General features: G+C 47.4%; 3 protein-coding genes and 1 pseudogene across 9 annotated transcripts in view; all 4 read right to left on the bottom strand.

Annotated features, from left to right (window-relative positions):
* LOC113177564 (cocaine esterase-like) overlaps positions 1-8,373 on the bottom strand; it is an 8,712-nt gene extending 339 nt beyond the window's left edge. Inside the window, exons 1-12 of one of the 4 annotated variants that reach the window (XM_026382112.2) lie at positions 8,295-8,373; positions 5,830-6,034; positions 4,695-4,836; positions 3,846-3,979; positions 3,507-3,765; positions 3,015-3,113; positions 2,593-2,733; positions 2,404-2,484; positions 2,024-2,171; positions 1,503-1,640; positions 949-1,021; positions 1-501 (exon numbers count right to left, since the gene is read on the bottom strand). The exon at positions 1-501 is cut by the window's left edge and continues 339 nt beyond it. In XM_026382112.2, the coding sequence (XP_026237897.1) occupies positions 315-501; positions 949-1,021; positions 1,503-1,640; positions 2,024-2,171; positions 2,404-2,484; positions 2,593-2,733; positions 3,015-3,113; positions 3,507-3,765; positions 3,846-3,979; positions 4,695-4,836; positions 5,830-6,034; positions 8,295-8,370 (1,683 nt within the window). In that variant the 5' untranslated portion in view covers positions 8,371-8,373 and the 3' untranslated portion in view covers positions 1-314. Of the gene's footprint in view, positions 502-948; positions 1,022-1,502; positions 1,641-2,023; positions 2,172-2,403; positions 2,485-2,562; positions 2,734-3,014; positions 3,114-3,506; positions 3,766-3,845; positions 3,980-4,694; positions 4,837-5,829; positions 6,035-8,294 lie in introns of all 4 variants that reach the window. The other 3 variants (XM_077792742.1, XM_077792743.1, XM_077792744.1) reach the window with 3 other exon arrangements.
* Positions 8,374-33,555: 25,182 nt separating this feature from the next.
* Positions 33,556-41,627, bottom strand: LOC113177566 (cocaine esterase-like). 4 transcript variants are annotated; one of them, XM_026382114.2, is made up of 12 exons: positions 41,552-41,627; positions 39,071-39,275; positions 37,937-38,090; positions 37,086-37,219; positions 36,747-37,005; positions 36,216-36,314; positions 35,804-35,944; positions 35,616-35,696; positions 35,238-35,385; positions 34,713-34,850; positions 34,174-34,246; positions 33,556-33,742 (listed from the first exon to the last, which is right to left on the bottom strand). In XM_026382114.2, exons 1-12 carry the CDS (start codon positions 41,625-41,627, stop codon positions 33,556-33,558), a joined length of 1,695 nt encoding a protein of 564 aa, XP_026237899.2. The 4 variants fall into 4 exon arrangements, with proteins under 4 accessions (XP_026237899.2, XP_026237902.2, XP_026237900.2 ...); XM_026382117.2 differs by having other exon boundaries at positions 35,238-35,379; XM_026382115.2 differs by having other exon boundaries at positions 34,761-34,850; positions 35,238-35,379.
* A 7,357-nt stretch (positions 41,628-48,984) lies between these two features.
* LOC113177569 (cocaine esterase-like) lies at positions 48,985-58,572 on the bottom strand (annotated as a pseudogene).
* A 6,891-nt stretch (positions 58,573-65,463) lies between these two features.
* The window catches only part of LOC113177565 (cocaine esterase-like), an 8,963-nt gene continuing 4,619 nt past the window's right edge, over positions 65,464-69,807 (bottom strand). Inside the window, exons 4-12 of the mRNA XM_026382113.2 lie at positions 69,648-69,781; positions 69,309-69,567; positions 68,810-68,908; positions 68,390-68,530; positions 68,200-68,280; positions 67,823-67,970; positions 67,303-67,440; positions 66,747-66,819; positions 65,464-66,297 (exon numbers count right to left, since the gene is read on the bottom strand). Of these exons, the coding sequence (XP_026237898.1) occupies positions 66,111-66,297; positions 66,747-66,819; positions 67,303-67,440; positions 67,823-67,970; positions 68,200-68,280; positions 68,390-68,530; positions 68,810-68,908; positions 69,309-69,567; positions 69,648-69,781 (1,260 nt within the window). The 3' untranslated portion in view covers positions 65,464-66,110. The remainder of the gene's footprint in view (positions 66,298-66,746; positions 66,820-67,302; positions 67,441-67,822; positions 67,971-68,199; positions 68,281-68,389; positions 68,531-68,809; positions 68,909-69,308; positions 69,568-69,647; positions 69,782-69,807) is intronic.

Here is a 69,807-nt window from a genome sequence, read left to right as displayed (position 1 = left end):
ACTTCTTTGTCAGCATGGGAGGGTGTGGCAAGTAGGAGGAGGGGGAAGGGATTGTAGGGAAGGAGAGGGGAGGAAGGGAGGGAGGGACTCAGGCACAGTGGGATGAGGAAGAAGGTAGGCATGAACTGGTTTACCCATCCACAGCCTCTTTGGGAATTACTGAGTGTGTCTAACAAAAGAGGACCCATGGCAAAATGTATGGACAAATAGCTATGTGAATGAGTGGGTCAACCATGGTTCTTGGGTGGGCATGTGTGGGCACCACAGGAAGACCCCATCACACCTAGCACACCCCTCTCTTCCTGACAAGGAAGCTAGAGCTCTGTGTGCTTGTCCTCAGCCCTCTTTAGCTCCTGGATCTTCTGAGGCAGGGTCTTGGTCCAGAACTGCAGCCTGTGTGCCTTCAGGGCCTGGCCCACAGCAGGCTGGATGTCCAGCTGTAGGTACTGCTGGTCCTGGTCGAACAGTGGCCAGTGGGGTAGGCCCTCTCCATTGGGGTTCCTGTGCACATGCCCTCCCAGCAAGGCAGGGCGAGGGTCAGTCTGAGCTCTGTTGAAGTGAGATCTGACTACCCACCCCAATTTTGGACAGGGCAGCCAGTCAGGCAGACGGGGGTGTTGAGAATGGGGAGAGGTGTCCTGATATAGGAAAACAATAACCTCTCTCTAGTGTCATTCCACAAATGGTAGAGCAACCTGGCCTGTTTTGCCTTCCCTGTGAGAAGTTGGCTCTCATGGTAGCCCAGCACTATGGCTCACCCTCTGGACCACTGTGAGAAGAGACCAGTGATCTGCACCCACAAAGCACCCTTTTTTAGTGTGGGTCTTCCCGTTGGGTAGGGGGCTAGGATGTGATTAAGGACACATATTTGCTAATGGGGTCACCTCAGACAAGGGGAGCTGGAGGGCCTGTGCCCCATGGGAGGCTGAGAGGTGCAGGTATCCTCACCCATTTCGAGCAAAGTTGCCCCAGTACTTCATCATCCTCCTTTTCAGCAGCTCCTCCTCCTCAGTGAGCTCAACTGTGGGAGGAAGAAGCAAGGGTCCAGGTCCTGGTCAACCCCATCCAGCTGTCCACTCCTGGGCCACACTCACCACCCCAGCCCCAGGCTTATGTCCCTTCCCTATCACAACAGTCCTGGGGCCAGGCCCTCAGCCTGCCCAACCTGCCTTTACTACTCCCAGCTTTTAACTGAATCAACACTGGGCTCCTCCTTGGCCTAGCAGTTTCCTTCTTTTGGATACCGTGAAATCATTTAAGAAATGATTTGGCTTTAAACAAACCTCGTCTTCTCCCATGCTAGACACCATGTTTAGGGTGGGAACAGGGGTAAGGGGCATAGATTGGACTGGAAAGGTTTAACCCTGGAATGACCTGTTGAGTTGTAAGATGGTAGACACTGGATCCCATGTTCTCTCTTAGCCCCAGTTTCTCATTGTACAATGAGAGCAATTGTCATCCTGTAGACATGAGAATGCTCCTGTGGAACAAGGAGTGCTCACCTCTTATGCCATTGATGAAGGATCCAAAGACAAAGAGGATCTCGTCAGCATGGTCAGCCTTCACATGTGGAGGCCTCATGTCCTTAAACATGCTGGGTGGATGCTGGAACTCATAGAAGTAGACAGGAGCATGGGAACCTGGAGGGTGGACAGGATGTGTCACTCTTGGTGACAAGATTGCTGGGTCCAAGCTGGCTTGAATCTTCACAGTGGCTTGGAAGCCCAGAATGAATCAGAGGCAGTTGCAAGGCTCTTTGTTAAGTCATGTCTTGGACTTCCTGGCTGTGTGGTCACGGGCAAGTCCTCTGAGTGCCACTACCTTAGTTCCCTCCTCTGTAAAATGAGTGTGATGTCTATCTCTTACTCTAGCCATAAGGATTTACTGAGATGAGGGCCTTCAGGTGCCAGGGACCAGGGTCTGGATAAAGACATGTGTCAGGACCTGACACCAGACCTCACCTGGGACCCACAGCTCTGAGCTGTCTCCTAGGAAGCCAGGATTCAGGTTCAGATACACTCACTCTGATCATGTGCTACTTGGAGTGCAGGCATCACAAACATGAAGTCCGCCATCATCTCCTGGAACTGGAGTCGCAGGGTGTGGGGGTCCTCGTTGTCTCCCATGTACTCCTCCATCAATAGGTCAGCACATTCGGCAGGCAACTTCATCTAGTCCAGGGGATCAGGGAGAGTCATGTTAGACAATCTCTGGGGCAGGGAGGCAGGATTTAGAGGGTAGGGATTGGGGTTTGGGATGTGTCATGGAATAGGGCAATGCTGTAAAGCTGTGTGGTGACCCCACTCACAAATGCACATAGATCAATCTTTGCTCCTGGGGATTACTGAAAAGGAAGAGTGTCTGGCTGCACTCTTGCCTGGTGCAGGACCCAAGGAGTCTCACCGTCCTTGCTGATATTCTCTGCAGAACAGCTCGCATGGTCTCTCTGTCTAGGTCTTTCTGGATTTCAGGGAGGCCCAAGTACTGTGTGGTGAAAAGATAATCTAGAGTTGGGGGTGAGATGACCAGGACCTACGAAGTCCGAAGCTACTCCCACCTGACACTATCGAGGGGATTTGGAGATGGATTTACCATGGGAAGGATCCAGCCATACTCATCATTGTTGACACCAATAATGCTTGGAACAGGTTGAAAATCAGCAGAGGCCAGAAGCTCCTGGGGGTGTCTGGGTAGGAAGGCCCCATCCACCACAGCAGGAATGATCTTGAAGGGCTAAGGGGGCATTCAAATTCCATGATTACAGGAAAGAAAGTCTCTTTTCTAATGATACCTGAGTTAACTCCAACCCATCCTAACTAATCCCTTGAGTCTCAGACCAACATTCAGAGATTCTATACCTGGTTCAGCATATTGTTGTCTCAGTTCCCATCCAAAGCTATGAGGATACAAGAAAATCAGACCTTGGAAATGAGATCATTTTTCCACAGTGGAAAGCACAGTGTTTTTCTTATACCATAGCCCCTGTCTCCTCATTAATGTCCAATCATCCTTACCTTGTTAATAGCCAGCATTTCCTGTTCACTCTTGCCCCGCAGGCAGCCCACCAGGGCCTCTGACTCTACTTGCCCACAGGCAGACAGGTTGGCCACCATCTGTAAAGAAAGGGCAGTGTTGCCAAAATCTCAGCTGTGTGCAGGTTGCCCTTAATTATCAAATTGTATCCTGTGTATAATGCTGCAGGTGTGAAATCCTTCCACCTTTCCTGAAGCTCAGGTATCAGCCAGAGGAGCCATCACACCTGCTTCCATGGATCTTCTGAGGATAAGGCCCCCAGGGTGCAACTTTGCAGATCATAGAGAAAAATCAACACTTGAGGCAGAGGTGTGTGGATTCAGACCTTCGAGCTCCTCTGAAACCCTGGGATGGTGGCCAGTTCTGGAGACACCTGGATAGACTTTATTCCCATGGAACAGACAGAGTGGCAGAGGCTCTGAAGTTGAAGGGCAAGGCACCAGATTTGGCAGTGGGCAGTAAAGGATACTCACTGTGGAGACATCTTTAGATGAGCTGGTGATGAGCTCAGGCAGCAGGGCCACCCCACTCTCCATGATGGCACCATGGAAGAGTCCTTGGGACATTGGAGACACCACAAGTGAGGACACACTAGTGCCACCTGCAGACTCGCCAAAAATGGTGACCCGATCAGGGTTGCCTCCAAAGTGAGCGATATTCTGCTGGACCCAGCGTAGGGCAGCCACTTGGTCCAGATAGCCCCAGTTGCCAGTGGCATGCTGGTCTCCAGTGCTGAGAAATTCAAGGATGATGATCAATGGATGGTCCTCTGTCTACTCAGCCCTCATTGACCATCCCTGTCCCAGGCTCACCTGAAGAAGCCCAGAACTCCCAGGCGGTACTGGATAGGGACTACCAGTACATTTTCAATGGCTGTCAGAATAGAACAATCAAGCATGGAACCTGAGCCCACCACCAAGGCACCACCATGGATCCAGACCATCACCTGGGAAATCAGGAGATATACCGTGTGGTAGCCACCGTGCCCAACTCCATCCTGGCTGAACCCCTCATCTGAAAACCACTTTGGCTTGTGTAGCTACCCACACAGAATGTGAATAGGACCTCATGACCTAGGATACTGGTGACAGAGTAAGTTCAATTTGGAAGATCAGGCCTCCCATACTTTGGAGTCTAACCAGGAAGCAGAACGTGGATGTATTCCTCTCAGAACTACTCGGAAAGGAAAAGAAAACTGATGTTTCTGTGATTATTCCACTTGAACATTAATTTAAAGTGTCATCTAATCTCTGGCCCAAAAAATAATCGATGATCATGGAATTTAGTGATCTCAAAGTGCACCTTTGGGCACCTGAATGGATCTCGTACAAGCTGGTGAGTTGATCAGTGGGTCAGAACATTTGGCCTCTGAGAGCATCCAGGGCTCTTTGACTCCATGCCTAGGTCAGCTTTCTTCCTGCATAAGAGGCCTTCTTGGAGCTGATAGTGAGAAACTTTTCATGGTAGTTCACACCACAGTGGTGGCCAGCTGGACCTGTGTCTTCCAGTTTGTTGGTATTGTTATGTAGTACTTGGGGTCAATCCCAGGCCTTCACAGCATTGTGCTAGCTCTCTACCTTGAAACATGTCCCAAGACCACTTCTAATGCTCTCCCCAAAAAAGTTCTCCCACCCTTCAACTGACCATGACTTAACACTCACAGGCAGGTTAGAGCCCTCACGGGCATGTGCAGGCGCGTAGATGCTGAGGTACAGGCAGTCCTCTGACATGGGGACGGGAGGCAAGTTCATAGTCCCTAGGTTCAGAGCCTCTGTATTCATTGCATCTGCATTTTGCAGACACCTGGTGACAATGGAATACAGTTATTTCAGAGGCTGAGCAGTGGTCGATTCGGACCTCAGGTCCTGACTTGATCCCAGACAACCTCACTCCCTGCCTTAACTGATTCCTTGCCTCACATGATCCTTCTTTCCAGTCATTTCCCACTGAGTTCCAGGCCATGGGCTCGGGGGAAGCAGGGATGGATTCCCCACCCCCAGGGAGGCCTCAAAATTGTTGAACACTTGCGTCCAACTCCTTCTGTGGCTGGGCAATCCTGACTCTAGGGCCCTGTCTGGGAAACACTGGCTGCCTGTGTTGACATTCACCATTTATCGCTGTCCCCATTCAGGCCTGGAACAGCATAGGTGTCCCCAAACAGCTGGTGCCTGAGTGGATGGAGGTTAATTCTCACAGAAGGGTAATGGGGCATCTCACAGCCCAACTCAAGACTCTCAGAAAACCTCACCCCTCCACTGACTCTTGAGCTATAAGCACATGCCCCTTTCCCTTTGCCCTGTGTATGGGGTCCCCAAGGAGCCACCACTGTTGCCCTCCTCAGGGATCTTCAGCATCGACTGCTGGAGTCAAGGTCTTTTATAGGTTCAGAGTGCCACGCTGACCCTCTCCCAGAATCATCTCCCCGGTTGGAAGAGAACCCCTGGAATAAGCCAAATCCAGGGACATTATTTTCTGCTCTGTGTTCAGCACTTGGAGCTAATAATGCCTTTTGGGTTCCACTCTCTGAGGCAGGAGCCTGGCAAAGTTACTTCTGCTTTGGAAAAATGAATGTGGGAATTGTCCCAATGCAGAGAGATATATTTCTATATATTTGTTTACTAAGGGCCTGGGTTTCAAAGCCCGTTTATTAGGTTGCTAAAAACACATTACCACTGACCTACAGCCCCAGGCCTTGCAGTGCAGTTTAGATGAAGGAGCCACTGCAGCCTGGCCCAGGGCTCAGAGTACCCACCCTCACCCCAGCCCTGAGGTTTCCCAGATCCCAGGAGAGCTTACATGGCTGGGTGGGAGGTCCCATCCCTCACACCACTCCAAGGTTCAGGGGGCTCAGGGGCTGCAAAGCGCAGTGGTCCTAGAGGTGGCTTGGCAAAGGGAATTCCCAGGAAGGTGTGGACCCCAGCATCGGTGCCCTTCACATGGATGAGGCTGCCCCGCACCTGCCCGGTGTGAGTTGTCCGGATGGGGCTGACTGATTCCTGGCCTGTGGGCAGAGAGATGCACTTCAGGCTCAGGTCTGCCCACTCAGCTGCTGACCTGCAGCACTGTGGCCTGGTTGGCCCTCCTCAGCTCAGCCTTGTGGAGGGAGCCTGATCTGTCAACATTCACTTCTGAATATTTCTGCCCATCCCTGTCCCTGTCCCCACCACCACTATCACTCGACCGGGTCACAGCCTATCCTTCCAAGCTCACCAGGCCCCTGTGACTTGCCACGATCCTTCAGCCCTAGCAACTTCTAGCAGAATGTCTCTTGGGCTGATGGGTAAAGAGTGTCCATTGCACTCACTGTGCCAGGTCATGTCAGGCACTAGAACTGTGGGAATAGAACTAAAATTTCCCATTCTCAAGGATCTCATGCTTGAGAAGACAAGACATGACATAAAGAAGCATCATTCATGTAAGGAGAAACAGACATTAGGAGGGTAGCTATGAGTTCAGATCATACAAATCTTGTCCTGCCTGGGGTTGGGGATCAAGGCAAGGAGGCAGTGAAAAGTCAAACTATATATACCTGGTTTGTCCAAGTCATGATATTTGTTAAAAGTTGATGGTGGGCATATTGGGTTTAACTCGTCTGTCAACCCCTAGAATGGGCCTGATCTGGGTGCTACGCAGCCCTCAGACTGTCCCAGTCCTCTCTGTGCTTCAGGGTGCAGGTAGTTAGCAGTCAGGTCCACAGTTCTCCTGCTATTGTTGACATCTCCCCAGCTCCCACATCACTGGAGCCTTCCCTCCCCCAGGCTAAAGTTCTCACTCTAGAATGTGGTAGATCTGGGCTGGTTTCCATAAGAAAAATTAAAAACTCTAAACCACCTCCTCTTTCCCACAAAGTACACTAGCATCTGATGTTTGAAGCTACCTGGTACACGACAGGCCAAGGCAGCATGCACTCACAGGACCAGAGAAGGAAATTGGCCAGCATCTCTCTAAGTCTAAAGACACACTCTTGTCCCTACCTACATGCTGTCTCCACACAATGCCTTGCCAGATGGGATCTTGGTTCATGTAATTCACGTGGCCACTGGCCACTAATGCCCTGATATTTGTTACTACAAAGGACAAAGCCTGCTAAATATTCCTGCTTGGAGTCTGTTGACATTATGGAGCTGCTCCCTTTAGGAGAAGCCCTGCATGAAACAGCAGGAGGAATCTCTATCATGTATGTAGTGGTGTGAAATCTCCTCATGTCAAGATGTGGAAAAGGTCACACCAGAAAAGATGTGACCATTTAGATGAGAGACAAAGATGAGCAGTGTATAAGACCTGGACTCTATTCAAGACCTAAATGGGCCTGTGGAGGAGCCAGGACTGGGTGGTCAGAAGACTTTGGGACTCAATTCTATACCCTCTCAGGACTCAGTTTTTTTTTTTTTTGGATGTGAGTTCAAGAAAAAAAGACTCTTCTAAATAGAATCTTTCAGTGAAGCTAGAAAATCTTCCTGCTGAGATAATTCTGGTTCTCCAAGACCCCGGATAAGGGAGGAAGCCTATCAGTGGTGGTCTAAGTGGGACAAATGAGCATGGATTCCTCTGTGCAGATTAGAGTGGGAAAATTGAGTCTATGTCCAACGCTCACAATAGAAGCCTTTGCCTTGGGACGGATCAAGAGCTGCTGACACTTCCTGGGCATGGTACTCTCCTGCCAACACTTTATGATTGGGACCTCGAGAATTCTAGAAGGCACAGAGCACTTCACCTTTGTTCTAGAACACAATCCAAACCATGCCATCTTAAGTTCACGAGTAAAGGGAACTTACCAGTCATTCTGATCAGCTTTGAGAAGTGGTACCAGGGACTTCTGTAACCCCCAGCGCTAGTTACCTTTCCTTTGGATCCTATAGAAGGTGCCAGCACTTCTCTGGCCAAGGGGTCAAAACACTCAGAGCCAAATGTAACCAGCCAGCTCTTCTTATTGCTGTTGTTATTATCCAAATGTGAGTAATAGCTACAGCCACAGCCACACATGGGAGGGAAAGGTCCCTGTCCTTGTTCCTTTACCAGGAGGCTTCTCACTTGCCCATACTGTGCTCCTCAGAATCCCCTCACACTAGCTCACTCCTCCATGGGGGTGTCCTCAGGCAGCTCTGACCCTCTCTGGCTCGCCCTCCTGCCCCTCATCCCCTTCATCTGTCTCCTCTACCAACTCCCCCGCCCTGGTGCCTTCCCTCCAGGCTCAGGCTCTGTCTCTGGGCACTTTGGCAGCTGCAACCTGGTCTCTACCACCCTCCCCATGGCAGCCTCACCCTGGCCCTGGATGAGGAGCATCAGGAGCCCATATGCCACGAGGATGAGCCAGGCAGGAAGTCGATGCAGGGACATGGTTGGCTCCCAGGGCTGCTTCTGTATTCCTGGGCTTCACCTGGAACTGCAGAGCAGCATTCTGCCAGGTGGAATTTGAACCTGACAGTGAGGAGTCTGGGAAATGGGTGGTGCCCTGCAAGGGGTGTTCTGCAGGAGAGTCACTCTGAACTCTCAGAGGTCATGGAGCCAGTGTGCATCGGGCAGGGCCCTACCCCTCATCTTCCCTTGGGCACCTCCCAAGGTGCCGAACAGCCTCTGCAGCCCCTCTGAGATCCCAGGACCCCTCTCCTCATACCTGGAGTCACTAATTCCCTGTCCTTGCAGTCACAGGCCCATGAGGGTGTTGGGGAGGAGAGGAGGGAGCAGAGAGCTGGATGTAACTGGAGGAACCTGGAGGGTTTCTCTGAGGGGGCAGAATGAAGATTTCCAGAGATGGAGAAATGCAGGTGACCTTGGTGGAGTGAGGGGAACTGCTTGCACAGTGGCAGGGAGGTGTGACTGTGACCTTCATAGCTGACTGGGTGCCCTTCAATAGTTCCTAATCTCTTATAGAGGATGTTCTAAGAATCTCTGAGGGCCCCTTCCTTATCCGTCTGATTCTTCTTTGTGAAGACATTTCTGTAGATACCTCTCAACATTTGATCTAGGTCCAGTTTACAGTCACTTATCCACTGGAAAGATGTGAAATGAGTGTCTGTTGGTCCAGGGAACTTCCAGGGATTAGGTGCCTCTGGGAGATTCTGAATCATCCTGAGCCCTGCAGGGGTGAATGGAAGCCAGTGTGGGTGAGGAGGACCTGCTCAACCTGACTTCCCTGATGAAGGGGTGTGGGGCTCAACTTCAGGCAGCCTAGAGGTTCCCCTGAAAACTGACCTTTGCTAGCTTCCCCCATCTGCCATAAGCTCTCACAGCCCAGTGTTGTGTCCTTCTCAGCCACTTTGGGGAGCAATCAGCTTTATCCACAAGTGAGTAGCCAGCATGCTGAGAGCACTGCTTCTCCTTAACCTCCACCCAATCAGCAAGGCTGCTGTGGATTCAGTTCCCCTTCCAGTGCACTCTGCTCCAAGCCATCGCCCCAGCTCCAGCCTGGGAAGATCCTTTCTCGGCCCTGAGTCTCCTGATCTAATTCATAGATGGGCTTGGGCCTCCTCCCAGCTCAGTCCTATTGTAAGCTCCTTTGTGATGATTGGACAACAAGTGCTTCTTCCTAATCTGGAGTCTGCTAGGGTGAAGGTCTCCATGGGCTCTGCCATTTATGGCACCATCTCACACAGGCCTTGGCTTTGACAATGACCAAGAAAATAGTAATAATGTGAAATGATGAAGAGTTTCAGGAGCATATCTGTGTATGGGTTTGTATATATTATACCTATACATATATAGAGGAGAGAGAGAGAGAGAGAGAGAGAGAGAGAGAGAGAGAGAGAGAGAGAGAGTCTAAAAGTCAAAACAAACATGAGATCCCCCAACATGTCCTTTAAATATAATTTTTTTTAAAGAGAGTGAGAGGGGAGAGAGAGAGAGAGAGAATTTTAATATTTATTTTTTAGTTCTCGGCGGACACAACATCTTTGTTGGTATGTGGTGCTGAGGATCGAACCCGGGCCGCACGCATGCCAGGCGAGCGCCCTACCGCTTGAGCCACATCCCCAGCCCCCTTTAAATATAATTTAATCTAAGACCCATAAGACCAAGTGTTGAAAAGGATATGGAGCAAATGATACCCTCATAAATGGCTGGTAGGGATGCAAAGTGACAGAATCATTTTAGAGAACAGTTTGTTATTTCCCTTAAAAATTCCACACACACTTGCCATGTGACTCAGCAATTCTATTCTCAGGTATTTTCTCAACAGAAATGACAGCATGCATCCATATAAACATTTTCTGAAAATGTTCCTAAGAGCTTCATTAGAATTGGTCAAAAAATGGAAGACACTCAGATGTATATCAACTGGTCAGAGATAAAGTGTGGTGTGTGCCTACAAGGAATGCCACTCCCCAAGAAAAGGAATCTGAGATCTGCTTGCATCTCAGAAATAGGATGTGAACTGACAGAGCCATTCCTAAAAGTGTCCATTTGCATCATATTTGGGGCAAGGCCAACTAGAGGAACCCAAGCAATTCAGTGACTGCCTTAGAGCAGGATTCAGGGCAAGGAAGGACTACAAAGGGGCATAAGGAAGTTTAGGAGGTGAAAGAAACTGGTAAAACTTGTGGTGGTGGTGTTTGCTTATCTTACATATTACCTCAGAGTGAGTAAATTGTACACCCAAGAGATTAATTTAATTGTATATAAGTTATTCCACACTGGGCTGTGAATGGATGTACATAGTGCTATAGTGCTTGCCTAGCAGGCCAAGGTGGTAGGTGTGGTCCCTAACACTGAACACACTCACACACACACACACACACACACACATACACACACAACACACACATTCACACGCACACACTTAGACTCAACAATAAGGCTATTTAAAAATCTATTAAAAATCTACAGCATATTGTGGAAGCCCCTTTGGATAATACAGTGTGCTTCTGCAGAACTGAAACATAGAGGCATGCTCACAGGAGCTCAGTAAATGCATAAGGATGCACACATTAGTCTTCACCAAAAGGAAAGTCTTTCCTGTGCTGAGTCCTTGCAGGCTTAATGTTAACCTTGTCTGTGCCCTGGTGGCCCAAATGGCAAAATGGGATTGTCATCTTTTGCCCAAAATTCATAAAGGTCTTTGTTTGGGGGCTTAAATGTAGTGAATGGAAAAAGGCATATCTCCCCTGGGAAAAGTGGTGCTCCAGGAGGGCATGTCAGTCAGAGGCTGAGGAGAGGGGGATTCCCAAGGTCTTTGTAATGAGAAATCCAGACTCTTAATGTCTGAGAGAAAAAAGGGAACCCAGAGGCAATTGAGTATTATTTGTTACCTTTGTACAATGAGAAAAATGAGAGGGTTTTATAGGAGGGGCCAGAGAAGTTTAGGGAGAGCAATGAGGGGAGAAGGAAAATCAATGATGTGGATCCATAGTGGGTGGGGGATGGTCAGAAGGCTGCAGGGGGAATTCTGCAAGACAGAAGGACACCTTACTGGATGGAGAGGTTCTCAGGGAACCAGGGAAAAGGATCTCTTCTCTGGACCTCCTGAGCCTCCGAGGCCTCTTACAGGACACATCATACAGAGAAACATCTTCTAAGATGTGGTATAATCATGTCACTATGGGGCTCACATGTCTGCAGATTCACAGAGAATAAGAGTCAACTTCAAGATATAGGACCCTGAGGACCCCACCTGGCTCTCCTGGACATAATCAGCTGGCCCAGGCTCGAGACTCAATGGAAAAACCCAGTTCTGCTTCTCACATGTGTGAGGCCTGTCACCTCCCTGGGATGGAAATAGATGGGTGAATGGGTTGCTTTAAATAGGCAGACACATTTTCCAGTAGTTTGCAATCTTGGTTGCTGAGATCTTGGGCTATAAAGTGCTAGGGTGTGAAAACTTGTGTACACCCAATTCACACATTAAATCCTAATCTCCAATATGATGGTATTAAGATTTATGGTCCTTGCTGGGCCTGGTGGCGCGTGCCTGTAATCCCAGTGGCTCTTGAGTCTGAGATAGGAGGATGAGGAATTCAAAGCCAGTCTCAGCAATGTTGAGGGGCTAAGAGACTCTGTCTCTAAATTAAAAAAGAAAATAGGACTGGGAAGGTGGCTCAATGGTCAAGTGCCCGTGAGTTCAATCCCAGGTACCAAAAGAAAAAGAGTTAGGATCCTTAGGGGATGAATATGAAACCACCAGTTATTGTGATGAGTTCTTCTTCCTCAAATGTTTAAGTCTGAACACTAGAGAAGTACCAGGCAAGCATATAAGGGAGGTTTTATTAAAAAAGTAGTAATACAGACTTCTCCTGAAAGTAGAAGGGGGCCATAGCTGGTAGTATCCTGGTATCCCAAGAAGTGAGAGCATCCTGCACCTTTTAGACATTTCAGACTTTCTTTGTTTTCCTGCTCTTGTCTCCCTTATCTCTTCCTTCCTGACTAGGCCCAGGAGATGCTGGTGGAATGGCCAAAAGGTGAGAAGCAGGTGGGCTGGAAGGGACAAGGTGGAGTGATGGGGAAGGAAGGGGGCTGCATCGCAGGGGACCTTAATTAGAAGCTCCCTGTCTGTTCAGGGGGTGCTTCATGAACCCCCTTATAGGAGGGGCAGCATAGGCAGGAATCCTGGTGGTCAAAGTGCTCAGGAGGCATTACCATTCCAGTCTCCCAGGGGTGGTCTCCAACTTCCTGCACTCCAATTGGCCTCCATTTTCTCCATTGACCCTATTACCTATCTACATTGACTGCCTGTCCTTAATTCTTGCTTCAATATGGTCATGGGAGGAATTATTTGTCCTTTATACCATGTAATGACTCAGTGAAAAGGTGCCGTCCATGAGTGAAAAAGCTAAAAGCAAGCTCTCCACAGACTCCAATCAGCTGGTCTCTTAATTTTTTTTTCTTCTTTTCAGGTCTGAGGTTTGAACCCAGTAGAATTTTACTACTGAACTACATCTCTAGTTCTATTCATTTTTAGTTTTGAAACAGTATTGGCATGAGATCAATATTGACATCATGTCTGCCATTTTAGGCCAGGAGCCATTTTATCTAGGGACTCCCAGGCTTCGATTCTGAATGTGTCCGCTAAAAGGTTCTCCCCACCCCAGCCCATAATGCAACCCCTAATCATGCTTGATGCTGCTCTCCTAGGAAAGACAGCATTGCCAGTTTGCTCCATGCTACTGACAATAAATCTCTCGAGTGAGATTTCGGTGTGTGGGGTGGTCCTTGGACACTTATGAGTGTCCTTTCACTAGTGCTGGGACCTGGGTTGGCTCTTGACCTTGCTCTCCCTTTGGGGACCTGCTTTGGGATCATATTCTGGATCCTTAGGCCACCCTCAATGCAACTCATGTTCCATTTCACTAAGCACTTGACTTCTCATCCATCACCTCCTTTAGTGAATTCAAACAACCTGTTGGTCCCAAGAGTGTCCGTGGAACATCCAGCATTCCCAGGGTTCCCATTTGGTCAGGGGCACCCCCGACCATGGCTTTGAAAGCTACAGTTGGTCCCTACCATCAACTGAATCCATAAGGTCTGAAGGTCTCACCTCTAGCAGAAGATCTCTCTCTGGGTCTTGGTTACTCTTTGGGAAGGTCTCACCTCTAGCAGAAGATCTCTCTCTGGGTCTTGGTTACTCTTTGGGCTCAAAGCCCTGGTGCCAGGCACTGAGAAACCCCTATGGGCTTTAGCCCCAGCTGCCACCCTGAGGTTATCTCTTGCTCATTCAGTATGAGAAGACACAGAGGGACACCTCTGTTCCTCCCTGGGAATTCCCTCTCTCTCTCTTGCCATGGGTGCAGCCACCTATGCCATCCCCTGGACACCCCTTGGGTTGCCTTTTAGCAAATTTAGACTCACTCCACCTTACCCCTGACTTAAAGGAACAGAAACAAATTTGTCTCTGGAACCAAATTTAGTCCCTCTATATCTTAGACAATGATTCCCAATGGCCACTTAACAGCTCTCTAGATCCCAACATTTTTGAGGGAACTTTTTAAATTTTGTGAGCACTTGAGGAAATGCAGAGAGATCCCCCTATGCTCAGGCCTTCTCTTTCCTTTCTTGCAAACCATCACTCTCCTCTTCCAGTTCTCTAGCCTAGGTTTTGCTGGCTTTTAAAACCTCTTTTCTCGACCTCAAGACTCTCCCGAAAACCCAGACTTTGACCCATTGATAGACCTTCTCCCTACCATTCTCCACCTTCTGCTATGACCCCTCTGGGACCTCCCTCACCTACTTTCAGTCCACCTGTTACTCGTTCTTGCTCGACCCCCTCTACCCAGCCAGCACCTTTGCTTCTCTCTTGTGAAGTAGTAGGGTCAGATGGAGTTGTCCAGGTACATGTCCCTTTCTCCCTTAGTGACCTCTCCTAAATGGAAAGGAGGCTAGGGTTTTTTACCTCAAATCCTTCAGGGTACAGTAACGAATTTCAATACCTAACCCAATCATAGGATATATCTGTCCATGATTCTATCCAACTGTCTCCTACCCTAGGAAGGCAGGAGAGTTTGGAAGCAGGGTTGGGGAATAGCAGTTTTACCCAGCTCCTTCCAGACCTAAGTCAGGACTTACACTGAAATGTAAATGGAAGAAGCCGCAGTAGGAGAATGATCTGAGGCCCTAGGGGGGAAAAAAAGTAAAAGTATCTTTTACCTGAATTCATACTATACTAATCCAAAAAGTTAATTGTATGGTACTTTTTAAATTACCAGCTGGTTTTTTCCTAGGACTCTTTGTTTCTTTTTTTCCCCTTAAATTCCATATTTTTTGAGCTCATGTTTTGATCCTACATACCGAGGTTAATGTTTCTCTGCTCAGTCCTATTTTTATTCAACTTTTTAAACATCTGTAACTTTGCAATGAAGATTCACCTACAAAAAGCTACAAGGCATTTGTTGTTGTGTTCTGTGTGCACACTTGTGTTATGTGTTGTATGTCTATATGTGTGTACGTCCATATATCATGTTCATGATATCCAAATTGGCATATATATAATGAGCGCTCATAAATTAATAGAAATGGATCCTTTAATTCACTTGATTTAAGGAGGTTCAATCTAAATTGGTAAACAGATGAAAGTAGTCTTTAGAATTATTTACCTCACACGTCTCTCCAGGTGGTCAAAGAACTAATAAAATATTGATGTCTACAGAATGTCTAATATCCATTTTTTCTAGGACTTTTCTTCAACAAGGGAGAAATGGCTAATACTGTTCAATACACTTGTCTGATATCTTGGTAAAAATAAGTAAGTTAGATTTGACATGGGATTACTCATAAGTGTGTTTATTAGAACATCTGATTAATCTACAAAGTTAAAATGTTAACTGTTAAATAGAACATAAAGTACTCTTAAGTCCTTAAATTCCATTAGGTAACCTTATTGTTGTTTTCATAAACTGATAAATTAAAAGAGGGTTTAAAATTGCTTTGTCACCACTGAAAACAAGGTTACTAAAAATTTAAAGTCCCAACAGGTATAATTCTATATACTTGAATATTGTATTTTCATGAAATGGTAAACAAATGTTATTCTCTATTCAAAGAGGTCCAAAAGTTTTAATTGTTTCAATTAGAGTATTTTAAATAGCATAAAGTATTGCTTCTCATTAAAATGGAATAATTTGTCTAAATTCAGAAGTTTTGAAGGATTATTTTAAAAAGTGAATATAAAAGGGGTTAATAGATGGGAAAGAGAAATTGGAAGGTTCTAGGTATGGAGCCATATTTAATAGAAGGAAAAGAAAATGTTTCTGGATAAGAAAGTCTTTATGTGATGAAGTAAATAAGTGGGTTTAACTAAGTGATAAAGAGATCTGTATAAATTGGATGTGTGTGTGTGTGTGTGTGTGTGTGTGTGTGTGAGAGAGAGAGAGAGAGAGAGAGAGAGAGAGAGAGAGAGAGAGAGAGAAATCAGTCAAAGCTATTGAAGGTTTTTTTCTTAAGGCCACATATTAATGTACTGATATAAACCAAAGTTTAATCTATGTGTTAAAATGACGAGGATTTCTTAAAACATTAATTTACCTATAACACTGTGTTTATTATATTTTACTTTTTAGAACAAATAATCTTGAAGGAATTTAGGTTAATATAACTGTTAAACAACAACTTTACAAAGTCTAAGTTTTCTTTAAAAGCAAAACTTCGTTAATATAAAAACATCAATGGAATTATGGTGCTATTCCTCTTCTTTGTATATGAAATGTGTTCATATCTTCCAGGTATGCAAGTCTTTAAGGTAGAAGGTTTTAAAGAATATTATATCAAGCTGGTGTTCACCAAACTAAAGTTGTATGGTAATTTTAGAATCATAGGGATAACAAATTTTATTGGGGATTTATTTATATCATTTAATGTTCTACAACTGAACCTGTTATCAGTAAGATATAAAGGTTTATGTTACTTTTGACAGTGGGAAACAGTTTAAACGTATTTTTAAGTTAATGAGAGCCTAATCTATTTAAAGGTTAATATTGTAAAACACAAAAGCATTTTTTTATTTTTCCATGAAAAAGTTAAAATCTCTCAGCCTGTTTTTAAAATTTATGTTTTAATTGTAATATTATATTGTGTTAGCTAACATTCATATGTGTTAGGTCTGATACCTCTCTAAGACTTATGATCTTACCTGGCATGACTTCTATGTCTTTGTCTCCTCCACCCTTACCCCAGATGAGTGAGCCCACATCAAGCAGGCTGCACGAGATCATGCTGATCAAATTTGTCTAAAAGATATGACTCTCCCCAGAGGTAAAGCAGCTGCTCCCCTAACTGAACCAACTGAGACTATCAAGATGGCCAATGAGGTCACCCTCACTGCACTCGCATGGTCCAATATCTTATAGCAGGCATGCAGGTGGTTTCTAATAAGGTGGATAACTTTAATGAGCTGAGAGAAATTGCCCAGGATCCAGATGACAATCCAGCCTTATTTCTCAACCAACTTACAGAGGCCCTCACCAAATATACTAAGCTGGATCCTGAGTCTCCCTCCAGGGCTACAGTGTTAGCAACCCATTTCATTACTCAATCAGCCCATGATACCAAAAAAAGGCTCAAAGGAGCCGAGGAGGGCCTTCAGACCCCTATCTGCGATCTGGTGAAATGGCCTTTAAAGACTATAATGCCCAGGAAGAGTTGGCTGAACCATCCAGGCAGGCTCAATAGCAGAAAAAGGTAACACTCCAAACTCAGGTCTTGGTGATGACCCTGAGGCCCATGGCTCCAGTGAGAGCTTCACTGGGGAACAGGATTCCTCTCCGCCAGAGCCTTCAAATGTGGATGCAATGGTCCCTAGGCTTGCCAATGCCCAAACTCACGGCCCCCATTCCAGGCCGTGCCCCACCTGTAAGCAGACAGGACATTGGAAGAGCAACTGCCCCATGGCTGGCTCTTCCTCAGCACCTCCACGTGTGGGTATAACCAGCCAGGCAGTCCCTTCTCTTGAACTATTGGGGTTCGTAGAAGACTGAAGAAGCCTGGACTCAAGGACACCCATCACCCTTGCTGAGCCCAGGGTAAGGCTCCAGGTAGTGGTTAAGTCCATAACCTTCATTGTGGACACGGGGGCTACCTATTCTGTCTTACCTGCCCAGTCTGGGCCTCTGTTTCCTTTGCAGGTCTCAGTTATGGGGATTGACAGCAAACCCTCCTTCCCAACTGAACTGCTAAGCTGGCCTGTGCCCTGGACGGACAACTTTCATACACTCTCTTCTGGTCATTCCATTCTGTCCGGTTCCTCTCCTAGACAGAGATGTTGGAAGCCTTTGGAGCCACCCTCCAACTACACCCCAAGAATACTACCACCCATCTTCTTCTGCCTCTAATCCTTACCCTCTCTAATAACCTGACAGTACCTATGGTGCCATTTCCCCCTGACCTAGTTGATCCCCAGGTCTGGGACACTTCCAAAACGGTCACAGCCTCCCACCACAAGCCAGTCTGTATCCAGCTGAAACTCCAAAGTAAATTTCCTTTGGGTCCCCAAATTTCCATCTCCAAAACCCATAGGGAGGAACTTAAACCCATCATAGACTGGTTACTTGCCCAGGGACTCCTCATCCCTACTGACTCCCCCTGCAACACTCCCATATTGCTGGTACGTAAACCCTCAGGAACCTATCGCTTAGTCCAGGACCTCTGCCTAATTAATGAGGCATTTATTCCCATCCACCTAGTGGTTTCCAGCCCTCACATTTTTCTTTTGCATATTCCCCCTTCTACTCCCTTTGACCACTCACTCTATTGTCCTGGATCTTAAAGATGCCTTCTTTACAGTGCCTCTCCATCTTTACTCTTATTACTTCTTTGCCTTTCTATGCGAAGACCCTACATCCTTTAGGTCTCAACAGCTGACATGGACAGTCCTACCCAAAGGTTTCAGGGACCGTCTCAACTTCTTTGGGCAAGCCTTGGCACAGGATCTAACTGTTTGTGACTTGGGGGATAGCACTCTCTTACACTTGCATAGAAGCCTTCCCTACCTCCAGGGAAACTGCTGACACCATCTCCTCCATCCTCATCATGCAGATCATTCCCAGGTTCAAACTTCCTGCCTCCATCCAGTCAGACAACCATCTGGCATTCACTTCTCAGGTTGTTCAACTAGTCTCCAAAGGCTTCCAACATAAGTTGGAGGCTCCACATCCCTTTCTGACCCAAATATATGGGTAAGATTGAGAGGGCTAACAGCATTCTCAAGGATCATCTCACTAAACTTGCTATTGAACTCAGGCTGTCTGGGCCCAATCTCCTTCCCTTGGCCCTCACCCAAATTCAGGCAGCCCTAGAGGCCCCTCAGGCCTGAGCCCCTTTGAGCTACTCTATGGGCACCCTTTCTTAATCAACCAAAGCTTTCCACTCATTCCTTCTCCCCTTGTGTCCTACCTGCACTATCTCATACTTCTACACAAACTCCTAAGGGAACACACAGACTGTTGCCTTCCTGGGCCATCCATTGCCTCAATCCCAGTACAGCCACAAACTGAATTGGACCCTTTTCTATAGGGTGACACACTCTTACTTCAGGAACTGCATCCTTAATCATTGGAACCTTGTTGGACAGTGCCGTGACCCCTCACCAGCAAAGGAAACACGACACAGGATTCTTCCTTCAGCAGTTTATTCAGGCCTTTGTTTTGACATGTCTTTTAGCTTGTTTTTCTCCCTCTACTCCCGTGTGCCCCAGCCTTAATAAAGCAGATAAAGCCCCAATGCACAACTGCCACGTGGACTTTTCTCATAGGGTGCCAAGTTACAGCATGCCAACTCATTCTCATAAGGAGTTGTTTGTCACAGACTACAGCGGAAACCAGCGCCATCTTGTAATGGCGGCCACAGTACACAGAAACGGCTCACCACAGGACAGGACCCCAAAAAGTCATACTTATTATCCCATTGGTGACCAAGCTTTTGGGCCACTCCCCCTGATACCATGTCTCCCACCTTAAAAAAAGGGCCTATTCCAAATGTTCACTCCTGGACTTCTAGCATGCTGGGGCCCACCAAACTCAAGATTTCTTGCCAAGCCTCTTTTTCTTTTAGTAATCATTACTCCTCTCAAGCTTCTAACCCAACCCAAAGATGGTTCTTCTATATCCAAAAGACATGGCTCCAGGATGGCACCACCTGCTCTCAGTTTATGGGTCAAGGTGATTGTCCTTCCATTGCTGCAATAGGGCGGTCACCCTTAACATTACTGGATTCAACTGAGCCACCTGTCCCACCTATGTGCAGCAATGCTATGCTTCATATCAGACCAAACTGAGGAATCTGGTAAGCGCTGGCCTGACACCTATGGCGGGCGCCCATATATTTCATGCAAGAAATGGTTCCTAGATCAGCCTTGCTATGAGAAACAAGCAAACACCAAATTAACTCTTTGGGAACCATGGGACCCAAGTTGTGCTTCCAGTGTTGGTGGTTGATTTAATTCTTGGGGTTTTCCAAGTATCCCTCAGCCTCTATCAGAATCTGGAGAACTTATATACAAGTGTTTCCTCAAATTCACAAAACCATCCAGGAGCAAGAGAAGGAACTCCAACATCAGCTGGATGCAGTTGCCCATCCTAAAGCTGACCCTTTCTCAGGGATGGCCCTAATATGTTCAGGGCCTTCAGCTTCTCAATTTATCCAAAGTTAATAACATTTCAGACCATTTCTTCTGGCAGGTTTAGATCATACTCCATTAACTGCTATCCCAATTGATCTTCCTCTCAATACCTCAACCATATTCCAATGGCCTTCTCTCCAGCTTTTAAGGAAGCCCCTCTTTTTCATAACTCATCAGGGAATTTCCCCTGCTGCTCAACTTCCTCAGGTTCAGCACCCTGTGACCAGATCATTTGAACCTCTTTCCCAAACTTTGCTCCACTGGGTTTCTTCTTATGGTGCAATGGTACCCTAACAAAAACTCTAAGCCTCAACATGCCCTTTACTTTTTATGTTTCTTCCACCTTGGTCCCTCAATTAACTCTGTACAGTGAGGCTGAATGAATATGACTTGTTACTACCTCCCTTTCCAGGACAAGATGGGCTGTCTTTTTCTAGTAGTTGGACTCTCTCAGGCCTCCTCACTCGCTGCCTCCAGACTGGGGGCAGGAGGACTTGATTATTCAATAACCGCTACTCAGAAGCTTGAACAACAACTTTGGGAATCCGTAGAGGCATTGGCCGCGTCTCTTGGCCACCTCTCTCGCTTCCTTACAAAGGCAAATCACATCTATTGCTCAAGTTTCATTACAGAACCTTCGAGCCCTAGATTTCCTGATGGCAGACAAAGGAGAAACCTGTCTATTCCTGAAGGAAGAATGCTGCTACTATATCAATGAAACTGGATTAATCGAAAAGAATTTCGACACCCTCCATCGTTTGGGTGAATGGCTTAAACAGCAACAATCAAATGACCCTTGTCCAGGCTGGCTAAACTCAACCCTCATTACATGGCTGACTGCCATTCTCACTCCTATATTAGTAATAGGACTTCTATTAATGATTGCTCCCTGCCTCCTCAGGTTTGCCCAAAAGCGCATGGGTGAAATTGCCAGAGTGACCTACAACCTGATGCCCCTACACCCCTACAGTTGCCTCTCTACTGAGCCAACACCTGAACCGTTCCCTTCCCCCCAGTGCCCCTAGGCAGCAGTAAGTAGCCAGATGGATGTCGCCACCATATATCATCAAAAAGGCCAGGACGTTAGGTCAGTTTGAGGTGATTAAGCAACCCATATGCACGAAAGAACCACGAATCAGGCATTGACAGAACCACCTTTCAATAAGCGGGGTTTCCAGACCAATCCTGGATCTTAGCAAGCTCCCCCAGCCAACCTCAGTAGGACAAGAGACTTCAAAAAACTCTTTTTTCTGTCCCAAGCCCTCCCTTCCTGCCCTAAGCCCAATAAGAACTTCAGTCTGGTCCAGCCCCGCTTACTTCTCCTCGGACCTGCCCAGTTGATCTGAGGGTCTTGCCCAGGAGCAAAATCTCAAAAAAATCCTCCTTCAGCAGACTTTTAAATCTGCTTCCTATTGGTCGCTGCTGTCTGACCTTACAAAATGGACTTTAAAAAGAGACAATATATGCTGACTTTGTAAAATGATATTTAAGAAAGAGGCAAAGATCAGCTTAAGAGCTAGAACACTTCACCTAAGATATACACATCTGTTCGCCCCAAGAACATATAAGACTGCAGGCTGTAAAAGAGAGATGATTAGGCCAGAATGCCCAATGAAAATCTAGAGAAACTGCCAAAGCCAGAAGTTTTTAGTTTTAAGGCCTACAGATATTCCTAACCTAAACACGTAGGCTTGAAATTCACTATTATGAGTATCCAGCCCTAAGTAACAAAAATAGATATTTTATAGAATCAGATGACATTAAATAGCTTAACTACATCTTGAGAAAATGGACATCTGTGGCATTAAAATTAAATATTGGGCTGGGGCTGGGGCTGAGCGGTACAGCACTTGCCTAGCATGTGCGAGGACCTGGGTTAGATCCTCAACACCACATAAAATAAATGGATAAAAGTATTGTGTCCAACTACCAGTAAAAAAATATTTAAAAAATTGTTGTGTTTACATTCCTGATAACTCTGGCTATGTTAAAGATTTATATTCCCAAATAAAGTCCTTGTCCTCTCCACCCTTGGTATGGGGACAACTTCTCAGCCCTCACACTTCCTGGAGAGAGATTTTTGGCTTCTCTCATTTCATATCAGGTCTTCTAGGCCTAAAGAGCTCCTTGGTAAGTCTGTGCTCATATGAGCCCTTGATACAAATGGGCTATTCCATTTGTCTCCCTACCAGCCAGCCTGGGGTTACAGCAGGCCTAGCCACAGGAAGGGCAGGAATAACCACATCTGTTTCCCACTTTCATCAGCTCTCCAATCAGCTGATAGGGGATATCCAATAGGTAGCCAAGTCTATACTAACTCTCCAGAATAAACTGGACACCTTAGCCTCTGTGGTCCTACAAAACTGCCATGGATTGAACCTATTAACAGCAGAAAAAGGAGGCCTTTACCTATACCTACCAGAGTAGTGTTGTTTTATGTCCACCAGTCAGGGGTAAAAGGACAAGATCAACAACTACAAGAGAGGCTAGAAAAGAGGAAATAGCAAGTAGGCCACCAGTTCCCTTGGGGAGTGTGCAATCTGGTGTGGCCTTGGCTTCTCTCCCCAACAGGCCCCCTATTAGTCCTCTTTATGTTTCTCCCTCTAAGGACCATGACTGTTAAATTGCCTACAGAAGTTTCTGCATGATCAGATACACAAATTCACCAACAGTTGGTCAATCAACATCTTCTCCTTCAAGACTACCAGCCCCTGACTCCCAAGAGGGAGCCCTATGACTCATGGTCAATTGCTCCAACTCTAGAGACTCTGGCCCCACCTAAAACCTTCCCTGACCCCCTTTATAGGAATGAGATCCTGTGCCCCTAAGCAGCAGAAAGAAACAACAGAAGAAAGACCATCATTCCCCCCCCCCCCCAAACCCCGTATCTATGAAAACAAAATTGGAAGAATATTGGATGAGATATTGGCACCAAATCTGCCATTTTATGTCGGGAGCCATTTTATGTTGGGAGCCATTTTTATATAGGGACTCCCAGGTTTCGATTTAAGAGCGATTTTATCTAGGGACTCCCAGGCTTCAATTCTGAATGTGCCTGCTAGAAGGTTCACCCCACCCCAGCCAATGACACAACCCCTAAGCATGCTTGTTGCTGCTGTCCCAGGAAGGACAGCCTTGTCAGTTTGCTCCATGCTACTGACAATAAATCTCTCGCATAGGATTCTGGTGTGTGGTGTGGTCCTTGGACTTTTCGAGTGTCCTTTCAGAGAGGGTCTCAGTAAATTGCTGAGGCTGGCCTTGTACTTGTGATCCTCCTTCCTCAGACTCCTGACTTACTGGGATTACAGGTGTGTGCCACCATGTCAGGCTGGACATCTTGACTTGGAAGTAACCTTGAAAACTCTGAATAATTTTCTGGGGTTTATAAGGCACCCATTTTGTGATGCTATTTGTTACAGCAGTCTGAATGCACCAAGATACTAGGACTTTAGGTAAACAGATTTTCTAGTCTAGTCTGTCTAGTGGTCAATGTCAGAGATGAGAATACATGGGACGAGCTGAGAAGTAGAAGTGGGATTTTGACACTCAGGTGGGGGCAACATTTTCATAGCATAGCCCTCCTTTGAAGAGTGTCTAGGTGGTTGGAGGAGAGGAGACAGAAAGTAATGGAGAGGTGAGGTGAAGAAGGGAGGAATATACTCAGGCCCAGTTGGGAGTATATTCAGACTCAGTGGAGGAAGGTGGGCATCCACTGGGCTTACCCATCCAAAGCTTCCTGGGGGGACTGACTGAGTGTTTCTAATGAGAGAGGACCCATGGCAGCCTGGGCAATGAACATCATGAGGTGAGTTCTTCATCAGTGTTGCCTGAAGGACAAATGAAGAGTGGATGAATGGCTGTGTGAATGAGAGGGCCAACCCTGGCTCCGGGGTGAGCAACTGAGGAAAACACAGGCTGACCCTACCTGCATGTAGCCCTGAAGAGGGAGTTAGAGCTCTGTGTGCTTGTCCTCAGCCCACTTTAGCTCCTGGATCTTCTGCATCAGGGTCTTGGTCCAGAACTGCAATCTACAGGCCTTCAGGGCCAGACCCACAGCAGGCTGGATGTCCAGGTGTAGATACAGCTGGCCAGTGGCCAGTGGGGCAAGCCCTCACCATTGGGTTCCAGTGCACATGCCCTTCTAGCAGTGTTGGGCGAGGGTCACTCTGAACTCTGCTAAGCTCAGACTTACCCTTACCTTTACCTTCACCTACCATTTCAGCAGGCCAGGTGACCAGCCTGGCAGGGGCATTAAGCACAGGTAAAATTTCCTGATATAGGAAAGCAATGTGTGACTCTACTCTTTTTACAACCAATGATAGGAAATACTGTGCTCTATATGTGTCATATGAATTGTAATGCATTCTGCTGTCATATGTAACAAATTAGAAAAAAAAATAAATTTTTAAAGAATGAAATAAAAATAAAAAAGATTGAGGATATGAATCAGTGGTCTAGTTCCCTCGGGTTAAAGCCCCTGTACAACAACAACAAAAGAAGTTGTAGAATGAAAAAGAAAGAAAAGTCTTGTATTGCTATAAATGGAGAATTGTCAGAAATCCTGGTGAGAGTTCAGTGAACAAAGAGACTAGGAAGGAGCTAGAACCTCCTAAAGATTGGTTAAGTGGTCATCTTCAGAATGCTGATAGCAATGTGCTTAGTAAAGGCCATCCTAAGGAGGCTTCAGAAGGAAGTGGGAGCCATCTGTGGAAATTAGAAGAAAGGCTCCCTTTGATCACTGCAAACACTTGGCTACACTGTATTCATGCCTAAAGATGTCATGGAAGGCCAAATATAAGATTGAAGACCTAGAGGATTCAGAGAACATTTCTAAACAAAATATGGACGGAGTTGTGTGGCTATTTTTGGTAATTTTCATTGAGATTTACAATGATACTTGACAAAGGCAAGCATACCATAAAACACTGGAAAATTCACAGCCTGCCCACCTAAAGAGCAAAATGGGAGATTGGGTGAGAATATAGAGGATGGGAAAGAGATTACTATGGGTGGGAAGGAGCCAGGCTCTTTGCTTCAAAACCATGGGAGAGAAGGCCTGAGGCCTACACATAATCTTCCAGGTGCCCTTCCATCAAGAGCCCCAAAGACCATGGAAGGGGCCCCAGCATTGTCTCAGGATTCTGCTCCTTGTGTTCTAGCAAAATGCTCTGGGTCTGTCCAATCATGGTTCAAGAAAGCCCAGGCATGACTCCTGATGCTGCTCCAAAGGGAGCAAGCAACAGACCTTGGTGATGCCCACATGGTGCTATTTTTTAGGTGTAGAGAATCCAAGGGCTCTGCTGTCACAACAGCCTCCCTTTGGGTTTCAAAGGACAGTTCTGGAGGCCTTGCTGTTGGGGTGGAGTCACTCAAAGATTCTTCACCAGAATGCCTAGTGAGGCCATGAGAGTGTGACCACTGCTCTTGAGACAGAAGTGTAGAGTCACTGGCAGTGTCAATGCCAGCCTAGGAAAGCCACAGGCCATGGCATGCAGCCCAAGACAGCAGCCATGTGGGCTGCAAGCAGCATCACCCCAGGGGTGGGGCTGCCCAAGGCCCTGGGGACCAGTACCCTGCCCTGTGTCTAGGAGGCTGGACTTGGAGTTTGGGGATCTAGTGCCTTCTTTGGTTGTTTTTAGACTTGCTGGGGGTCCGGGAACAACTTTCTAAACGCTATTACTCCTTTTTGGAACAGGAGTATTTGCCCTGAGCCTGTTTCAAGGCTGTATCCTGAAATCATGTAACTTGTTGGAAGTCATTTGCCTTGAGTTTCAGATGGGACTTGGGACTTTGCACTTTGGAGTCATGCTAGCAAGGCTTCAGCCTTTGCATGCAATGACTGCATTTTGCATTGAAAGAAGGAAGTGAACCTTGGGGGGCGGGGGCAGAATGGAATGGTTTGGGTATGGTTTGCCCTGCAAAGGATCCTATCATGGATTACAGGTCTCCAGTGAGATGGTACCTTTCAGAAGTAGGACTTAATGATTGGCTCAGGACGGCCCTGTGAAGGGATTAATGCTAGTCTTCCAAAGTAAATTAGCTCTCTCAGGAGTGGGTTAATTCCTTTCAGGTGAGTGAGTTTTTCCAAAAGAGGAAGTCTGGGGCCGGTGTTGTGGCTCGGTGGTAGAGCGCTTGACCAGCATTTGTGAGGCACTGGGTTTGATTCCCAGCACCACATATAAACAAAGAAATAAATAAAGGCCCATCAATGACTAATAAAAACATTTTTTTTGAAAAATAAGCAAGTCTGCCTCTTCCTTGTCTATTTAGTCTTCCTCTCTCACCATGTGATCTTTCTCCCACAGAGTCCTATGATGTCATGCCATTACCATGTTATGACATAGCTGAATGTTTTTAACCAAGACCAAACCAGAGAGGGTCACCTGGGCAGAGCTAAATAAATCTATTTCCTTTTTACATCGTCCAGCTTTGGGTCAGTAATACTGTTTTATCACCCCAGATCAAACTAAGATATGTTCCAAGTCAAAAGGCACACGCACATGTCTGTAATCCCAGCGACTCAGGAGGCTGAGGCCAGCTTCAGAAAATTAGCAAGGCCCTAAGCAACTTAGTGAGATGCTGTATCAAAATACAATGAAAAGGGCTGGGGGATATGGCTCAGTGGTACTGGTTCACTCAGTACTCAAACGGGGGCATTGGTGGTATGCACCTCTTCCCAGTAACAGGCTGCCTACACAGAATTCCTTACTGGGGGAAATTTCTTTTCATGTAATGTACACAGACAGCATCCCAGATGCCTCAGGTTTGTGTTGTGACAGCCATGGACAAAGTCTGCTAAAATGTCCCTGATCAGAGACTTGTTAAGCCAACAGCACATCATCCTCCACTTGATGGTGGAGGAAGCTGCACCATGTAAGAGTGTGAGGTGACTCCTGTGTTAGGAAGGGGAAAGCATGGTGCCCCAGAGGGTGAGTTGTGGTCATGTAGATGGAAACCAGGCATGAGAAAAAAAAAGTCTCTCTCTCTCTGTCTCTTTCACACACACACACACACACACACACACACACACACACAAACACACACACACACAAAATGTCCTGGGCATTGTGTGTAAGACCCTGAGGCCTTGATGGTTCCTGTGAAGGAGCCAGGACTGGTGGGGACAGAAGAGGATGGAACCCAAATCTGTGCTCTCCTGTGACTTTTTTTAATGATTATTTCTCAATGGGTGAAGCCAAGACAATTTTTATAATGGCAGCCAACAGTGACGTTCAGCAGCTTTCCTTGTCTAGAAAGTTCTAGTGGCTTTTGAGAGGAGCCTGGTCAACAGAAGGGAAGTGGGAAAGACCCTCTGTGGCTGTGCCATGGGGGAGAGGAGAGTGTGGACTACTCCTGGGCAGAGTGGGGAGGAGTAGCAGGAGGAGATAAGTGGGGCCCACAGTAGAAGCATTTTATGGAGGGTATCAAGGGCCAAGGACAGCCCAGGCATCCTGCCAACCTTGCCTAACTTCTGATGAGGGCCTGGATGCTGCCTGTAGGCCCAGAGCCCCATCACTTTTGCCCTAATGGCCATGCCATACCCTTTTTCGGTTCAGGTGCAAAAGTGACAGGAACCCAGTGACATCCCAGAACCCCTTTAGGACACAGTGCCTGGGCCTTCTGTATTTCCCCCAAAGACAGTTAACCTTGCCTGGAGCCCCTTTGAGAGGGACAGGTCACCCCTCTGGCCAAAGGCATGACCTAGAGCCAAATGGCAGCAGGAAGGTGTTCCTAAGTGGCTGTTCTTCCCATTGGCAGCTGGAGCTCCAGCACAGCCAGCACTCAGTGTCCTGAATGCCCGTCCAGAGACAGGGAAGTGGGCCCTGCTCTTCTGGGTTCCTCAGTCTCCCCTCATACCCTGCCTTCTCCTTGGTGGTGGTGACATCATAAATTCTGACCCCATCATTCAGGGGAGTCACCTTGGACATTTGGGGTAGCACATTCCCCTCTGTCCTCTATTATTTCCACCAGCCTCCTCCTTCCTGGTGCCTCCCTCCTACAGCTTCTATCTCTTCCTCTGCACACTTTGGCTGATGGGACTCTGACTGGTTCCTGCCAAACCCAAACTGAAGCCTCACCCTGGCCATGGAGGAGGAGCAGCAGGACCCCACAGGCCATGATGCCCAGCTACCCATGAAGTCTGTACAGCCACATGGTCGGCTCCCAGGGCTGTTTCTGTGCTGTTAGGGTTACTATACTTCAGAGGTCAGCACAGAGAAGGATCTGGGTCCAGGTGGAGTTTGGACCCTACAGGGAGGAGGCAGAGCAATGAGAGGTGTCCTGCAACATGGGCATGGCGGGAGAGCCACTTTAACCCACAGAGACCCCAGAGCCAGTGGGTACTGGAGGGACAGGGCTGTGCCCCTCTGATCTGCTCTGAGATCTCAGAAGCCCACTCGTCACCCTGGAGTTACTAATTTACTATCCTAGCAGCCACTGGCTATTTAATCAACTTTTTTTTTTTTTGATGCTGTGCTCAAAAGACCTGACAAGAACAACATAGAAGAGGAAAAGTTCATTTTGGGCTCATGGTTTCAGAGTTCTCAGTCCATAGACAGCAGGTCCAATGCTTAGGTCTCAAGGATATGCTGAATATCATGGTGAAGGGTGTAGAGAAGGAGAGCTGCTCAAGACATCATACCAGGAAGGAGAGAGAGAGAGAGAGAGAGAGAGAGAGAGAGAGAGAGAGAGAGAGACAGAGAGAGAGAGCTCCACTCAATAAAGACAAAATACGTACCCCTAGGCCCACCCCAGTGACCCACCTCCTCCAGCTCCACCCTCCATGGCTACAGTTACCATCAGTGAACCCTCATCAGGGGATTAATCAATGACTGGGTTAAGGCTCTCATAACCTGATCATGGTACCCCTAAACTTTCTGGTATTGTCTCACACATGAGCTTTGGGGTCACCTCCTCTCTAAACCGTAACACTGGCCCATGAGGGTGTTGGGGTGGAGAGGAGGGAGCAGTGGGCTGTAATTGGAGGAGCCAGGAGGACTTCTCTGAGGGGACACAAAATGAAGATCCCCACAGGTGAGAAATGATGACCTTGGGGGACGAAGGGGACTGCCTGAGCAAACTGGGCAGTGTGACTGTGCCCTTGGTGCTGGGAAGTCCTTCTTCCTCTCAGCATTCAGTTTCCTGAGTTCCCTGCAAGGTCCTTGTAGTCCTGGTCTGAGGGTCTGTGTACACCTGTGCTTATTTGGTTCTGGCTGCTCTGTTGAAATACACTGGTGACTGCAACTGTGACACTTCTTAAGAACCCACCCCCTTTCACTGGCTCTCCCCCTACCCTGTGGCTTCCTCAAGGATAGCTACCTCTGAGGTTGAGTTTTCTGTTATTTATGCACCTGATAAACATTCTGAGCACTTTCTGGTTCTAGCACTGTGGACCTGTGGACCTGGAGGGCTCTCTTGGGCATCTGGGGCCGCTGGGGAGATAGGCCCATAACGAGGAGATGTCAAATCTTCTCGAATCCTGCAAGGACATAGGGAATACAGCAGGAGACAGGAGTGCCTGCTCTGCCTGACTTCCTGGAGGAAGGGGTGTGGGCTGCACCTCAGATGACCTTCAGGACCTTCTCCTAACAGGCCTTGGCTTCTTTATCTAGCCTGGGTTCATTCCTGCACACCAGGATAGCAAGTGTCTTTACTGGTGTCTTTCTAGGAGTGACAATATTCCCAGGTGGCTGTGTCCTGGGCTTCTCCTCGACTTCTACTTAAACAGCAAGGTCTGTTGTTGATGCAAAGTTTTCCATCAAATGCACTGTGGTCCAAGCCACCGTCCCAGGTCCTGTCCAGGCAGATGCTCTCTCTGTCTGTATTTCCTGACCTAGTTCACAGCTGGGGCTGTGGAGGTTGAGATATTCCCAGCTCCTCCTGGTTTATAGTCATGTTATTAGCTCCTTTATGTCAACTGGACAACACAGTGCTCCTTCCTAACCTGGAAGTTGCTGTCTACCTCTTGGTGAAGGTCCCCAAGCTAACAGTAAAACTGTGGAATGAAGAAGAGTCTTCAGAGCATTAGGGCATGTGGGGGGTGAGGTGGAAAACTGACATATATGGAGAGAGAGAGAGAGAGAGAGAGAGAGAGAGAGAGAGAGAGAGAGAAAACAGAGAAAATTGAAGCAACAGCTAAAAATCCAGGAAAATATCTGCAATGACAAATTCCTGAACAGGCCCATTCCATCTCATCAGGTTTAAGACCCCTAATCTAAAAGCAAGTTTTGGTTAGAATATGGAGCATCTGTCACACTCAGATTTGGTTGATGAGATAAAAAATGATGCCGTGATTTTGGGAGATAGCTAGACATTGTCCTTAAAAGTTTAAACCAGAGCTAGGCAGTGTCATATGCCTATAATCTCAGCAAATTGGGGGGATGTCATAGGAGGATTCTGAGTTAAAGGTGAGCTTTAGAAACTTAGTAAATCCCTCAGCATCTTTGGAAGACCCAGTCTCAAAATAAAAAATAAATAAATAGAAAATGGATTTGGGCTGTAGTCAGTAGTGAAGCACCCCTGGGTTAAACCCACAGTACCCTCCCCATCAAAATATAGACAAAAAGAAAGAAAGAAAGAAAGAAAGAAAGAAGGAAAGAAAGAAAGAAAGAAAGTTTCACTCAATCTCAGTGTTTTGACCCAGAGGATTCTAATCTCAGGGCTTTACTGATAAACAAACAAACAAAAAAATTTAAGAGCACATGTTCACAAAGTGATTTATGAAAATGTCCACCACAAGTTTTATGTAAAATAGCCTAAGCCAGGTGTGATGGTACACTAATTGCAATTCAGGTACTAAGGAGGTCAAAGGACGAGGATTGGAAGATGGAGGCCAGCCTGGGCAAGTTAGTGACACCCAACTCAAACTAAAATAAACAGGGATGGATATGTAGATCAGTTTTAGAGTGCCCATGGGTTAAGTCTCCACTAATAAGGGGGGAAAAAGAAGAAGGAAGAGGAGGAGGAGGAGGACAAATGGAAGTCACTCAGATGTGCATCAACTGGTAACTGGATTAAGAGTGGCAGATGTGTACATGCAAGGCTACTCCCCCAAAAGAGAAGAAATTGCAAGTTCAAAGCCAGCCTCAGCAATTTAGTGAGACGCTAAGCAACTCAGTGAGACCTGTCTCTAATAAAATACAAAATAGGACTAGGGATGTGGATCAGTGGTCAAGTGCCCCTGAGTTCAATCCCCATTACCTGCCCCCCAGCAAAAAAAAAAAGCTCTTCAAAAGAGCTACTGAAACTACTGAAGGTCTGAAAAACACTCTGAGGACCCACTCTGGAAAGCATCCTGTGCATGCTCAGAACTGAAAATCATACAGGGGCATGTTTGCAGCAGGAGCACAAGGGATGTTTGCAGCACAGAGATGAAGGATTATGCACCAGTCCCTGTACACTAAAAGGAACTAAAAGGTCTTTTCACCTCTGCAGAGATCCAGTCTGCCCCCTAGTGTCCAGGATGGGAAACACGGCAATCTTCATCTTTAGCCCTAAAGGCCTTGGTGCCCTGTGGTGGGGCTTAAATGCACTGGGTGAAAGGGGAGAGTTTCTCTGTTGGGAAAACTGGTGCCCCATGGAGGCAAGTTGGTGAGAGGGAGGTTATAGGGGGAGTCCCAAGGTCCATGGAGTGAGGGACTCAGCCTTTCCATGACTGAGAAAAAATGCTTTGGAGGAACAAAAGGGCATGTTGAGCTTCATTTGGCACTTTTGATTACTGAGATAAAAGATGAGAGGGTTTCTATTGGAGGGGCCAAAAAAGTTTAGGGACATCAATGAGGTGAGAGGGAAAGTCAATCATGTGGATGCCATAGTGAGTGGGGGATGGTTAGGAGGCTGCAGAGGAATTCTGAAAGATTTTGGATGGAGAGCCAGGGACAAGAATCTTTACTGCTATGTGTCTGGACCTCCTGACATGTCAAGGCCTCTTCCAGGACACCCCAGAAAGAAACATCTTCACAGCTGTGTTGTGATTGTGTCAGTGTGGGGCTCACAGTGTCTGCAGAGCCACAGAGAATAAGAGGCAATTTCAGGAGACAGGACCCTGAGGACCCCACCTGGCTCTCCAGGATGCACCCAGCTGGCCCAGGCTCCAGAAGCCAATGGAAAAGCCCAGTCCTGCTTCTCATAAGGATGGGGCCAGTCACCTCCTTGGGATAGAAATAGATGAGTATGCATGTAAATTTAAATGTTAATGAAGGATGACATTTAGTCTCCAGGTGGGCTCAGGGATACGGAACTTTGGTTTTGTTTGTAGCCTGGGTGGGTTAGATGTGGGAACTCTAAGTGTTTGGCCTGAAAGTTTTTGTGCTGCAAATTCTTACATTGAAAGCCAGTCTCCATGGGCTGGGGATAGAGCTCAGGTGGTAGAGTGCTTGCCTGGCACTCTCTAAACTCTAGTGCATTAAGTTCTAATGCACTGAGTTCAATCCCCAACACACACACACACACACACACACACACACACTCGCACACACACACACACACAAACAAACACAACCACATACAAAATACATCACTAATAAAATCAGTCTGCTACCTGGGCTTTGATTGAAAAAGAAAGAAAGCCAGTCTGAAAGTGATGAATCATTGGGAAGGGACTGTGTTTAGGAACTGTAAAATAAGCCCAAAAGTACTTGTTTGCCCCTCTGCCAAGTGAGGACATAGTGGGAAGGTGCCATCTAGAAACCAAAGCAAGACCTCCCCACACAACAAATCGGCTAACATCTTGATTCTGGGCTTGTCACCTCCAACACAGAAGACAGCACATTTGCATTGTTTATAAGCTACCGAGTTTATTGTGTTTATTTGTTGATATTTTGGTGGTAGCACTGTGATCAAACCCGGGACTTTGTGCATGCTTCTCAAGTACTCTACCACTGGGCTACTCTCCTGGAACTAGTTATTTTATTTTGAGCTCAGGTCTCCCCAAGTGGCCAGCCTGTGCAGAGTATGTAGTTCTTCTCCCTAAGCCTCCTGAGTGGCTTGGATTATGGGCATGTGCCACCGTGCCTCACTACATTATTACTGTTGTTGTTGTAGTTGCTGTTGTTGTTGTTGTTACAGGAGCCTGATGGAGTGAAACACTGGGGCGTCTGGTGTACAGGTTTTCTACAGAGGTCCCATCAGTATGAGAACATGGGTACTTGCTGAGAGGTGGGCAAGGGATTTGGAAAAGTACCAGCTCTGCTTCCTCAAACTTCTCTGTCAGCATGGGAGGGTGTGGCAACTAGGAGGATGGGATAGGAGGGGTTGTAGGGAAGGAGAGGGGAGGAAGGGAGGGAGGGACTCAGGCACAGTGGGGTGAGGAGGAAGGTGGGCTTACATTGGGAATTACTGAGTGTGTCTAACAGGAGAGGACCCATGGCGGAGTGGATGGAGGAATAGCTATGTGAATGAGTGGGTGAACCCTGGTTCTTGGGTGGGCATGTGTGGGCACCACAGGAAGACCCCATCATACCTAGCACACCCCTCTCTTCCTGACAAGGAACTTAGAGATCTGTGTGCTTGTCCTCAGCCCCCTTTAGCTCCTGGATCTTCTGAGGCAGGGTCTTGGTCCAGAACTGCAGCCTGTGTGCCTTCAGGGCCTGGCCCACAGCAGGCTGGATGTCCAGCTGCAGGTACTGCTGGTCCTGGTCGAACAGTGGCCATTGGGGTAGGTCCTCTCCATTGGGGTTCCTGTGCACATGCCCTCCCAGCATGGCAGGGCGAGGGTCAGTCTGAGCTCTGTTGAACTCAGACCTGACCTTAAACCCCAATTATGGACAGGGCAGTCAGCCATGCAGACAGAGGTGTTGAGAATGGGGAGAGGTGTCCTGATGTAGGAAAGTAATGACCTCTCACTAGTGTCACTAGCCTGCCCTGTGTTGCCCTTCCCTGTGAGAGGCTGGCTCCCATAGCCTAGCACTATGGCTCACCCTTTGTACCACTGTGAGAAGAGACCAGTGACCTGTACCCACAAAGCACCCTCTTTTAGTGTGAGTTTTCCCATTGGAGAGGGGGCTAGGATGTGATGAAGGACACACATTTACTAATGGGGTCACCTCAGATAAGGGGAGCTTTGGAGGGTCTGTGCCCTCTGGGAGCCTGAGGGGTGCAGGTGTCCTCACCCATTTCGAGCAAAGTTGGCCCAGTACTTCATCATCCTCTTGTTCAACAGCTCCTCCTCTTCAGTGAGCTCCACTGTGGGAGGAGGAAGGCAAGGTTCCAGATCCTGGCCAACCCATCCAGCTGTTCACTCCTGTGCCACATCACCACCCTAGTCCCAGGCTTATGTCCCTTCCCTCTCCCAACAGTCTTGGGGGCCAGGCCCTCTGCTTGCCCAACCTGCCTTTACTACTCCCAGCCCAACACTGGGCTCTCCTTGGCCTAGAAGTTTACTTGTTTTGGACACTGTGAAATCATTTAAGAAATGATTTGGCTTTTACCCAACCCCATCTTCTCCTATACTAGACACCAAAGTTGGGTGGTAACAGGTGGAAGGAGCATAGCTTGGACTGGGAAAGGTCTAATCCTTAATGATCTGTTGTTGTAAGATGGTAGACACTGGATCTCACGTTCTCTCTACGCTACAGATTCTCATTGTACAATGAGAGTAATTGCCACCCTGTAACCAGGAGAATGCTCCTGTGGAACAAGGAGAACTCACCTCTCATGCCACTAAAGTAGGACCCAAAGACAAAGATGAACTCATCACCATGGTCAGCCTTCACATGTGGCGGCCTCATGTCCTTAAACATGCTGGGCCGATGCTGGAACTCATAGAAGTAGACAGGAGCATGGGAACCTGGAGGGTGGACAGGATGTGTCACTCTTGGTGTCAAGATTGCCAGGTCCAACACTGACTTGAGTCTTCACAGTGGCTTGGAAGCCCAGAATGGATCAGGGGCAGTTGAAAGGCTCTTTGTTAAGTCATATCTTGGACTTCCTGGAAGTGTGGTCACAGGCAAGTCCTTGACTGCTACTACCTTTGTTCCCTCTTCTGTAAAATTAGCGTGATGTCTATCTCTTACTCTAGCCATAAGGATTTACTGAGATGAGGGCTGTTAGGTAGGTGCCTGAGACCAGGGTCTGGATAAAGACATGTGTCAGGACCTGACACCAGACCTCACCTGGGACCCACAGCTCTGAGCTGTCTCCTAGGAAGCCAGGATTCAGGTTCAGATACACTCACTCTGATCATGTGCTACTTGGAGTGCAGGCATCACAAACATGAAGTCCGCCATCATCTCCTGGAACTGGAGTCGCAGGGTGTGGGGGTCCTCGTTGTCTCCCATGTACTCCTCCATCAATAGGTCAGCACATTCGGCAGGCAACTTCATCTAGTCCAGGGGATCAGGGAGTATCATGTTAAGCAATCTCTGGGGCAGGGAGGCAGGATTTAGAGGGCAGGGATTGGTGTTTGGGATGTGTCAGGGAATAGGGTAATGCTGTCAAGCTTTGTAGTGGTTCCACCCACAAATCACATAGATCAATTTTGGTTCATGGTCATTGCTGAAAAGGAAGAGAGACTGGCTGCACTCTGCCTGGCCCAGAACCCCAGGAGTCTCACCCTCTGTGCTGTTATTCTCTGCAGAACAGCTTGCAATGTCTCTCTGTCTATGTCTTTCTGGATTTCAGGTGGGCTCAAGATCTGTGTGGTGAAGTGAAGTTTATAGTTGGGGTGGGATGAACAGGACCTACAAAGTCTAAAGCCGCTCACACTTGACACTATTGTGGCAGTTTGGAGAGGGGACTCACCATTGGAATGCCCCAGCCATACTCATCATTGGTGACACCAATGATGCTAGGAACAGGTTGAAAATCAGCAGAGGCCAGAAGCTCCTGGGGATGCCTGGGTAGGAAGGCCCCATCCACCACAGCAGGAATGATCTTGAAGGGCTAAGGGGGCATTCAAAGTCCATGATTACGGGAAGGAAAGTCTCTTTTTTAATAACACATGAGTTACCTCCAACCCATCCTAACTCAACCCATGATACATTCAGAGATTCTACACCTGGTTCAGCATATTTTTATCTCAATTCCCATCCAGGACTATGAGGATACAAGAAGACCAAGCCCTGGAAATGAGATCATAGTTCTACAGTAGAAAGCACTGTATTTTCCTTCCACCATAACCCCTGTCTCCTCACTGACGTCCATTCAGCCCTACCTTGGTAATAGCCAGCATTTCCTGTTCACTCTTGCCCCGCAGGCAGCTCACCAGGGCCTCTGACTCTACTTGCCCACAGGCAGACAGGTTGGCCACCATCTGTAAAGGCACCAAAAAGAGGCTGAATCATCTGACAGACAGGGAAGGGGTTGCAGCCTAAGGTCTCAGCTGTGTGCAGGTTACCCATAATTCTCAAAGGGAGCCATGTGTGTATTGCAGCAAGTATGAAATCCTTCCACCTTCCCTGAAGCTCAGGTGTCAGCCAGAGGAGCCATCACACCTGCTTTACATGGGTCTTCTGAGGATGAGGCCCCCAGGGTGCAGCTTTGTAGATCAAAATGGAGCAAAATCAACTACTTGAGGCAGAGGTGTGTGATTCTGACCTTTGAGCTCCTCAGAATCCCTGTTGTGGTGGCAAGTTCCAGAGACACCTGCATGGTCTTTGTTCCCATGGAACAGACAGAGTGGCAGAGGCTCTGAAGTTAAAGGGTGAGTCTGCAGATTTGGCGGTGGGCAGTAAAGGATACTCACTGTGGAGACATCTTTAGATGAGCTGGTGATGAGGTCAGGCAGCAGGGCCACCCCACTCTCCATGATGGCACCATGGAAGAGTCCTTGGGACATTGGAGACAACACAAGTGAGGACACACTAGTGCCACCTGCAGACCCGCCAAAAATGGTGACTCGATCAGGGTTGCCTCCAAAGTGGGCGATATTCTGCTGGACCCAGCGTAGGGCAGCCACTTGGTCCAGGTAGCCCCAGTTGCCAGTGGCATGCTGGTCTCCAGTGCTGAGAAATGGAAAGGATGATGATCAATGGTTGGTTCTCTGTCTACTCAGCCCCATGGACCCTCCCTGTCCCAGGCTCACCTGAAGAAGCCCAGAACTCCCAGGCGGTACTGGATAGTGACCACCAGTACATTTTCAATGGCTGACAGAATAGAACCATCATACATGGAAGCTGAGCCCATCACCAAGCCACCACCATGGATCCAGACCATCACCTGGGAAATCAGGAGATATACCATGTGTGGCTACCCTGCCCAACTTGATCCTGGCTGAACCCCTCATCTGAACACCACTTTGGCTTGTGTAGCTGCTCACCCAGAATGCTAGTAAAACTTTATGACCTAGGGTACTGGTGACAGAGTAAGTTCAATTTGGAAGATCAGGCCTCCCATACTTTGGAGTCTAACCAGGATTCAGAACCTGGATCTATTCCTCTCAGAACTACTCTGAAAAGAAAAGAAAATTGATGTTTCTGTGATTACCTCACTTGAACATTAATTTAAAGTGTCTTCCAATCACTGTCCCTCAAAGTAAATGATGGTCGTGGAATATAGTGATCTCAAAGTGCAGCTTTTGGGCACCTGAATGGGATCGCCTGGGTAGAAGCTGGTGAGTTGATCAGTGGGTCAGAACATTTGGCCTCTGAGAGCTTCCAGGGCTCTTTGACTCCATGCCTAGGTGAACTTCCTGTCTGAATAACAGGCCTTTTTAGAGCTGATAGTGAGAAACTTTACATGGTAGTCCACACCACAGTGGTGGCCAGCTGATGTCTTCCAGTGTCGTTGGTATTGTTATGTAGTACTGGGGTCAATCCCAGGGCTTCACAGCATTGTGCTAGCTCTCTACCATGAACCATGTCCCAAGACCACTTCTAATCGTTTTCTCAAAGAAATGTTCTCCCACCCTTCAACTGACCATGACTTAACACTCACAGGCAGGTTAGAGCCCCCACGGGCATGTGCAGGCGCGTAGATGCTGAGGTACAGGCAGTCCTCTGACATGGGGACGGGAGGCAAGTTTATACTTTGTAGTATTCGTTGTAGGTTCAGATCCTCTGTATTCATTTTATCTGTATTTTGCAGACACCTGGTGACAATGGAATACATTTACTCCAGGGGCTGAGCAGTGGTCAATTCAGACCTCAGGTCCTGACTTGATCCCAGACAACCTCACTCCCTGCCTTAACTGATGCCTTGCCTCACATGATCTTTCTTTCAAGTCATTTCCAACTGAGTTCCAGGCCACAGGCTCTGGGGAAGCAGGGATGGATTCCCCACCCCCAGGGAGGCCTCAAGATTGTGGAGCACTTGATTCCACCTCCTTCTGAAGCTGGGCAATCCTGACTCTAGGGCCCTGTCTGGGAAACCCTGGCTGCCCCTGTTGACATTCACCACTTATCCCTGTCCCCATTCAGGCCTGGAACAGCATAGGTGTCCCCACACAGGTGGTGCCTGAGTGGATGGAGGTTATTTCTCACAGAAGGGAAATGGGGCATCCCACAGCCCAACTTGAGGCTCTCAGAAAACCTCACCCCTCCACTGTGTCTCGAGCTGTAAGCACATGCTCCTTTCCCTTGGCCCTGTGGGTGGGGTCCCCAAGGAGCCACCACTGTTGCCCTCCTCAGGGATCTGCAGCATCGACTGCTGGAGTCAAGGTCTTTTATAGGTTCAGAGAGCCAAGCCGACCCTCTTCCAGACACATCTCCCCTGGTGGGAGAGATCACCTGGAGTAAGCCATATCCAGGGACATGTGTTTCTGCTCTTGTGTTCAACACCTGGAGGTAATGCCTGTTGGGTTCCAAGCCCTGAGCCAGGGGCCTGGCAAAGTTACTCTTGCATTGGAAGAATGAGTGTGGAATTGCCCCAATGCAGAGGGATATATTTGTTCATTTAGGGCCTGGGTTTCAAAGCCAGTGCATTAGTTTGCAAAAAACACATTAGCACTGGTCTACAGCCCCAGGCCTTGCAGTGCAGTTTAGATGAAGGAGCCAAAGCAGCCTGGCCCAGGGCTCGGATTACCCACCCCAACCCCAGCCCTGAGGTTTCCCAGACTCCAGGAGAACTTACATGGCTGGGTGGGAGGTCCCATCCCTCACACCACTCCAAGGTTCAGGGGGCTCAGGGGCTGCAAAGCGCAGTGGTCCTACAGGTGGCTTGGCAAAGGGAATTCCCAGGAAGGTGTGGACCCCCGCATCGGTGCCCTTCACGTGGATGAGACTGCCCCGCACCTGCCCGGTGTGGGTGATCCGGATGGGGCTGACTGAGTCCTGGCCTGTGGGCAGAGAGATGTACTTCAGGCTCAGGTTTGCCCACTCAGCTGCTGACCTGCAGCATGGGGCCTGGTTGGCCCTTTTTAGCTCAGCCTTGTAGAGGAACCCTGATCTGTCAACCTTCGCTTCAGAATCTTTCTGCTCATCCCTAGTCCCTATCGCCACCACCACTATCACTCGACTGGCTCACAGACTATTCCTTCAGACTCACCAGGCTCCTGTGTCTTGCCACGATCCTTCAGCCCTAGCAACTGCCAGCAGAATGTCTTTTGGGCTGATGGGGCAGGAGTGTCCATTGCACTCACTGTGCCAGGTCATGTCATGCACTAGGAGGACTGTGGGAATGGAACTAAAGTTTCCCATTCTTAAGGATCTCATGCTTGAGAAGACAAGACATGACATAAAGAAGAATCATTCATGTAAAGAGAAACAGACATTAGGAAGGGAGCTATGAATTCAGACCATACAAAATTGTCCTGCCTGGGGTTGGGTATCAAGGCAAGGAGGCAACCAAAAGTCAAGCTAGATATATCTGGCTTGTCCAAGTCATGATATTTGGGTAAAGGTTGATGTTGGGTATGTTGCATTTAACTCTTGTCTCTTCTGCAGAATGGGTCCACACTTGGGTGCTGTGCAGCCCTCAGGATGCCCCAGTCTTCTCTGTGCTTCAGGGTGCAGAGAGTTGGCAGTCAGGTCCACAGTTCTCCTGCTATTGTTGTCATCTCCCCAGCTCCCACATCACTGGGTCCTTCCCTCCCCCAGGTTCAAGTACTCACTCTATAATGTGGTAGATCTGAGCTGTTTCCATAAGAAAAAATTTAAAACTCCAAACCTCCTCCTCTCTCTCACCAGATCCCCTAGGATCTGCATGTTTGATGCTACCTGGTACAGGTCAGGCCAGGGCAGCAGCCACTCACAGGACCAGAGAAGGAAATTGGCCAGCATCCCTCCAAGTCCAAAGACACACTCCTGTCCCTACCAACATGCTGTCTCCACACAATGCCATGCCAGAGGGATCGTGGTCCATGTTACTCATGTGGTGACTGGCCACTAATGCCTGATATTACTTACTACAAAGGACAAAGCCTACTAAATATTCCTGCTCACAGTCTGATGACATAATGTCGCTGCTTCCTTGAGCACAAGGCCTGCATGAACCAGCAGGAGGAATCTCACCCATGTATGTATGTAGTGGTGGGAAGTGTCCCCGTGTCCAGATGAGGAAAAGGTCACACAAGAAAAGATGGGTTCGTGACCATTTAGGTGAGAGACAAAGATGAATAGTGTGTAAGACCTGGACCCTATTCAAGACCTAGATGGGCCTGTGGAGGAGCCAGGACTGGGTGGGAAGAAGACTGTGGGACTCAATTCTATATATCCTCTCTGGACTCAGGTCTTTTTTTTTTTTTTTTTGGTTGTGAGTTCAAGAAAAAAGACTGTTGAAAATAGAATCTTTCAGTGAAGGTAAAGAAATCTTCTTGCTGATAAAATTATGGTTCTCTCAGCCCCAGGTAAGGGAGGAAGCCTATCAGTGGTGGTCCAAGGGGGAAAGGTTAACATGGATTCCTCTGTGCAGATTAGACTGGGAAAGTTGGGTCTATGTCCAACATCCACAATAGGAGCCTTTGGTGTGGAAGGGATCCAGGGCTGCTGACACTCCCTGGGCTTGGTTATCTTATGCCAGCACCTTCTGATAAGGGCCTAGAGACTTCTAGCAGGTATATAGTACATCCCCTTTGTCCCAGAACACAATCCAAGGCATGCTAGCTTGGGTTCGCTAGTGAAAGGATATCAATAGTCATTCAGATTAGCTTTGAGAAGTGGTACCAGGGACTTCTGTATCCCTCAGGACCAATAACCTTGCCTATGGACCCTACAAAATGTGCCAGCACTTCTCTGGCCAAGGGGTCAAAACACTCAGAGCCAAATGTAACCAGCAAGCTCTTATTGCTGTTGTTATTATCCAAGGATGAGTAGTAGCTACAGCCACAGCCACACACAGGAGGGAAAGGTCCCTATCCCTGTTCCTTTGCCAGGAGGCTTCTGACTTGCCCATACTGTGCTCCTCAGAATCCCCTCACACTAGCTCACTCCTCCATGGGGGTGTCCTCAGGCAGCTCTGACCCTCTCTGGCTCGCCCTCCTGCCCCTCATCCCCTTCATCTGTCTCCTCGACCAACTCCCCCGCCCTGGTGCCTTCCCTCCAGGCTCAGGCTCTGTCTCTGGGCACTTTGGCAGATCCAACCTGGTCTCTACCACCCTACCCATGGCAGCCTCACCCTGGCCCTGGATGAGGAGCATCAGGAGCCCATATGCCACGATGATGAGCCAGGCAGGAAGACGATGCAGGGACATGGTCGGCTCCCAGGGCTGCTATGTATTCCTGGGCTTCACCTGGAAATGCAGAGAAGCATTCTGCCGGGTGGAATTTGAACCTGACAGTGAGGAGTCTGGGAAATGGGTGGTGCCCTGCAAGGTGTGTGCTGCAGGAGAGTCACTCTGAACTCTGAGGTCATGGAGCCAGTGTGCTGTGGGCAGGGCCTACCCCTCTTCTTCCTTTGGCCACCTCCGAAGGTACTGCACAGCCTCTGCAGCCCCTCTGAGATCCCAGGACCCTTCTCCTCACACCTGGAGTCACTAACTCCCTGTCCTTGCAGTCACAGGCCCATGAGGGTGTTGGGGAGGAGAGGAGGGAGCAGAGAGCTGGATGTAACTGGAGGAACATGGGGGGCTTCTCTGAGGGGGCAGAATGAAGATTTCCAGAGATGGAGAAATACAGGTGACCTTGGTGGAGTGAGGGGAACTGCTTGCACACTGGCAGGGAGGTGTGACTGTGACCTTCATAGCTGACTGGGTGCCCTTCAATAGTTCCTAATCTCTTATAGACCATGTTCTGAGAACCTCTGAGGGCCTCTCCCTTCTCAGTCTGACCCTTCTTTGTGAAGGCATTTCTGTAGATACCCCATCAACACAAAACCAAGGTCCAGTTTACAGTCACTTATCCACTGGAAAGATGTGAAATGAGTGCCTGCGGGTCCAGGGAACTCCCAGGGATTAGGTGCCTCTGGGAGATTCTGAATCATCCTGAGCCCTGCAGGGGTGAATGGAAGCCAGTGTGGGTGAGGATAACCTGCTCAATCTGACTTCCCTGATGAAGGGGTGTGGGGCTCAACTTCAGGCAGCCTAGAGGTTCCCCTGCAAACCATCCTTGGCAGGCCTACCCCCACCCCATCGTAGGCTCTCACAGCTCAGTGTTGTGTCCTTCTCAGCCACATTGGGGAGTAATCAGCTTTATCCACAAGTGAGTAGCCATCATGCTGAGAGCACTGCTTCTCCTTGACCTCCAATCAGCAAGGCTGCTGTGGATTCAGTTCTCCTTCCAGTGTACTCTGCTCCAAGACATTGCCCAGCTCCAGCCTGGGCAGATGTTTCTCTGCTCTGATTCTCCTCACCTGGTTCTCAGCTGGGCTCTGGGCTCCTCCCAGCTCAGTCCTATTATAAGCTCCTTTGTGTCAACTGGACAACAAGTGCTTCTTCCTAATCTGGAGTCTGCTAGGGTGGAGGTCCCCATGGGCTCTGCCCTTTATGGCACCATCTTGGCTTTGACAATGACCAAGATAATAGTAATAATGAGAAATGATGAAGAGTTTCAGGAGCGTATCTGTGTATGTATTTGTATATATTTTAATATATATATATATATATATATATATATATATAGAGAGAGAGAGAGAGAGAGAGAGAGAGAGAGAGAGAGAGAGAGAATGGAAGATGGAGGCAGAGTCTAAAAGTCAAAACAAACATCTGCAATGAGAACCCCCAACACATCTTTTAAATACAGTTTAATCTAAGACCATCAGACCAAGTGTTGAAGAGGATACGGAGCAACTGATACCCTCATAAATGGCTTCCCTATGAACGAATGTGGGGCTCAAATTCAGGCAGCCTAGAGGTTCCCCTCTAGGGGATGCAAAGTGACAGAGTCTTTGGAGAAGAGTTTGGTATTTCCCGTAAAGGTTCCGTACACACTTGCCATGTGACTCAGCAATTCTCCTCTCAGGTCTTTCCTCAACAGAAATGACAGCATGGGTCCATATAAACAATTTCTGACAATGTTCCTAAGAGTTTCAGAATTGGAAACTGAAAATGTGTAGAATTGGTCAAAAAAATGGAAATCACTCAGACGTATATCAATTGGTCAGTGGATAAAGTGTGGTGTGTGCCTACAAGGAATGCCACTCACCAGGAAAAGGAATCTGAGATCTGCTTGCATCTCAAAAATAGTATGTGAACTGACAGAGCCATTCCTAAAAGTGTCCATTTGCATCATATTTGGGGCAAGGCAAACTAGAGGAACCCAAGCAATTAGGTGACTGCCTTAGAGCAGGATTCAGGGCAAGGAAAGGGCATGAAGAAGTTTAGGAGGTGAAAGAAACTGGTAAAACTTGTGGTGGTGGTGTTTGCTTATCTTACATGTTACCTCAGAGTGAGTAAATTGTATACACAAGAGATTAATTTAATTGTATATAAGTTATTCCACACTGGGCTGTGAATGGATGTAGCTCAGTGGTATAGTGCTTGCCTAGCAGGCCAAGGTGGTAGGTGTGGTCCCTAACACTGTACACACTCATGCACACACACACACACACACACACATTCACACACACACACTTAGACTCAACAATAAGGCTATTTAAAATCTATTAAAAATCTACAAAATATTGTGGGAGCCCCTTTGGGTAATACAGTGTGCTTCTGCAGAACTGAAACATAGAGGCATGCTCACAGGAGCTCAGTAAATGCTATAAGGATGCACCCATCAGTCTTCACCAAAAGGAAAGTCTTTCCTGTACTGGGCCCCCTCAGGCTTACTGTTAACCTTGTCTGTGCCCTGGTGGCCCAAATGGCAAAATGGAATTTTCTTCTTTTGCCCCAAATTCATGAAGGTCTTTGGGCTTAAATGTAGTGAATGGAAACAAGGAGGTCATCTCCCCTGGGAAAAGTGGTGCCCCAGGAGGGCATGTCAGTCAGAGGTTGGGGAGTGGGGGACTCCCAAGGTCTTTGGGATGAGAAATCCAGCTTCTGAATGTCTGAGAGAAAAAGATTTGAGGGAACCCAGAGGCACATTAAGCATTATTTGCTACCTATGTTCAATGAGAAAAGATGAGAGGGTTTTTATAGGAAGAGCCAGAGAAGTTTAGAGACAGCAATGAGGGGAGAAGGAAAATCAATGATGTGGATGCCATAGTGAGTGGGGGATGGTCAGGAGGCTGCAGGGGGAATTCTGCAAGGCAGAAGGACACCTTACTGGAGGGAGAGGTTCTCAGGGAACCAGGGACAAGAATCTCTTCTCTGGACCTCCTGAGCCTCCAAGGCCTCTTCCAGGGCACACCACACTGAAACATCTTCTCAGATGTGGTATAATCTTATTAGTGTGAGGCTCACAGTGTCTGCAGATTCACAGGGAATAAGAGCCAACTTCAGGAGACAGGATCCTGAGGACCCCACCTGGCTCTCCTGGACAAACTCATTAAACACAGGCTGTAGGGTCAATGGAAAAAACCCAGTCCTGCTTCTCACAAGTGTGGGGCCAGTCACCTCTCTGGGATGGAAATAAATGGGTGGGTGGGTTGTTTTAAAGAAGCAGAGACATTTTCTAGTAGTTTTCAGTGTTGGTTGCTGAGATCTTGGGTGGAAGGCACTAGGGTCTGAGAACTTGGGTCCACCTAATTCACACATTGAAATCTAATCTCCAATATAATGGTATTAAGAGTTAGCTCCTAGCTGGGTGTGGTGACACATGCCTGTAATGCCAGTGGCTCTGTAGGCTGAGACAGAAGGATAGAGGATGGGGAATTCAAAGCCAGCCTCAGCAATGTTGAGGTGCTAAGCAACTCAGTGAGACTCTGTCTCTAAAAAATAAAATAAAATAAAATAAAATACAAAATAGGACTGGGGATGTTGCTCAGTGGTTGAGCGCCCCTGAGTTCAAACCCAGCTACCAAAAGAAAAAGAGTTAGGGTCCTTAAGGGATGAATAGGAAACCACTGGTTATTGTGATGAGTTCTTCTTCATCAAATGTTTAAGTTTGAGCATTAGAGAAGTGCCAAGGTAAGCATATAAAGGAGGTTTTATTTAAAAAGTAGTTAAAAAAAAGTGGTAATAAAAAGACTTCTCCTGGGAGAAAGAAGGAGGCCATAGCTGCTGGTATCCTGGTATTTCTGAATTTAGGGTTAGGGTTAGGGTTTGGTTTCGGGTTAGAGTTTAGGGTGAGGGTGAGGGTTGAGGGTTAGGGTTAGTGTTAGGATTAGGGTTTAGGGTTTAGGGTTAGGGTTTGGGTTAGGGTTAGGGGTTAGGGTTAGGGTAGGGCTAGGGCTAGGGTTAGGGTTAGAGTTAGGGTTAGGGTTACCTTTCTCCCTTAGTGACCTCTCCCCAATGGAAAGGAGGCTAGGGTCCTTTACCTCCAGTCCCTCAGGGTACAGTAAGGAATTTCAATACCTAACCCAATCATAGGATCTAACTGTCCATGATCCTATTCAACTGTCTCCTACCTAAGGAAGGCACGAGAGATTGGGAGCAGGGTAGGGAATAGCAGTTTTACCTAGCTCCTTCCAGACCTAAGTCAGGACTTACATTAAAAGGTAAGTGGAAGAATTCTTCACGCTCAGTAAGAGACTGATCTAAGGCCCTAGGCAGGAAAAAAAAAAGTAAAAGTGTCTTTTACCTGAACTCATACAATACTAAACCAAAAAGTAAATTGTGTGATACTTTACTAATTACCAGCTGGTCATATTGTCTAGGACTCTTTGTTGTTTTTTTTTCTTAAATTCCATATTTTTTGAGACCATGATTTTGATCCTACACACCCAGGTTAATGTTTTTCTGATCAGTCCTATTTTTATTCAACTTTTAAAACATCTGTAACATTGCACTGAAAATTTGCCCTCAAAAAGCTACAGGGCCTTTGCTATTGTGTTATGTGTACACACTTGTGTTATGTGTTGTATGTCTATATGTGATTACGTTTGGGAGGTCAGTCCATTGGTATGGTTTAGTTGGTCACTTAGCTACCTCAGTCGCAGGGGGTAGAGATGCGGAGTCAACACATAGACATTTTGGGAGCTGGTGAGAGCGCTGGCAGGTGACAACCTCAGCCAACCTCCAGGCAAGCTCGTTTAATGTGGAAGTGATTGCAATTGATATAGAATGCATCCTCCAGTCATACATAAGCAAGCAGGTTATACAACATTTAAAAACCAACCATCTTTATGATTAATGTAGCCACACTATGAGGAAGCTCTAAATATTGTACGTGGTGGAAGGAAGACTGGAAGGATCATTGTCCCTATGAAAAGGGGGCCTTATGAGTTGGGGGTTTCATGCCCTGAAGCATCTGACTCTCTTCCTGGCCTGGTAGCTTGGCAACACTGACCTCAAACACTGAGGATGTGGTTTCACTGATGGCGCGCTAGAGCAGAACCACTCTGGGAAGCATCCTGTGCATGCTCAGAACTGAAAACCATACAGGGGCATGTTTGCAGCAGGAGCACAAGGGATGTTTGCAGCACAGAGTGGAAGGATTATGCACCAGTCCCTGTACACTAAAAGGAACTAGAAGATCTTTTCACCTCTGCAGAGATCCAGTTAGCCCAGGCTTACCGCTATCCTCGTCTGCCCCCCTAGTGTCCAGGATGGGAAATACGGCAATCTTCATCTTTAGCCCTAAAGGCCTTGGTGCCCTGTGGTTGAGCTTAAAAGCACTGGGTGAAAGAGGGAACTTTCTTGTGAAGTGGCAGGGCCAGAGGGAGGCTAGTTGGTGAGAGGGAGGGTAGAGGGGTAGTATCAAGGTCCGTGGAGTGAGGTTCACAGCCTTTCCATGACAGAGAGAAAATGCTTTGAAGGAACAAAAGGGCATATTGAGCTTCATTTGGCACTGGTTTCTATTGGAGGGTCCAGAAAAGTTTAGGGACAACAATGAGGTGAGAGGGAAAGCCAACACATGGATGCCATAGTGAGTGGGGGATGGTCAGGAGGCTGCAGAGGGAATTCTGAAAGATTCTGGTTGGAGAGGTCCTCAGGGAGCCAGGGACAAGAATCCCTTCTGCTATGTGTCTGGGCCTCCTGGCATGTCAAGGCCTCTTCCAGGAAACATCCCACAGAGAAACATCTTCACAGCTGTGTTGTGATTGTGTCAGTGTGGGGCTCTCAGTGTCTGCAGAGCCACAGAGAATAAGAGGCAACTTCAGGAGACAGGACCCTGAGGACCCCACCTGGCTCTCCAGGATGCACCCAGCTGGCCCAGGCTCCAGAAGCCAATGGAAAAGCTCAGTCCTGCTTCTCATAAGTATGGCGCCTGTCACTTCATTGGTATATAAAAAGATGAGTATGCAGGTAGATTGAAAGTTAATGATGGATGGCATTTAATCTCCAGATGGCTCAGGGATACGGAACTTTGGTTTTGTTTGTAGCCTGGGTGGGTTAGATGTGGGAACTCTAAGTGTTTGGCCTGAAAGTTTGTGTGCTGCAAATTCATACATTGAAAGCGAGTTTCCATGGGCTGGGGATAGAGCTCAGGTGGTAGAGTGCTTGCCTAGCCCGCACTAAGCTCTAGTGCATTAAGTTCTAATGCACTGAGTTCAATCCCCAATACACACACACACACACACACACACACACACACACACACACAAAACACAACCACATACAAAATACATCACTAATAAAATCAGTCTACTACCTGGGCTTTGATTGAAAAAGAAAGAAAGTCAGTCTGAAAGTGATGAATCATTGTGAGGGGACAGGGTTTTGGAACTGTCAAATAGTTCCAAGAGAACTTGTTCACCCCTTCTGCCAAGTGAGAACATAGTGGGAAGGTGCCATCTAGAAACCAAAGCAAGACCTCCCCAGACAACAAATCGGCTAACATCTTGATTCCTGACTTGTCACCTTCAACACAGAAGACAACACATTTGCATTGTTTATAAGTTCCCCAGTTTATTGTGTTTATTTGTTTATATCTTGTTGGTAGCACTGTGATCAAACCCAAGACCTTGTGCATGCTTGGCAAGTACTCTGCCACTGGGCTACTCTCCTGGAACTAGTTATTTTGAGCTAGGGAATCCTACAGTAGCCAGCCTGAGCTGCATAGGTAATTCTTTTCCCTCAGCCTCCTGGGTGTCTTGGGTTATGGGCATGTGCCACCATGCCTCATTAGGATTTTATTGGAATTGTTGTTGTTGTTGCTGCTGCTATTGTTATTATAGGAGCCTGATGGGGTAAAACCCTGGGGCTTCTGGTGTACAGGTTTTCTACAGAGGCCCCACTGATATGAGAACATGGGTTACTTGCTGAGAGGTGGGCAAGGGGTTTGAAAAGTACCAGCTCTGCTTCTTGAAATGTCTCTGTCAGCATGGGAGGGTGTGGCAACTGGGAGGAGGGGATAGGAGGGGTTGTAGGGAAGGAGAGGGGAGGAAGGGAGGGAGGGACTCAGGTATAGTGGGGTGAGGAGGAAGGTAGGCATGCATTGGATTACCCATCCACAGCCTCCTTAGGAATTACTGAGTGTGTCTAACAAGAGAGGACCCATGGTTGAGTGTATGGATAAATAGCTATGTGAATGAGTGGATCAACCCTGGTTCTTGGGTGGGCATGTGTGGGCACCACAGGAAGACCCCATCACACCTAGCATACCCCTCTCTTCCTGACAAGGAAGCTAGAGATCTGTGTGCTTGTCCTCAGCCTCCTTTAGCTCCTGGATCTTCTGAGGCAGGGTCTGGTCCAGAACTGCAGCCTGTGTGCCTTCAGGGCCTGGCCCACAGCAGGCTAACTGCAGGTACTGTTGGTCCTGGTGAAACAGTGTGCAGTGGGGTAGGCCCTCTGTTGGGATTCCTGTGTACATGCCCTCCCAGGAAGGCAGGGTAAGGGTCGATCTGAGCTCTGTTGAACTCAGACCTGACTTTCCTCCCTAATTATGAACAGGGCATCCATCCAGGCACACAGGGGTGTTGAGAATGGGGAGAGGTGTCCTGGTGTAGAAAAGTAATGACCTCTCACTTGTGTCATTCCACACAGGGCACAGCAACCTGGCCTGTGTTGCCCTTCCCTGTGAGAGGCTGGCTCCCATGGTAGCCCAGCACTATGGCTCACCCTCTCGACCACTGTGAGAAGAGACAGTGACCTGGACCGACAAAGCACCCTCTTTTAGTGTGATTCTTCCCATTGGAGAGGGGGCTAGGTTATGATTAAGGACATACATTTGCTAATGGGGTCACCTCAGACAAGGGGAGCACTGGAGGGCCTGTGGCCCCTGGGAGGTTGAGGTGTGCAGGTGTCCTCACCCATTTTGAGCAAAGTTGGCCCAGTACTTCATCATCCTCCTGTTCAGCAGCTCCTCCTCCTCAGAGAGCTTAACTGTGGGAGGAGGAAGGCAAGGGTCCAGGTCCTGGCCAATCCCATCTAGCTGTCCATTCCTGTGCCATACTAAACATCCCAGCTGAACCTGTCTCTGGGTTCTAGACTTGTGTCCCTTCCCTTTTCCAACAGTCCTGGGACCAGGCCCTCTGCTTGCCCAACCTGCCTTTACTACTCCCAGCCTTTAACTGAATCAACACTGGGATCTTCTTTGGCCTAGAAGTTTCCTTCTTTTGGATACTGTGAAGTCATTTAAGAAATAATTATGCCTTTAACCACCCACCTCTTCTCCTAGGCTAGACACCCTGGTTTGGTTGGGAATGGGTGGAAGGAGCATAGATTGGAGTGGGAAAGGTCTAACCCTCAATGACTTGTTGATTTACAAGATGGTAGACACTGGATCCCATGTTCCCTCTTAGCCCCAGTTTCTCATTGTACCATGAGAGTGATTGCCACCATGTACGCACGAGAATGCTCCTGTGGAACAAAGAGAACTCACCTCTGATGCCATTGATGTAGGATCCAAGCACAAAGATGATTTCATCATCATGGTCAGCCTTCACATGTGGTGGCTTGATGTCCTTGAAGATGCTGAGATGATCTGGAACTCATAGAAGTAGACAGGAGCTTGGGAACCTGGAGGGTGGACAGGATGTGTCACTCTTGGTAGCAAGATTGCTAGGTCCAAAGCTGGCTTGAATCTTCACACTGGCTTGGAAGCCCAGAATGGATCAGGGGCAGTTGGAAAACTCTTTGTTAAGTCATATCTTGGACTTCCTATCTGTGTGGTCATGTGGCAAGTCCTTGAGTGCCACTACATTAGTCCCCTCCTCTGAGTGTGATGTCTCTCTCTTACTCTAGCCATAGTATTTACAGAGATGAGGGTGTTCAGGTACCTGAGACCAGAGTCTGGATAAAGACATGTGTCAGGGCCTGACACCAGACCTCACCTGGGACCCACAGCTCTGAGCTATCTCCTAGGAAGCCAGGATTCAGGTTCAGACACACTCTGATCATGTGCTACTTGGAGTGCAGGCATCACAAACATGAAGTCTGCCATCATCTCCTGGAACTGGAGTCGGAGGGTGTGAGGGTCCTCGTTGTCTCCCATGTACTCCTCCATCAATAGGTCAGCACATTCGGCAGGCAACTTCATCTAGTCCAGGGGATCAGGGAGAGTCATGTTAAGCAGTCTCTGGGGCAGGGAGGTAGCCTCTTGATGTTGTGGATGGGGTCTGGGATGTGTCAGGGAATAGGGCAGAGCTGTGAAGCTGTGGGTTGATCCCACTCACAGATGCACATAGATCAATCTTTGTTCCTAGGGATCATTGAAAAGGAAGAGTGTCTGGCTGCACCATTGCTTGGCACAGAACCCCAGGAGTCTCACCATCTGTGCTGATGTTCTCTGTAGAACAGCTCGCATGGTCTCTCTATTTCTTTGTGGATTTCAGGGGGGCTCACGACCTGTGTGGTGAAGGGATAGTGTACAGTTGGGGGTGGGATGACCAGGAGCTATGACATATAAAGCAGCTCCCACCTGACTCTATTGTGGGGGTTTTGAAAGGGGACTCACCATGGGAAGTAGCCAGCCATTGTATTTTCCTTATACCATAACCCCTGTCTCCTCACATACTCATCACAGTTGACACCAATGATGCTCGGAACAGGTTGAAAATCAGCAGAGGCCAGAAGCTCCTGGGCGTGCCTTGGTAGGAAGGCCCCATCCACCACAGCAGGAATGACACTGAAAGTCTAAGTGGGCATTCAAGGTACATGATGACAGGAAGGAAAGTCTCTGTTTTAATGACACCTGAGTTACCTCCAACCCATTCTAACTCAACCAATGATGCTCCCACCAACATTCAGAGAATCTACACCTGGTGTAGCATATTTTTTGTCTCAATTCCCATCCAGGGCTATGAGGATATAAGAAGACTAAGCCTTGGAAATGAGATCATTGTTCCATAGTGGAAAGGATTGTATTTTCCTTATACCATAACCCCTGTCTCCTCATTAAAGTCTGTTCAGCCCTACCTAGGTAATAGCCAGCATTTCCTGTTCACTCTTGCCCCACAGGCAGCTCACTAGGGCCTCTGACTCTATTTACCCACAGGCAGACAGGTTGGCTACAATTTGTTAAGGAACCAAAAAAGGGATGAATCATCCCTTGAGGTGGGGAGTGTGGTATTGCCTTAGGTTTCAGCTGTGTTTGGGTTACCCATAATTCTCAAAGGGTACCATGTATGTATTGCTGCAGGTGTGAAATTCTTCTACCTTTCCTGAAGATCAGGTGTCAGCCAGAGGAGCCATCACACCTGCTTACATGGGTCTTCTGAGGATGAGGCCTCCAGGGCACAGCTTTGTAGACACTAGAGCAAAATCAACCACTTGAGGCAGAGGTGTGTGGATTCTGACCTTTGAGTTCCTCAGTAACCCTGGGGTGATGGCCAGTTCTGGATATACCTGCATGGTTTTTGTTCCAATAAAATAGAGTATCAGAGGCTCTAAAGTTGAAGGTTGAGGCACCAGATTTGGCCTTGAGTAGTAAAGGATACTCACTGTGGAGACAACTTTAGATGAGCTGGTGATGAGGTCAAGAAGCAGGGCCACCCCACTCTCCATGATGGCACCATGGAAGAGTTCTTGGGACATTGGAGACAACACATGTGAGGACACACTAGTGCCACCTGCAGACCCGCCAAAAATGGTGATCCGATCAGGGTTGCCTCCAAAGTGGGCGATATTCCACTGGACCCAGCGTAGGGCGGCCACTTGGTCCAGGTAGCCCCAGTTGCCAGTGGCATGCTGGTCTCCAGTGCTGAAAAGTGGCAGGGACAGTGATCACTGTACTATCATCTGTCTGTTCTGTCCCCATTTGCCGCAGTCTGGCTGGGCACAAATCACCAGCCACTGAAGCAGGAACAAACTTTATTTTTGAACTGCACGAAAACACTTCACTCACGCTCCAGGGGGATTCCTCCGAACGCCACACGGCTCGTCCAGGAACCCACAGCCGGAAATATCTCTCCCGGAAATCCCTCCTCCTGCACTTCCCCAACCAATGGGAACTCTTGGGGAATCCCCTGGAATCCCCACGAGAACTCCAAAGTAGTGCGAGAACTCAAAAGTAGCGGCCGATGCCGATAGTAATGCCTCACCTGTCAACCAATACTGTTGGCAAAATGCCAGGGGCCATACAGATTTGGCCGTGGCTCTCAGCACCCATTGACCATCTCTGTCCCAGGCTCACCGAAGAAGCCCAGAACTCCCAGGCGGTATTGGACAGTGACCACCAGTACATTTTCAATGGCTGCCAGAATAGAACCATCATACATAGAAGCCATGCCTACCACCAAGGCCACACCATGGATCCAGACCATCATCTGGGAAATCAGGAGATATACCATGTGGTAGCCACCGTGCCCAACCCGTCCTAGCTGAATCCCTAGTCTGAACACCACTTTGGCTTTTGTGTAACTTCCCATGTAGGACCCACACAGGACTTCATGAACTGGGACACTGGTAAGGGACATAAGTTTAATTTGGAAGATCCAGTCTCCCATACTGTGGGGTCTACTCATGAATCAAAACCTGGATCTATTATTCTCAGAACTACTCTGAAGGAAAAGAAAAGTGACGTTTCTGTGATTATCCCACTTGAACATTAATTTCAATTGTCCTCTAATTTCTGACCCCCCAAAATAATCCATGATATTGGAATTCAGTGATCTCAAAGTGCAGCTTTGGGCACCTGAATGGATCTCTTGGGTACAAGCTGGTGAGTGGATCAGTGGGTCCCATCATTTGGCCTCTGAGAGCATCCAGGGCTCTTTGACTTCATGCCTAGGTCAGCTTCCTCCCTGCATAAGAGACCTTTTTGGAGCTGATAGTGAGAAACTTTTCATGGTAGTTCACAGTGGTGGCCAGCTGAACCTGTGACTTTTAGTGTCGTTGGTATTGTTATGTAATACTTGGGGTCAATCCCAGGCCTTCACAACATTGTGCTAGCTCTTTACCTTGAACCATGTCCCAAGCCCACTTCTAATGTTCTCCCAAAGAAATGTTCTTCCACTCTTCAACTGACCATGGCTAAATACTCACCGGAAGGTTAGAGCCCTCACGGGCATTGCAGGTGCGTAGATGCTGAGGTACAGGCAGTCCTCTGACATGGGGATGGGAGGCAAGTTTATACTCCCTAGTTTCAGAGCCTCTATATTAATTGCATCTGCATTTTGTAGACACCTGGTAACAATGGAATACAGTTACTCCAAGAACTGAGAAGTGGCCAATTCAGACCTCAGGTCCTGACTCGATCCCAGACAACCTCACTCCCTGCTTTAACAGATATCTTGCCTCACATGATCCTTCTTCAAAGTAATTTCCCACTGAGTTCCAGGCAACAGGCTCAGGGGAAACTGGGACGGAGCCCAGACCTCCAGGGAGGCCTCAAAGTTGTTGAGCACTTGTGTCCTACTCCCCCTGAGGCTGGGCAATCATAACTCTGGGAAACACTGGCTGCCTGTGTTGACATTCACCACTTATCCTTGTCCCCATTCATGCCTGGAACAGCATAGGTCTCCACACAGCTGGTGCCTGAGTGGATGGAGGTTAGTTTGTCATAGAAGGGTAATGGGGCATCCCACAGCCCAACTCAAGACTCTTAGAAAACCTCACCCCTCCACTGAGACTCGACCTATGAGCACATACACGTGTCCCTTGACCTTCTGGGTGGGGTCCCACTGTTGCCTTCCTCCAGGATCTGCAGCATCAACTGATGGAGTGAAGGTCTTTTATAGGTTCAGAGAGCCACGCCGACCCTTTCCCAGACACATCTCCCCTGGTGGGAGAGAACACCTGGAGTAAGTCAAATCCAGGGACATGTGTTTCTGCTCTTGTGTTCAGCACCTGGAGCTAATGACTTTGGGTTTCCAAGCCCTGAGGGAGGGGCCTGGCAAAGTTACTCCTGCATTGGAAAAAGGAATGGGGGAATTACTCCAATGCAGAGGGATACATTTTAATATAGTTGTTCATTTAGGGCCTGGGTTTGCATTAGGTTGCTAAAAACACATTAGCACTGATCTATAGCCCCAGGCCTTGCAGTGAAGTTTAGATTAAGGAGCCACTGCAGTCTGGCCCAGAGCTCGGAGTACCCACCCCTACCCCAAAACTGAGGTTTCCCAGATCCCAGGTAAGCTTACATGGCCTGGTAGGAGGTTCTATCCCTCATGCCACTCCAAGGTTCAGGGGGCTCAGGGGCTGCAAAGCGCAGTGGTCCTAGAGGTGACTTGGCAAAGGGAATTCCCAGAAAGTTGTGGACCCCCACATTGGTGCCCTTCACATGGACAAGGCTGCCCTGCACCTTCCCGGTGTGTGTCGTCCGGATGGGGCTGAGTCCTGGCCTGTGGGCAGAGAGATGCACTTTAGACTTTGGTCTGCCCAATCAGCTGCTGACCTGCAGCACTGGGCTTGGTTGGCCCTCCTCAGCTCAGCCTTGTGGAGGGAGCTTGATCTGTCAACATTCACTTCAGAATCTTTCTGCCCATCCCTAGTCCCTATCCCCACCACCACTATCACTCGACCAGCTCACAGCCTATCCCTCCAGGCTCACCAGGCTCTTGTGACTTGCCACCATCCTTCAGCCCTCGCATCTGCCAGCAGAATGTCTTTTGGGCTGATGGGGCAGGAGTGTCCATTGCACTCACTGTGCCAGGTCATGTGACACACTAGGAGGATTGTGGGAATGGAACTAAAGTTTCCCATCCTCAAGGATCTCATGCTTGAGAAGACAAGAAATGACATAAAGAATCATCATTCATGAAAGGAGAAACGGACATTAGGAGGGGAGCTATGAGTTCAGACCATACAAATCTTGTCCTGCCTGGGCTTGGAGATCAAGGCAAGGAGCCAATGGAAATCAATCTAGGTATACCTGGCTTGTCCAAGTCATGATATTTGGTAAAGGTTGATGTTGGGCATGCTGGGTTTAACTCTTCTCTCTACCCTAAAATGGGCCAACTCTTGGGTGCTGTGCAGCCCTCAGACTGTCCCAGTCCTCTCTGTGCTTCAGGGTGTAGGAAGTTGGCAGTCAGGTCTACAGTTTTCCTGCTATTGTTGACATCTCCACAGCTCCCACATCACTGGAGCCTTCCCTCCCCCAGGCTCAAGATCTCACTCTAGAATGTGGTACATCTGAGCTGGTTTCCATAAGAAAAAGTTAAAAACTCCAAACCTCCTCCTCTCTCTCACCAGGTCCCCTAGGATCTGCATGTTTGATGCTCCCTGGTACAGGTCAGGCCAGGGCAGCAGCCACTCACAGGACCAGAGAAGGAAATTGACCAACATCTCTCCAAGTCCAAAGACACACTCCTGTCCCTACCAACATGCTGTCTCCACATAATGCCTTGCCAGAGGGATCATGGTCCATGTAACTCATGTGGTGACTCGCCACTAATGCCTGATATTTGTAATTACAAAGGACAAAGCCTGCTAAATATTCCTGCTCGCAATCTGATGACATAATGTAGCTGCTTCCTTGAGGAGAAGCCCTGCATGAAATAGCAGGAGGAATCTCACCCATGTATGTCTGTAGTGGTGGGAAGTGTCCCCATGTCCAGATGAGGAAAAGGTCACACCAGAAAGATGGGTTTGTGACCATTTAGGTGAGAGACAAAGAGGAGTTGTGTGTAAGACCTGGACTCTATTCAAGACCTAGATGGGCCTGTGGAGGAGCCAGGACTGGGTGGGCAGAAGACTGTGGGACACAAATCTATACCCTCTCTGGACTCAAGTTTTTTTTTTTTTTTTGAAAAAAGTCTGTTGAAAATAGAATCTTTCAGTTAAGGTAGAGAAATCTTCTTGCTGATAAAATTCTGGTTCTCTTATGCCCCTGATAAAGGAGGAAGCCTGTCAGTATTGATCTAAGTGGGACAGACAAACAAGGATTCCTCTGTGCAGATTAGACTGGGAAAGTTGGGTCTATGTCCAACACCTACAATAGGAGCTTTTGGTGTGGGAGGGATCCAGGGTGTGGTGACTGGTGAAGGCGATCCCCCACTCACTGTCTTGACAGGGTCACAGTGAGAAAAAGTGTTGGCAAAACCGCTCTCCCACTGTCTTGACAGGGTCACAGTGAGGATGACTGCTGGCAAAGCCACGCTGGTTGGTGGGTAACCGAAACCATGAGACCCTTTTTTATGTAATCGGGACTTTGCATTTTCATGCTTATGTTTCTCACAGAAGGCATGAGTATGTTAAATGCCAAACAAATTAAATTTTAGATGCTAGAACAGAACAGGTAGTTCATGCTTTGGAGACTATTCTACTACCCCCTCAGCATATCAAGGACAAAATAAAAGGCTATTCTTCTATCTTAGTACATTGTGGACAAACTTTCTAACAGACAACAATCATTCTCTGAGAAACAAACTCTTTGAGAACTAGTGCACCTTGACTGAGAAACAAACTCTTTGAGAACCAGTGTACCTTGACTGAGAAACAAAAGAAACTCTTTGAGAAAGCAGCTCAACCAGTTTTATGAGAATAAATTTAGGAATTAATTAAAACAGCTTTATAAGACACAGTTTTAGAATAATATTAGAAATATTATTTTATTTAGATTCTTAAGTCTTTAGTTGTATAGGTTTCTGATATGCTTTAAGGATGATTCATAAACTTTAGGATATTTTAAATATAAGATTTAAAGGGACTTTTTTAGATGGGAATTTTAAATTAAAAATAAAGTACAAGTGTACTTTAGGTTAATGATTGGCTAGGAGACTTAGAGTCTGGTTACGTAGTTTGGCATTAGTTAATAAGGAAATAACATATCTTGGGAAAAATAGTAAATCTTGGGAAAATCTGAAGGATGTAAATTGGTGACATGTTTTATTGATGATTTTGTACTTTGATGATTGTATGGCTGGGGGTCATATCCTGGAAGAATGTAGATCGGTGTGCTCTCAATCATGGTTAAGGAAATGTCATGTCTTGGCAAAGTTTTAAGTTATATAATCAATGACATATTGTGAATCTATAATGATGAGAAAAATTGTAATAAAAAGGGGACCCAGAGAAAGCAGTTTTAGTTCTCTCTCTGAAGATTGCTCAAACGGAACGACTCCTGTCTCATCTTTTCGCCGATGCCACTCCTCCTTCAGGACTCCCTGGACCCCGCTGGGGCAGGACCCCAGCAGGTGACCCTCCCTGGGCTTGGTTCTCTCCTGCCAAAACCTTCTGATAAGGGCCTAGAGACTTCTAGAAGGTACAGAGCACATTGCCTTTGTTCTATAACATAATCCAAGGCATGTCAGCTCAGGTTTGCCTGTGATGGGAACCCAGCAGTCATTCAGATCAGCGTTGAGAAGGGGCTTCTGTAAACCCCAGGACCAGTAACCTTGCCTGTAGATGCTATGGAAGGTGCCAGCACTTCACTGGCCAAGGGGTCAAAACACTCAGAGCCAAATGTAACCAACCAGCTCTTCTTATTGCTGTTGTTATTATCCAAAGGGTGAGTAGTAGCTACAGCCACAGCCACACACAGGAGGGAAAGGTCCCTGTCCCTGTTCCTTTGCCAGGAGGCTTCTCACTTGCCCATACTGTGCTCCTCAGAACCCCTCACACTAGCTCACTCCTCCATGGGGGTGTCCTTGAGCAGCTCTGACCCTCTCTGGCTCACCCTCCTGCCCCTCATCCCCTTCATCTGTCTCCTCGACCAACTCCCCCGCCCTGGTGCCTTCCCTCCAGGCTCAGGCTCTGTCTCTGTGCACTTTGGCAGATCCAACCTGGTCTCTACCTCCATCCCCATGGCAGCCTCACCCTGGCCCTGGATGAGGAGCATCAGGAGCCCATAGGCCACGAGGATGAGCCAGGCAGGAAGTCGATGCAGGCACATGGTCGGCTCCCAGGGCTGCTTTTGTATTCCCAGGGCTTCACCTGGAAATGCAGAGCAGCATTCTGCCCAGGGGGAGTTTGAACCTGACAATGAGGAGGCGGGAAATGGGTGATGCCCTGCATGGTGTGTGCTGCAGGAGAGTCACTCTGAACTCTCAGAGGTCATGGAGCCAGTGTGCAGTGGGCAGGGCCTATCCCTCTTCTTCCCTTGGCCACCTTCCAAGGTGTCACACAGCCTCTGCAGCCCCTCTGAGATCCCAGGACCCTTCTCCTCACACCTGGAGTCACTAATTCCCTGTCCTTGCTGTTACAGGCCCATGAGGGTGTTGGGGGCGGGAGAGGAGGGAACAGAGAGCTGGATGTAACTGGAGGAACCTGGGGGGCTTCTCTGGGCGGTGCAGAATGAAGATTTCCAGAGATGGAGAAATACAGGTGACCTTGCTGGAGTGAGGTGAACTGCTTGCACAGTGGCAGGGAGGTGTGACTGTGCTTGCTGTTCCAGGGAACTTCCAGAGCTTAGGTGCCTCTGACAGATTCTGAAAGATCCTTAGCCCTTCATGGGCCAGGAATGGAAGCCAGTCTGAGTTAGGAGTACCTGGTCAACCTGAATTTTCTGATGAAGAGGTGTGGGGCTCAACTTCCTGAACCCTGCATGTGTGAATGCAAACCAGTCTGGGTTAGGAGGACCTGCTTAACCTGACTTCCCTGATGAAGGGGTGTGGGGCCAGGCAGCCTAGAGGTTCCCCTGCAAACCATTCTTGGCTAGCCCACCCCCACCCCCATAGGCTCTCACAACATAGTGTGGAGTCCTTCTCAGCCCCTTTGGGGAGCAATCAGCTTTATCCACAAGTGAGTAGCCAGCATGCTGAGAGCACTGCTTCTCTTTGACCCCCACCCAATCAGCAAGCCTGCTGTGGGTTCAATTCTTCTTGCAGTGCACTCTGCTTCAACACAAAACCAAGGTCTAGTTTACAGTCACTTATCTACTGTAAAGATGTGAAATGAGTGCCTGCGGGTCCAGGGAACTCCCAGGGATTAGGTGCCTCTGGGAGATTCTGAATCATCCTGAGCCCTGCAGGGGTGAATGGAAGCCAGTGTGGGTGAGGAGGACCTGCTCAACCTGACTTCCCTGATGAAGGGGTGTGGGGCTCAACTTCAGGCAGCCTAGAGGTTCCCCTGCAAACCATCCTTGGCAGGCCTACCCCCACCCCATCATACGCTCTCACAGCTCAGTGTTGTGTCCTTCTCAGCCACATTGGGGAGTAATCAGCTTTATCCACAAGTGCGTAGCCAGCATGCTGAGAGCACTGCTTCTCCTCAACCTCCACCCAATCAGCAAGGCTGCTGTGGATTCAGTAGTCCTTCCAGTGCACTCTGCTCCAAGCCATCGTCCAGCTCCAGCCTGGGCAGATGCTTTCTCTGCTCTGATTCTCCTCACCTAGTTCTCAGCTGGGCTCTGGGCTCCTCCCAGCTCAGTCCTATTATAAGCTCCTTTGTGATGACTGGACAACAAGTGCTTCTTCCTAATCTGGAGTCTGCTAGGGTGGAGGTCCCCATGGGCTTTGCCATTTATGGCACCATCTTTTTTTTTTCTTTTTTTTTTTTATTGTTGGTCGTTCAAAACATTACATAGTTCTTAATACATCATATTTCACAGTTTGATTCAAGTGGGTTATGAACTCCCAATTTTACCCAGTATACAGATTGCTGTATCACATCAGTTACCCTTCCATTGATTGACATATTGCCTTTCTATTGTCTGATGTATTCTGCTGTCTGTCCTATTCTCTACTATCCCCCCTCCCCTACCCTCCCCTTTTCTCTCTCTACCCCTTTTACTGTAAATCATTTCTTCCATTTGTATTATCTTGTCTTACTCCTCCTTTCCTCTTATATGACATTTTGCATAACCCTGAGGATCGCCTTCCATTTCCATGCGATTTCCCTTCTCACTCCCTTTCCCTCCCACCTCTCATCCCTGTTTAATGTAAATCTTCTTCTCAAGCTCTTCGTCCCTACCCTGTCCTTGTTTACTCCCCTTATATCAAAGGAGTCATTTGGTATTTGTTTTTTAAAGATTGACTAGCTTCACTTAGCATAATCTGCTCTAATGCCATCCATTTCCCTCCAAATTCTATGATTTTGTCATTTTTTAATGCAGAGTAATACTCCATTGTGTATAAATGCCACAATTTTTTATCCATTCATCTATTGAAGGGCATCTAGGCTGATTCCACAATCTTGCTATCGTGAATTGTGCTGCTATGAACATCGATGTAGCAGTGTCCCTGTAGCATGCTCTTATTAGGTCTTTAGGGAATAGACCGAGAAGGGGAATAGCTGGGTCAAATGGTGGTTCCATTCCCAGCTTTCCAAGAAATCTCCATACTGCTTTCCAAATTGGCTGCACCAATTTGCAGTCCCACCAGCAATGAACAAGAGTGCCCTTTTCCCCGCATCCTCGCCAGCACTTGTTGTTGTTTGACTTCATAGTGGCTGCCAATCTTACTGGAGTGAGATGGTATCTTAGGGTAGTTTTGATTTGCATTTCTCTGACTGCTAGAGATGGTAAGCATTTTTTCATGTACTTATTGATTGATTGTATGTCCTCCTCTGAGAAGTGTCTGTTCAGGTCCTTGGCCCATTTATTGATTGGGTTATTTGTTGTCTTATTGTCTAATTTTTTGAGTTCTTTGTATATTCTGGTTATTAGGGCTCTATCTGAAGTGTGTGGAGTAAAGATTTGTTCCCAGGATGTAGGCTCCCTGTTTATCTCTCTTATTGTTTCTTTTGCTGAGAAAAAACTTTTTAGTTTGAGTAAGTCCCATTTGTTGATTCTAGTTGTTAACTCTTGCTCTATGGGTGTCCTATTGAAGAATTTGGAGCCCGATCCCACAGTATGTAGATCATAACCAACTTTTTCTTCTATCAGATGCCGAGTCTCTGATTTAATATCAAGCTCATTGATCCATTTTGAGTTAACTTTTGTGCATGGAGAGATAGGGATTCAGATTCATTTTGATGCAAATGGATTTCCAGTTTTCCCAGCACCATTTGTTGAAGATGCTATCCTTCCTCCATTGCATGCTTTTAGCCCCTTTATCAAATATAAGATAGTTGTAGTTTTGTGGATTGGTTACTGTGTCCTCTATTCTGTACCATTGGTCCACCCGCCTGTTTTGGTACCAGTACCATGCTGTTTTTGTCACTATTGCTCTGTAGTATAGTTTGAAGTCTGGTATCGCTATACTGCCTGATTCACACTTCCTGCTTAGCATTGTTTTTGCTATTCTGGGTCTTTTATTATTCCATATGAATTTCATGATTCTTTTATCTATTTCTACAAGAAATGCTGTTGGGATTTTGATTGGCATTGCATTGAACTTATAGAGAACTTTTGGTAATATCGCCATTTTGATGATGTTAGTTCTGCCTATCCATGAGCAGGGTATATTTTCCCATCTTCTAAGGTCTTCTTCTATATCTTTCTTTAGGATTCTGTAATTTTCATTGTATAAATCTTTCACCTCTTTTGTTAGGTTGATTCCCAAGTATTTTATTTTTTGGGGGGATATTGTGAATGGAGTAGTTGTCCTCATTTCCGTTTCAGAGGATTTGTTGCTGATATACAGGAATGCCTTTGATTTATGCGTGTTGATCTTATATCCTGCCACTTTGCTGAATTCATTTATTAGCTCTAATAGCTTCTTTGTAGACCCTTTTGGGTCTGCTAGGTATAGAATCATATCATCTGCAAATAGTGATAATTTAAGTTCTTCTTTTCCTATTTTTATGCCTTTAATTTCTTTCGTCTGTCTAATTGCTCTGGCCAGTGTTTCGAGGACTATGTTGAACAGAAGTGGTGAGAGAGGGCATCCCTGTCTTGTACCAGATCTTAGTGGGAATGCCTTCAATTTTTCTCCATTCAGGATGATGCTGGCCTGTGGCTTATCATAGATTGCTTTTACAATGTTGAGGTATGATCCAGTTATCCCTAATTTTTCTAGAGTTTTGAACATAAAGGGATGCTGTACTTTGTTGAATGCTTTTTCTGCATCTATCGAGATGATCATATGGTTCTTATTTTTAAGTCTATTGATGTGGTGAATAACATTTATTGATTTCCGTATATTGAACCAGCCTTGCATCCCAGGGATGAATCCTACTTGATCATGGTGTATAATTTTTTTGATATGTATTTGAATCCGATTCGCCAGAATTTTATTGAGGATTTTTGCGTCAAGGTTCATTAGAGATATTGGTCTGTAGTTTTCTTTCTTTGAAGTGTCTTTGTCTGGTTTCGGAATCAGGGTGATGTTGGCCTCGTAGAATGAATTTGGAAGTTCTCCCTCTTTTTCTATTTCCTGAAATAGCTTGAAAAGTATTGGTATTAGTTCCTCTTTAAAGGTTTTGTAAAACTCTGCTGTATACCCATCCGGTCCTGGGCTTTTCTTAGTTGGTAATCTTTTGATGGTTTCTTCTATTTCCTCTATTGTTATTGGTCTGTTTAGGTTGTCTATATCCTCCTGACTCAATCTGGGCAGATCATAAGACTTAAGGAATTTATCTATGCCTTCACTATCTTCTATTTTATTGGAGTATAAGGATTCAAAATAATTTCTGATTATCTTCTGTATTTCTGAAGTGTCTGTTGTGATATTGCCTTTTTCATCCCGTATGCTAGTAATTTGGGTTCTCTCTCTTCTTCTCTTCGTTAGCATGGCTAAGGGTCTGTCAATTTTATTTATTTTTTCAAAGAACCAACTTTTAGTTTTGTCAATTTTTTCAATTGTTTCTTTTGTTTCAATTTCATTAATTTCAGCTCTGATTTTAATTATTTCTTGCCTTCTACTTCTTTTGCTGTTGTTTTGCTCTTCTTTTTCTAGGATTTTGAGATGAAGTATGAGATCATTTATTTGTTGGTTTTTTCTTTTTTTGAGGAATGAACTCCAAGCAATGAATTTTCCTCTTAGAACTGCTTTCAATGTGTCCCATAGATTCTGATATGTTGTGTCTGTGTTTTCATTTAACTCTAGGAAGTTTTTAATTTACTCCTTGATGTCTTCTAAAACCCATTGATCATTCAGCAACCTATTGTTCATTCTCCAAGTGATGCTTGATTTTTCCTTCCTTCTTTTATCATTGATTTTCAGTTTCATTCCATTATGATCAGATAAGATGCATGGTATTATCTCTACCCCTTTATATTGTCTAAGAGTTGTTATGGCACCATCTTACAGAGGCCTTGGCTTTGACAATGACCAAGATAATAGTAATAATGAGAAATGATGAAGAGTTTCAGGAGCGTATCTGTGTATGTGTATATATTATACCTATACATATATAGAGATGAGAGAGAGAGAGAGAGAGAGAGAGAGAGAGAGAGAGAGAGAGAGAGAGAGAGAGAGAAAGAGAAAGGGAGGGAATGGGAGATGGAGGCAGAGGCTAGAAGTCAAAACAAACATCTGCAATGAGATCCCCCAACACGTGGTTTAAATATAACTTGATCTACAACCAGACCATCAGACCAAGTGTTGAAGAGGATATGGAGTAACTGGTACCCTCATAAATGGCTGGTAGGGATGCAGAGTGACAGAGTCTTTTTGGAGAAGAGTTTTTTTATTTCCCTTAAAGGTTCCACACACATTTGCCATGTGACTCAGCAATTCTCCTCTCAGGTCTTTCCTCAAGAGAAATGACAGCATGGGTCCACATAAATAATTTCTGAAAATGTCTCTAAGAGCTTCATTAGAATTGGTCAAAAATGGAAGACACTCAGGTGTATATCAACTGGTCAATGGATAAAGCATTCTACAAGGAATGCCACTCCCCAGGAAAAGGAATCTGAGATCTGCTGCATCTCAAAAATAGTATGTGAAGTGACAGAGCCATTCCTAAAAGTGCCCATTTGCATCATATTTGGGGCAAGGCCAACTAGAGGAACAAGCAATTAGGTGACTGCCTTAGAGCAGGATTCAGGGAAAGGAGGGACTACAAAAGGGTATGAGGAAGTTTAGGAAGTGAAAGAAAGTGGTAAAACTTGTGGTGGTGGTGTTTGTTTATCTTACATGTTACCTCAGAGTGAATAAATTGTACAATCAAGAGATTAATTTAATTGTATATAAGTTATTCCACACTGGGCTGTGAATGGATGTAGCTCAGTGGTATAGTGCTTGCCTAGCAGGCCAAGGCAGTAGGTGTGGTCTCTGTACGCATTCATACACACACACACATACACACACACACACACACACACACACACACACACACACTTAGACTCAACGCTAAGGCTGTTTAAAAATCTATTAAAAATCTACAAAATATCATGGGAGCCCCTTTGGGTAATACAGTATGCATCTGTAGTGGGTTGGAGTTGTGGCTCAGTGGTAGAGTGCTCGCCTAGCACAAGTGAAACACTGGGTTTGATCCTCAACATCACATAAAAATAATAAATAACTAAAAATAAAGTCATTATACAAACAGCACATCATCCTTTCCACTCGATGGTGCGGGAAGCTGCACCATGTAAGAGTGTGAGGTGACTCCTGTGTTAGGAAGTGAGAAAGCATGGTGCCCCAGAGAGTGAGTTGTGGTCATGTAGATGGAAAGCAGGAAATAAAGAAAGAAATCCAGGCTGAAAGTGATGAATCATTGGGAGGGGACTCTGTTTAGGAACTGTAAAATAGGACCAGAAGCACTTGTTTGCCCCTTCTGCCAACTGAGGACATGGTGGGAAGGTGCCATCTAGAAACAAAAGTAAGACCTCCCCAGACAAAAAATCTGCTAACATTTGATTCTGGACTTGTCATATTCAACACAGAAGACAACACATTTGTATTGTTTATAAGCTACCCAGTTTTTATTTGTTGATATTTTGGCAGTAGCACTGTGATCAAACCCAGGACCTTGTGCATGCTTGGCAATTACTCCACCACTGAGCTACTCTCCCAGACTTATTCGTTTATATTGCAGTCAGGTCTCCACAGGTGGCCAGCCTGGGCTGCACATATAATTCTTTTTCCTCAGCCTCTTGAGTGGCTTAGATTATGGGCATGTGCCACCTTGCCGAGCTTGGTTATTATTGGAGTTGTTGTTGTTGTTGCTGTTGCTGTTGCTGTTGTTGTCACAGCAGCCTGATGGAGTAAAACACTGGGTCTTTTCTTAAGAGGACCCGCTGGTATGAGAACATGGGGTACTTGCTGAGAGGTGGGCAAGGGGTTCAGAAAAGTACCAGTTCTGCTTCCTAAAACTTCTCTGTTAGCATGGGAGGGTGTGGCAACTGGGAGGAGGGCATAGGAGGGGTTGTAGGGAAGGAGAGGGGAGGAAGGGAGGGAGGAACTCAGGCACAGTGGGGTGAGGAGGAAGGTGGGCATGCATTGGGAATTACCTAGTGTGTCTAACAAGAGAGGATCTATGGAGGAGTGTATGGATGAATAGCTATGAGAATGAGTGGGTCAACCCTGGTTCTTGGGAGGGCATGTGTGGGCACCACAGGAAGACCCCATCACCTAGCACACCCCTCTCTTCCTGACAAGGAAGCTAGAGCTCTGTGTGCTTGTCCTCAGCCCCCTTTAGCTCCTGGATCTTCTGAGGCAGGGTCTTGGTCCAGAACTGCAGCCTGTGTGCCTTCAGGGCCTGGCCCACAGCAGGCTGGATGTCCAGCTGCAGGTACTGCTGGTCCTGGTCAAACAGTGGCCAGTGGGGCAGGCCCTCTCCGTTGGGGTTCCTGTGCACATGCCCTCCCAGCAGGGAGGGGTAAGGGTCAGTCTGAGCTCTGTTGAACTAAAATCTGATCTTCCACCCTAATTATAGACAGGGCATCCAGCCAGGCAGGCAGGGGTGTTGAGAATGGGGAGATGCGTCCTGATGTAGGAAAGCACTGACTTCTCACTTGTGTCATTCCACATAGGGCAGAGAAACCTGGCCTGGGTTGCCCTTCCCTGTGAGAGACTGGCTCTCATGGTAGCCCAGCACTATGGCTTACCCGCTAGACCACTGTGAGAAGAGACCAATGACCTGCACCCACAAAGCACCCTTTTTTAGTGTAGGTCTTCTGGTTGTGGAGGGGGCTAGGATGTGATGAAGGACACACAATAGCTAATGGGGTCACTTTAGACAAGGGGAGCAGTGGAGAGCCCATGTCCCTGGGAGGTTGCAGTGTTCAGGTTTTCTCACCCATTTCGAGCAAAGTTGGCCCAGTACTTCATGATCCTCCTGTTCACCAGCTTTTCCTCCTCAGTGAGCTCAACTGTGGGAGAAGGAAGGCAAGGGTCTGGGTCCTGACCAACCCCATCCAGCTGTCCACTCCTGCGCCATACTCATCACCCCAGCCCCAAGCTTGTGTCCCTTCCCTATCACAACAGTCCCAGGGCCTGGCCCTCTTCTTGCCCAACCTGCCTTTACTCCTCCCAGCCTTTAACTGAATCAACACTGGGCACCTCCTTGGCCTAGCAGTTTCCTTCTTTTGGACACCGTGAAGTCATTTAAGAAATGATTAGGCTTTTACCCAACCCTCTCTTCTCCTATGCAACACACCATTGTTGGGGTGGGAACACATAGAAGGTGTATAGATTGGACTGGGAAAGGTCTATCCCTGGAATGACCCATTGAGTTGTAAGATGGTAGATACTGGATCCCATGTTCTCTCTAAGCCACAGTTTCTCATTGTACAATGAGAGCAATTGCCACCCTGTAGACATGAGAATGCTCCTGTGGAACAAGGAGTGCTCACTTCTAATGCCATTGAAGAAGGATCCAAACACAAAGATGATTTCATCACCATGGTCAGCCTTCACATGTGGTGGCTTGATGTTCTTATAGATGCTGGGACGATGCTGGAACTCATAAAAGTAGACAGGAGAATGGGAACCTGGAGGGTGGACAGGATGTGTCACTTTTGGTGGCAAGATTTCTAGGTCCAAAGCTGGCTTGAATCTTCACAGTGGCTTGGAAGCCCAGAATGGATCAGGGGCAGTTGCAAGGCTCTTTGTTAAGTCATGTCTTAAAGTTCCTGGCTGTGTGGTCACGGGAAATCCTTGAGTGCCACTACCTTAGTTTCCTCCTCTGTTAAATGAATGTGATGTCTATCTTTTACCCTACTCATAAGGATTTACTGAGATAACAGCCTTCAGGTGCCTGGGACCTGGGTCTGGATAAAGACACGCGTCAGGACCTGACACCAGACCTCACCTGGGACCCACAGCTCTGAGCTGTCTCCTAGGAAGCCAGGATTCAGGTTCAGATACACTCACTCTGATAATGTGCTACTTGGAGTGCAGGCATCACAAACATGAAGTCCGCCATCATCTCCTGGAACTGGAGTCGGAGGGTGTGGGGGTCCTCGTTGTCTCCCATGTACTCCTCCATCAATAGGTCAGCACATTCGGCAGGCAACTTCATCTAGTCCAGGGGATCAGGGAAAGTCAGGTTAGGCAATCTCTGGGGCAGGGAGGCAGGAGCTAGAGGGTAGGTATTGGGGTTTGTAATGTCAGGGAATAGGGCAATGGTGTCAAGCTGTGCGGTGGCCCCACCCACAAGTGCACATAGATCAATCTTTGTTCCTGGGGATTACTGAAAAGGAAGAGTATCTGACTGCACGCTGCCTGGTGCAGGACCCAAGGAGTCTCACCGTCTGTGCTGATATTTTCTGCAGAGCAGCTCGCGTGGACTCTCTGTCTAGATCTTTCTGGATTTCAGGGGGGCCAAAGAGCTGTGTGGTGAAGGAATATTCGAGAATTAGGGGTGGGATGACCAGGATATACAAGGTCTAAAGCTGCTCACACTTGACACTATTGTAGGGGTTTTGAGAGGGGACTCACCATGGGAAGGAGCCAGCCATACTCATCATTGTTGACACCAATGATGCTCGGAACAGGTTGAAAATCAGCAGAGGCCAGAAGCTCCTGGGGGTGCCTGGGTAGGAAGGCCCCATCCACCACAGCAGGAATGATTTTGAAGGGCTAAGGGGGCATTCAAGGTACATGATGACAGGAAGGAAAGTTTGTTGTCTAATGACACTGGAGTTACCTCCAACCCATCCTAACTCAACCCATGATGCTCACACCAACATTCGAAGATTCTTACCTGGTTTAGAATATTTTTGTGTCAAATCCCACTCAAGGCTATGAGGATATAAGGAGACCAAACCTTGGAAATGAGATCTTTGTTCCATAGTGGAAAGCACTTCATTTTCCATATACCATGACCCCTGTCTCCTCACTAACCTCCATTCAGCCTACCTTGGTAACAGCCAGCATTTCCTGTTCACTCTTGCCCCGCAGGCAGCTCACCAGGGCCTCTGTCCCTACTTGCCCACAGGCAGACAGGTTGGCCACCATCTGTAAAGAAAGGGCGGTATTGCCTATATCTCAGCTTTGCGCGGGTTGCCCTTAATTCTCAAAGTGTACCCTATTATACTGCTGCAGGTGTGAAATTCTTCCATCTTTCCTGAAGCTCAGGTATCAGCCAGAGGAGCCATCACACCTGCTTTACATGTGTCTTCTGAGGATGAGGACCCCTGGATGCAGCTTTGCACACCATAGAGCAAAATCAATCACTTGAGGCAGAAGTGTGTGGATTCTGACCTTTGAGCTCCTCAAAACACCCAGGGGTGGTGGGCAGTTTGGGCAGTTCCAGAGACTCCTGCATAGTCTTTGTTCCCATGGAACAGAGTGGCAAAGGCTCTGAATTTGAAGGGTGAGTCTGCAGATTTGGCCTTGGGTAGTAAAGGATACTCACTGTGGAGACATCTTTAGATGAGCTGGTGATGAGGTCAGGCAGCAGGGCCACCCCACTCTCCATGATGGCACCATGGAAGAGTCCTTGGGACATTGGAGACACCACATGTGAGGACACACTAGTGCCACCTGCAGACTCGCCAAAAATAGTGACCTGATCAGGGTTGCCTCCAAAGTGGGCAATGTTCTGCTGGACCCAGCGTAGGGCGGCCACTTGGTCCAGGTAGCCCCAGTTGCCAGTGGCATGCTGGTCTCCAGTGCTGAGAAATGCAAGGATGATGATCAATGGATGGTCCTCTGTCTATTCAGTCCCCATTGACCATCCCTGTCCCAGGCTCACCTGAAGAAGCCCAGAACTCCCAGGCGGTACTGGATAGTGACCACCAGTACATTTTCAATGACTGACAGAATAGAACCATCATACATGGAAGCTGAGCCCATCACCAAGCCACCACCATGGATCCAGACCATCACCTGGGAAATCAGGAGATATACCATGT

This window comes from Urocitellus parryii, chromosome 15 (assembly GCF_045843805.1).
Source record: "Urocitellus parryii isolate mUroPar1 chromosome 15, mUroPar1.hap1, whole genome shotgun sequence".
Taxonomy (NCBI): domain Eukaryota; kingdom Metazoa; phylum Chordata; class Mammalia; order Rodentia; family Sciuridae; genus Urocitellus; species Urocitellus parryii.
The sequence above is the reverse complement of the archived record's forward strand: the minus strand, read 5'-3'. Positions and strand labels throughout refer to the sequence as shown.

Excerpts from the sequence above, each read along its gene's own strand:
- LOC113177566 (XM_026382114.2), bottom strand. The coding sequence starts at position 41,627 with ATGTCCCTGCATCGTCTTCCTGCCTGGCTCATCATCGTGGCATATGGG. Across the intron at positions 38,091-39,070 it reads GGGACCTCCCACCCAGCCAT|GTGTCTGCAAAATACAGATA; the intron begins GTAAGTTCTCCT and ends CATTGTCACCAG. Across the intron at positions 36,315-36,746 it reads CATCTAAAGATGTCTCCACA|ATGGTGGCCAACCTGTCTGC; the intron begins GTGAGTATCCTT and ends GTGCCTTTACAG.